Below are 72,089 nucleotides of genomic sequence, written 5' to 3'. Positions count from 1 at the left end.
GGAAGAACATTGAGAAATAATTGTGGTGAAGTAAAAAAACCAGGAATGTACAACACACACACACACACACACACACACACACACACACACCTCTCCCTTTCTCACGCTGCATGATAATAATAATAATAATAATAATAATACATGGGACTTTTATAGCGCTTTTCATGAAACTCAAAGACGCTTTGACAGAGAATTAAGAAAAATAAAGACAAGAGAAAATAAAAAAAAGAGATAACAAAGAAATACAAAAAGAGATAAACAAAACAGAAAATAGGGGGGAGGGGGTGGTCAGTGGTTGAATGCAGTGTTGAACAGGTGGGTTTTGAGTGATGTTTTGAATGCTGTGAGGGAGGAAGAATCTCTGATGGATTGGGGTAGTGAGTTCCAGAGGGTGGGTGCAGTAACGGAGAAGGCTCTGTCGCCCCAGGACTTGAGGTTGGTCCGGGTGGGGAGGGACTGGAGGTTGGCAGCAGCAGAGTGGAGGGAGCGAGTGGGAGTGTGTCTGTGGAGGAGGTCAGTCAGGTAGGATGGGGAAAATAAAGGAGAGAAAGACAAGAAAGAGGAACTAAAGGGCGACAGTATGTCACCCAGTTTTTCAAAAGAAAAGGTGGGTGTGGTCCTTGAGTGGTGGAAATTAGTCTGTTAGCTAAGCGTAGTCCATTGTAAATAATCATTGTAATGTTTTGCTGACATTAAAGGTGGGGTAGGTGTTACGGTGTGTGTAGGAAGCAGGACCCAAATGCAGATTATAGTGACAAAAATCACTCCTTTATTTCAAGGCTAAATTAATCACAAAGACTGAACAGAACACTCACCGAAGACCAGGTCATAACACAAGACGAACCAACAAAGACAGACAGAAAAACCAGAACTTAAATACACACAAGACTAATTATACAAACAAGACGCAGGTGAGGAGGGAGGAGAAAACACAGGGACACCAGGTGAACACAATTGGGTAATAAGACACACCAGGGAAACTAACGACAGGGAACCACAGACAGATCTAAAGACAAAACACAACACAACACAGACAGAAACAGGCAAGACAGGAGGTGAAGACATTTCAAAATAAAACATGAAACAAAAGACAGAAAAAGACAAGACAAAATACAACACAGACAGATCTTGACAGTAGGTACGTTTGAGAAACCGGCTCGAGATACACTTTTTGTTATATTCCATGGAATGCTCTTAACATCCCGATAGCAATGACTATCTGAAGTGCTTCGACAAAAAATACATTAAAACATATCATCTGTGGAAGCCGTGGCGCTGTAAAAAGCACGACCAATCATCTGAGCCGGCTAAAGTAACTGGATGGCCTACCTGCCTGTCAGCCTTCCATCTGTGCACAAACTTATCTCGTGCCCTCATTGGTCATGTGCGCGTTCGTGTGTTTTGGAGGAGGGGCTCTGGAAGGAAGTGGCAGATTTCTTCCGGTTGTGTATTTTCAAAACTACCGACCCCACCTTTAAGTACTGTTAATATCTTCACAGAAAATTCAGAGGTTTTTCATTTCACTCCTCTTTTAGCTGACATTTAATAAATGCAGGCACATTTTTAGCAGCTATTCAATGTTCATACTAAATCAGTTGTCCCTACCCCTGGTGCCAGGACCAACAGATCCATCTCTAGGCTCCGCAGCCCTGTCCCCCCATAAGGCTGTGCAGTCTTGCTGTCCATTGAAAGCCAGTTGGCTAGAAAGCTGGACTTCAAGGACTTGATCAGTGACTTTGCCTGTAAGAAGGCTAGGCGCTGGGCTCTTGGTGAGTAAGGCTGAGCCAGGGCTCATAATAACTGTTGAAGGGCAAGGCTATGGTAACGGTATTGGATCACTACACACAAGATGCATGATGAGAAAAATACTGAGAACAGGTGATAGGCTCTGATTTAGCACCACCATCAGGCCTTTTCACTTCCATTTCCGTTTTGTTGTCCGAACGTTCCATTCAAAAATGTTATTAAAAAGGCATGTTCACCATGAAAGATGACTATTGAGATCTATTGTCAGGAATGTTAGTGTTATATCAAATAGTGAATTCTACTGCAGCAGAATGTTGCACGTCTGCACAGTGTTATATGTTCACCGCTCAGTGTCAGTAAATATTGTGCAGTTAGTATTGGACTACAAGATAGATGCAAGCCTGTACAGGTAGAGTTATTCAAAGCATAAATGAGTGGGTTGGGTTCTGGAGGTGTGGTTACAGCATTGTGCTTGGTTGGCGTGGCCTGGGCCTGGTGGTGGGGCCCAATGTGATATATTTTCATGGGGCCCAAAATCCTGGCTGGTCTACCTGCATGTGCCATCCGACCTCTGCAGCTCATCCAGAATGCAGCGGCTCGTCTGGTCTTCAACCTTCCTAAATGTTCACACACCACTCCGCTCCTCCGCTCCCTTCACTGGCTTCCGGTAACTGCTAGAATCCACTTCAAGACACTGGTACTTGCGTACCATGCTGCGAATGGATCTGGCCCTTCGTACATCCAGGACATGGTTAAACTGTACACCCCAGCACGTGCACTACGCTCTGCATCAGCCAAACGACTCGCTGCGCCCTCGCTGCGAGGGGGACCCAAGTTCCCATCAGCAAAAACACGTGGGTTTGCTATCCTGGCTCCAAGATGGTGGAATGAGCTCCCATTGACATCAGGACAGCAGAAAGCTTACACACCTTCCGGCGCAGACTGAAAACTCATCTCTTTCGACTCCACTTCGAGCGTTAGAACTATTAACAAAGCACTTATATACTAATAAAGGACTGGCTTACCTAAAGCCAGTTGAGTAGCACTTGAAATGTTTGGCTCTATGAAACCTGATGTACTTTATGATTCTGTTTTCTTCAAGGTTGTGTCTTCCTGGTCGAATGTACTTATTGTAAGTCGCTTTGGATAAAAGCGTCAGCTAAATGCAATGTAATGTAATATATAGTGGAACTACACTCTTTTATCAAAACCAAAGTGCCACGCAGTAACTTGGTATGCATGTATTTCAGCAGGAAATGTGCAACCATTATATTTACCAACACAGACTTTAGAAATATTTGTAAAAGTTGTTCATGCGCTATTAAGTGAATATGGCATTAACCCTCCTGTTGTCTTTGGGTCGGTTTTCATGTATTTTTGAATAAAGGTTTCCTTTAGGTGATCCAGACAGGCTGGACCAGTGGGTGCTGAACATCCGGAGGAATAAATGGACCCCCAACGTTTCTTCTCGCCTGTGCAGTGAACACTTTGAGAGTCATCACTTCAGCACGGACTCATGGGTACAGATCCTTTTTTTTTAAATAACTTGGTTCCATTTGTGAGTGTAAATGGTTGTTACTAATTAAATACATGTTATACATCATACAATGCTAAATAATTGTTACGGCACAGCTTGCACATCAGTGATGAGTAATGTTTTTTTGATTAAAGGCCAAATTAAGATTTTGCCAGTTAAGTATAGAAACATAGAAATCGAATTGTTTTGCAAACCATCACATTTCTCTTCAATGTATGCAAAGACTCTTTATCATAGATGGAGAATTGCCATTTCCCCCCACATACTCTATGTTAAAAACAGATGAATTATATTACCTTTTTGTACATTATTTTAATAGCAACATTCATTCATCTGTTGTCATCTTATAACTTATTTATCTTAACAGCTATCACTGTAAAAAAAAAAGGATTTAATTTCATCGTACTATATTTATCTTTACATTCTGTTCTTGCATATGTCTTATTATATGTACGTGTATATAGATTTCTGCCTGCACTAATTTATTATTCTTAATTTAATTTTGAATGTATTTTATTGTTTTATGTCTTATATAACTATGTTGCATTGTTGGAGGAGCTCGGGACAGATGATTTTCATTGCCATTCCTACACTGTAGCCTATGTGCATATGACATACATCCTTTGAATCTGAATCTTGGAAACACGTAATTGTTGAATGGATTAACTGCATAGTTAACATGTTCACCCTCTATTGTCTTTTATAATGCACTCTTACATTTAAAACAACATTATTCAAAAGAAAGTTGAATATCTACAGACCTCAAAAAGTTATTTGATGTGTTTTTGTTTATTATTTTTATTAGGGAAGGAGATGCCTGAAAAACACTGCAGTGCCCACCATTTTCTATTTCACCAAAGAACACCAGCCTAGAAGGAAAAGCAGGGTGAGTAACAATGACGAGGTCAGTGACAGTCCTAGTTGGACTGTTAATAGCAATGAGGAGGAGGTTGCAGATGTAGACCATGGTAGTGGTGAAAACAGTCTTGCTGCTGATCAGAGCAATATCATTATGATACAAGACACACCTGAAGAAGCCTTTGTTGTTCCACATGTGGAGCATAATGACATTCCAACAGCCAATGCTTGTGAGGAGGATGTTGGTTTGGGTAGCAGCAGCCAACAAACAAAACACATTGGAGAGCAGGCAGACTCCGCCTGGGTCTTCAATTTGTTTGCTAAAACTGCACTTTAACTGTTGTGCATTTCAAGATAAAACCGTTGAATCTTTGAACCTTTAGTCTTTGAGTTATGTCAGTATATCGCCCATTCAGAATCTGAACGTTGTTAGAAGTGACTCGGCTGTTCCTTGCAGGAATCGCCCTCTGTGAGAAGGTCTATGCATCTAATACTGATTTTAATATTTCATATGTTCTTATTATGATGTGTTCATACTGTCTCTCCTGTGTGTCCTGTTCAGGTCACCAAGACGAGGCGTAACTGAGGAGGAGGATCGCTGAGTCTCTGCTGAGGTGTTTACCGCTTTATAGGATCAGGTCACATGTGTCTCAATGAAACAGCTACTAGTGGCTGATGTCTCTTTTGACTTGTTGGAGAGTCCTGGTTCTTGGATGTGGATCCTAAAGTGTATCATGGGTATTGTCTGTGATGTCAGGCTGTGTGCAGTTTGCCCTGAGCAGCTTGTGTGAGCAGCCACCAGAGGGCAGCATGGTGCAGGTTTGAACCAGCAGCTGACAGGAGGCTGATGGGATGTTAAACCCAGCAAAGATAACAGCATGCAGCTCGCTCTGTAGTATGAAACAGATTGATACACATACACACAAAGAAATACAACATGCAGTACAGGTTGATGTGTGGATGGAAATATACACAAAGGATGCACTCTGTTTAGTAGAGGGGATGTCTTGATTCATTTTGAGGTCCCTTTGAAGTAGTGTAGTAGTCTTGGGTCCATTATTCAAGTTTATGTGTCTGTTTATCTATAGTCGTTGTGTGTCTGTTTGTAGTTATTTTACGCAAGCGAGCCCCGATGCATCGGCCAGACATCGCCATCAGCTGATGTTCGACATCATTTCTGCCATCAGCAGATCTGCAATAAAAGGTGACATTAGGCCATGGTTAGTAGCTGATCTTAGCTGATGGGCTAATGTGAATTGCCCACATTGCCAACGTTCAGATCAGGGCTGGGCAATATACTGATATTACTTCAAAGTTGTGATTGGCCCCGGTACAAATATTGTTTTGGGCCCCCAAAGAGGGGGCCCAAAAAAAAAGCGCTGCTCTTGTGCTTGCTGTACATTATAGATGCAAGCTATTACATTTTTTATAATGCTACCGAACTTGCTGCTGCTAGCTACAGTACAGTACAGGTTGATTAAACGGTTCGCTCGTCACGCAAGGTATCACATGACATGAAAGAGAGCAAGGTCATTGGACAGACAAATTACAAACATAATTTAGGTTGCTTGGTTACTTTGAAGACTGCGTGAACCGGTCAATGCCATTGGGGCTCCAAAATAAAAACATATATAAACATATATATATATATAAAAAAATGTTTTTGCATTTTTGTTGTTGTTGCATGGGCCCCTTGCCGGCTCTGGGCCCCGGTGCGTTGCACCAGCTGCACCGGCGATAGTTACGCCACTGGTTCAAAGATTAAATGGTTTTATCGTCATATGAACAACAGTTGTAGTGTAGTTTTAGCCGGAGCTTGAAGTGGGGATCAAAGTTCCATTACGCCCTTATTCACATATTGGCTTGTTTATCAGTAAACAATTATTACAGTGAATAAAAAGCACAGTCCTTCCCAGTCTGCTCCAGGTTTAATTACACTGCCCTTCATTTGAAATACCAAACATATATCTATAGGTGGAGATGAAGCCCTTCAGAACTTAGATTAAAGAGTGCAGCGTGTACAAAAGATTAGATCTAATAGAGTATCCTACTCAAGGTCAAGTACAAGTTAGCGTACATAAATACACTTTACCCAAGAAAAATGACTTGCAAATAAATTGACAGAGAAAATGGAAAAATATATAAAATACTTCAGCCCAAGGGTTGTGACGAGGTGCTGATCTGGAAGTAGGACTATGTGCATATACTTTATTTATATCTGGTTATTTTGAGAAGGCCTGGGGCCTACACCTGATAATAACTTATCAAAATATGCATTCCTGAGTAGAGTAACTACAATTAACCAGAGTTCACTAAGTATTAAGCTACATGCATAGAAATAAACACAAATACAAAAACATCAAGGTCTCAAACACAGGTGTATATATATTAAATAAGCCCCATTGCAGCCACAGTCTATGCAGCCATGGCCGTTCCCACCATTAAGGTCACAGAGGTCCGGACCTCCAAGGTGCGCAATCTATGCCTGTGAGCGTGCTGCGCAAGCTGAGATAATGTGTTATGTGGTGTGCGTAGTTGAACCTTTTCAAATTTAAGTTTGTAGCAAGTAGAGGGCTGCTGCGTGCGTGCGTGTATGTGTGTGTGTGTGTGTGTGTGTGTGTGTGTGTGTGTGTGTGTGTGTGTGTGCGTGTGCGTGTGCGTGTGCTTGCACATTAGTCTTAAAGACCCCCATAAAGCTCAGATTATAACTCGAACCCTGGACGACAAGATGCATGATAACTTATATTGCAGCTATACTTTGGTTTAAACCCATGAATAAAATAGCTAGAGAGCTAAAGTTAATTTCATTCTGTCACGATCTGCCTGTATTGTATTTTGTCTTGTCTTGTTTCATGTTTTATTTTTGAAAGGTCTTCACTTCCTGTCTTGCCTGTTTCTGTCTGCGTTGTGTCTTGTTTAAACCTGTCTGTGGTTCCCGGTCGTTAGTTTCCCTGGTGTGTCTAATTTACCCGATTGTGTTCACCTGGTGTCCCTGTGTTTTCTCCTCCCTCCTCACATGTGTCTTGTTTCTGTGATTAGTCTTGTGTGTATTTAAGTTCTGGTTTTTCTGTCTGTCTTTGTCGGTTCGTCTTGTGTCATGACTAGTTCGTCGGTGAGTGTTCTGTTTTGTCTTTGTTTAGCACCTAGCCTTGAAATAAAGGAATTCTCACTTTAATCTGCATTTGGGTCCTACCTAGTGATGGCAAAATGAAGCTTTGAATGAAGCGTCGAACCACTTGGACAATTGTGTCGGAAATAGGTTCATTTCTCGAAGCTTCAGTTACAGCGACCTCTCCTGGCGAAGTGCAAGGCTGCAGTGGGTTTAACGTATCTTTGCCTTGAAAAACATTTGATGCACACACACACTAAGACTGAATATCATGTTCTATTTGCAATTAAAGATTGATAATTGTGTGTATTGGGTTATTGAGAAGAGACTAGAGAGTGCTGGACATGTTTTTGGGAGGAGAGGGCCTTTTATCAGTTATTAAAGTTGAAAAGCAATGATTAAAATACGTCCATTCCGGGATTTGAACCAGCTGCGCGGAAGACATCGCCGCATTCGGGCCGCCGGCTCTATCCACTGGGCTATCTATTCCTTAACATATTTAACTGTTTTTATATTACTCATTGTCCTTTTGTTCACAACTTCTCCACATTTCAAAGTGTTTCCCGAGCCAGAACAACCTATCTTACTTCCTGGCTTGCTCTATAATGATATCAAATGCAATAACAACAACAACTCAACAGCAACAACGCAAACTACGACAACAACCCACACATTGTGCATTGTTTAGAGCGGTCATAAAGTGTTGAAGCACTCAAGTTTGAAACTGTTTCAACCTGTCACCTGTCAGAATCGAGACGAGGCAGTGCATTGAATCGCGTGAATGGACCGTGAACCAGTCAAGTAGTGATGTTACGTATTGCGCCGAGGCTTCGGAGCGTGTGTCGAGTAATCCCCGAAGCTTTTTGTGAAGCATGTATCGAGGCTTGTATCGTTTTGGGCCAGTGACGTCATCGATGACAAACGAAGCCTCGCTGCCTGTCGATACCACGTGACTGCTTCAGGAAGCGATTCAGATCGGTTGAACCGTTGAACCACAACGCTCATAATACCCATGGATGTATAATAAGAACGATATTACCCGTTTGTACCCGGGCCTGCTGGTGACACGATGGAATTAAAAGAGCTCAAAACCTCACCTATATAGGTCGGAACATGTCATAAGTATAAATAGATACAAGCATAAATAAATGTAGGAAAAAAAACATGAATGAATAAATACAGGAATAAATATGTTACAGTATTTTCAGGGAGATTCAGCGTGTGTGCTGTGGCTCAGCTGGAAAGCAGTTGACTCACGACCGCAGGGTTCCTGGTTCAACGACTCGTCAATACGTATTTTTTGTTGTTTATAAAAGCTACAGCTAAATGAGATAATGTAGTTAATAAATGTATTCTTCGATATGGTTTAGCCTTTCTCAGGCTACAACATGGTTACGTTTATGAATATTATTAAGGAATACAAATCCCTATTTGTAATGTTTACCAGCCTCCAGGCCCGGACTGGCCATCGGGAGCACCGGGAGGTTTCCCGATGGACTGGCCTGTTAAGTGGCCTGCTGGCCTGAGGAATTTATTTTTGTTATGTATGTATTGTGAACGCAACGCTGCGCAAATGTGGGTCGGACTCTGCCTCACAGAGGGTGACTGGCTGTCTACATGATGTGGCCTGCCGACATGGCCACTTCCATACAGATCATACTAATGCCCTCGATTGGTCTCTGTGTGTCATTCAAGCTCGGGAGCTTGAATGTGTGTGGCGCGAGCGAGCGAGAGAGAAACCGGTTACGTGTATTGTTGTTGTTAGCATCTGGTGCTAGTTAGCTGCGCTAACGGTTCTAATGAGCTGTCAACAAGGTGGGGGGAGAGTCCTCTGCTGTCAGACTGAGAGACTGATAACTACAGCTCAGGTGAGGTAAAGGACTCTGAGTCTTTAGATAGTTAACTTAGTCTAAGTTCTCTGTGGGTCTCAAACGGTTTGGTCACCATTTATGTAAACACATATTTCCATTTGAACGGGGAGTGATTAGTAAAATATGCATGAATAATAAAAAATAAAATGTTAACTAGGTGAAAAAAGGTAAGATAAACTTTATAAACTTGTTGAGAGCTAAAACTAGTCTTTGCTGCTGCCTCAAAGAGGAGCAGGGGGAGAGGGATACAGGTGAGGCTGGTTCAGGAGCACAGACACACTCACAACTATAAATAAACCAAAAACAAATAAATAAACAAGTTTCAATGTAATTTCATATTGGTTATGGCCATGTTCTTATGATTTTATGATTATTTAAATGTATACAGTTCTGTTTCATATGGGTGTTGTCTCTTTATTTCCCCCTCAAAGTGCACTGGTTGATGCATTTAAGTCCAACATTTAAAAAAAAAATCTTACCGGGGGAGCATGCCCCCGGACCCCCCTAGAGGAATTGAGGTCCACCTCCACTTAAAATATGTTCACGTGGATAGGTTCCTAGATGTGCACAGCAACGCCTAAATAGATTTGCACAGCAACGCTGTATTGACAAATAAATCCAGGAAAATGGCACAAAAGAAAACTGGTAGTGGCCTGGCAGCGTGTATAATTCCCGGCCTGACTTATTGTCCCAGTCCGGCCCTGCCAGCCTCCTTAGCCTTTTCAATCACAATCATTCAACTGGAATAAAAACAATATTGTTAACATGAAAATATGATTTAATGTTCGTTGTTTAGATGTATTCTAAGGCTTTACTCATTGGGAACTCGGTATGAGATAGAGCACACTGTTGAGATGTCCAATCTGCCTGTTTTACACACTTTGACCAACAGGGGGTTTGTGTTCAAATGAAGCCCATGATGAAGCCTCATGAGATGAACCCTTTTGCGAACCAATTGGCTGGAAAGCTTCAAAGCTTCATAAGGCTTCATCTCGCCATCACTACAGTCAAGTGATTCATTCAGGAAATGAAGCAGTTGCTGCTTCGGACGTCACATGTCACGTGATTTGAAGCAGTTGCTGCTTCGGACGTCATATGTCACGTGATTTGAAGCAAGTTTCGAAGCACTGCTTCTATGGAATAGGAAGTCCAGGGTTGAAGCTCCGTTCGAAGCTTCAGTGTCAAACTGCCATCACTAGTCCTACCTGCTTCACACACCGTGACACATTCATCCAATGTCAGACCTTTTAACAAAAGTTTCAATGCTTTTCTTTCATTATAATGTGAGTAAAAGGTTGAAGAGATCAAATGTATTGCTAGCCCCGAGCCCCACTGGCATGTTTTGGACCTTGGTATTTACAAAATCCTGGATACGGGCCTGTATGCAGCAAACAGTCTTTGCTTTAAACACACATAACGGTGTTAGGCCAGAGCAAAAAAGTGTTGCAGCTTTTCAAATTGACGTACTGCGTAGTGCGCACACAGCGCTACCTTGTAATGCAAGTGTTGGATGTCCCTCTCGTCAAACGGACTATAGCAGAGGATAGTTTAGGTTTGCTAATGGCAGCACCTGACCGCCAACGTGGTGTGCATACGTCTTGGAGTATCCGCTGGGAACACACTGCTCCCTGGGTAAAGCAATATTTGTTCTTGTTAAAGGCAAAAGGATCAATGGAACATGATTTTAGAGGGCTGAGTAGAGCAGCCTGTGAGAAGTGCCTGTACGCAAATAAAAGTCACGATACGCCAAAGAATAAAATGTGGAAGTGCCGGTACTGTGTAGCGGTGAGTAGTGGCCCACTTCGGGCACTGGTTTTAGCAATAACAACCCAAGACCCAGGCTCCTCCAACAGAGTGACTTTGGATAGACATAAAGGAAATAAAGGAAAATAAGTGCAATAAAGCTGTGAAAGTGACACAATTGTTTTCATAAATTAAGCCAATCACAGCATGTCCCCTCTCAATAAATTAAAAACTTTGTCTGTTTATTTATTTTATAAGATGAGTGATTCATGAATGGCAATTTATTTAAATTAAATATGTCTTATCATAAAAAGTAACGTGTAATAATGGATTATGAGGACGACGAGAGTGTAGTAATGTGTACAGCAGTTCAAGTAGCTTTTTTAAAGTCTCTTTGAATTTGGGCTTGATTGGAGTTAGTGTCAATTTGTGGAGTTTTTGTGTTTCTTTGAGTAAAAAGGTCTAATTGAAATCAAAATGTGAGCATGGTTGGACATGATTACCAAATCATTGAAGTTAACTAACCAGCTGTTGTCGATTATTTTCAGTTCATTCGGAGCGATGACCTCTAAAGGAAGCGGGACAATGGAGGTGGCGGCGCTCGGACGGCCTTTCAGCCTCGGGATGTTGTACGACTGCCGCAACGACTCTCTCGTCCCTGGTGAGGAAAAAACATCACCTTTTTAAAAACAGACATTTTCTTTTTGCCAGGAACGAAACACACAGATGAAAAGCTATAAATAAGTTATTTAAGATTGTTTGTTGATAGCATGGACTAGATTGTTGTGATGTTGGAAGAAGCAGGTTTGGACTAGCTTGTTTGTGTGAGGCTCAAGTTCAGATTCTGGTCAAAGATCACACCCAGGTTTCTTGTCTATGGTTCAACGTTGAGGGCCAGGGTGTTGATTTATGTCAGAGACAAAGTTACCAGGAACACTATGAAAGACCTCGATTTTGTATGAATTTAAATTAAGGAGGTTAAGTGACATCCATACAGTCAGTGATGGAGAGTACTAATATTACCCATCACATTTTGACAAACATTAAAGTAAATCTGTGTGTCGTCAGCGTAACAGTGGTGAGAGATAGAGTGAAACTGACTGAGCCGGTTGCCTAGAGGTAAAGCGTATTAAGAAAATGTTTTGGGGCCAAGGATTGATCCCTGTGGAACTCCGCAGAGTAAAGGGGCAGATCAGGAAATTGTTTTGGACCAATTCCAAAGGTTGCCCATATCAACTCAAACAGTTGATTGGGATCTGAGGAATGCTTGACATTAGAGTAGAGATTGTTTTCATATAAAATCAGTGTGGTGTGGGGAAACAATGGAAGGCAGCTTTTATTCCAGGAGATGAGCCAATATCTTAACAAACAAAGGAGGCCATTGACAAAAGATTTACCAAAAACATAGAGGAAGTCTGGCAACAACTTGGCACCAAATATCTTTAAATGTTCAACAGAGAATCCATCAGTGCATGAGCTAAAGGACATAATTCAGCTATGACATTTTTATATAAATAATGTCCGCTTATGTGCCCTGTTGGATGGCCTCCAGGTCTTGTTTGATTGCAGCATGGAGATCAGCACTCTAGACGCCAGTTGTGACGTGAAGTATCCATCTTGGCTTTAACTACCTGCAGGAAAGCCTTCTCATCAGGGTTATTTTGGCCGGTGAAGGATGCTGGAGAAAGTAGTGCTGTCCTTATCCTTTGTTTGAGAGCAGAGCTAGCCAAACTATACACAGTGACTTTGGTTGAATACTTTTAGTTTAACATGCCATGACTATGGGCATAGATATGTCTCATAATTATTTGTGTGAACAGAAAAATAATTTGTGTGTAAATATGTGATTTGTAAAACACCACAAATGCATTTAAAAGATTTGCAAACTCACAAATAAATGTGCAAAGCAGAGATTTGAGATCCACGAGCGCATTTTTGATTGACAAATACAAAATGGATTCACAAATGCCTGATCGAAAGTTGTCAATGTTAAAGAGATATTCACAGATCTTTTTTTAATTTGTAAAAACATTTAGCGTATATGCAGATCCGTTTTACATTTGCAAATTTATTTGTGAGTTTGCAAATCTTTTAAATGCATTTGTGGTGTTTTACAAATCACATATTTACACACAAATTATTTTTCAAAAATAGACAAAATGTAAGCCCATACATGAGTCACACAATGTTCTACAATGTGTAGGCTACTGATTGCTGTTATCTGTCACTGTTACCGCTGAACTGGAAGTTATTTGACTTTTATTGTTTATAGGAATAAACTCAGGACGGCTAGACGAAGGTGCTCAGAATTCAAAAACTCAAAATGAACATCTGTTTCCTATAACTACCATATAAATAACCCAAAATAACCCTGTATCATCGTGCCTGGCCATATCACTTTTGTTATGGTTTTGCTCAACAACTGCGGTGTCTCCACACTGTCAGGTTCCCAACAAGGACGCAGTGTAACAGTCATGAAAATAGTCAAGTACATTAAACTGATTTGTGTCTCTTTGTCTTGTAAGCAAGACAAGCTTTCTCTATTATCATTAATGTTCTCAGGAATTGCATCACTGAGCAAATCATTGTATATTTCAGTTCCTAACAACAGCAAAGCTACAATTATTGGAAAGACGATGATTTGATTCCCCTTAAAGTTATAGTGTGTATTAACATCTAATCTGGTTCTAGCTTGATTTTGGTTCTTCTTTTGCAGGAATCACTTTGTGGGACTGTGATGACCTTAACAATCATATTAGAGAAAGACCACAGCATTATAATGATTGTGATATAGTTGCATCTGAATCAATTGAGGACAAATCTTCAGCACTAAATGTTGAAGCATCACTGAAGGCAAGTTTCTTGGGTGGACTGGTAAAGGTTGGTGGATCAGCCAAATACCTGAACGATAGCAAGACTTCCAAAGATCATGTTAGAGTAACACTGAATTACCAAGCTACCACAAAGTTCCAAGAACTGTCCATGAATCATCTTGGGGATGTTAAGAAACATCAGTTTGTGTTTGAGAAAGGAATAGCAACACATGTAGTCACAGGTATCCTTTATGGGGCACAAGCCTTCTTTGTCTTTGACCGTGAGGTGTCTGTCAACGAGAACCATCGAGACATTCAGGGCAACTTGAAGGTGATGATCAAGAACATTAGCTCCCTTTCAATAGATGGTAAAGGCTCGCTGAAAATGGAAGACAAGGACAAAGCAAATGTTGAGAAATTCTCCTGCAGATTCTTTGGAGACTTTTTGATTCAGAAACCTCCGACATCCTTTCAGGAGGCAGTAGAGGTGTACCAAAGTCTGCCAAAGCTGCTGGGAGCCAACAGGGAAAACGCAGTACCAGTGAAGGCTGTTGCCTCTGACATGTTTAGATTCTACTGCCGCTAAACTTGTCCGTCAGATAAGTATAGGATTAGTTGAAGAATGTCAGAGTGTCCTGGAGGACTTCAGTGACCTGGAGATGAGGTTCAATGATGCACTGAGAACCCAAACTGCACAGCAGTTCCCACAGATTGGAGAAAAACTCAAAACCTTTAAACAGAAGTGCTCTCAGTTCAAACTGGAATTCCAACGAACCCTGGCAAAGAAACTTCCATCAATCCGAGGAGTAGGAGAAGAAGAAGCTGTGCTCGCAGAGGAACTGAGGAAGACATGTTCTTCTCCTTTCAACAGCAAGGACCTGAACGAGTGGATGGACTGTATGGAGAGAGAAATCTACACCGTGATGTCTCTGACCGACATGATGACAAACACCAAGATCATCTCATCTCAAACAGACCTGGACAAAGAAAGCTTCAAAGCAGAGCAGGCTGTGTGTTTTGTCTTCACCTCGCTGGGAAGAGATGAACCGTACCTCTCAACTTTATCAAACTACCTTAAACAAACACCCAAACCAGATGATGCCCAAGATCCACACCCTCCAGATCAATGGTACAACTCAAGAGAAGAATGGGGAGCAATGCGGCATAAAGCAAAGCTCTTCAGTGATTTTGCAGAGGCCAAAAAGGAGAACAAGAACATCACATTTCTGACGGTGGGTTTAACAAACGAGACACAGAAAGGTGCCAGCATCTACCTTTATACAGACGGCCTTTCTGTCAATGAGAACTTTGAGCCGCCTTCAAAGCCTGCAACAGTAACAGGAAGTGATATAAACCACAGCAGTGTGACGCTGAACATTTCTCCACCCAGATTTGGAGCAGAGGACATCACCTCCTACTCTGTTGAGTACTGTGTCAGAGGAGAGGACGACTGGAAACAAGAGACAGCATCCAGAGCTGAATAAGTCACAGTGAGCGGCCTGAGTCCTAACACAGAGTACAGGTTCAGATGCAGGGCAGAGACACCAGTAGGTGCCGGGCCAGCCAATGAAGTCAGTGGATCCATTCAAACCTTACCCTGCAGCCCTCCTGGAAAACTCCACGTTGAATCTACCTCAGGTGAGATATCAGTCAGCTGGGAGAAACCTGCTGAGCTCGGACAAGATGTCCACGTTTTGAGCTACATCGTGGAGTACGCCGAACCAGACCAACAGGTGAAAGAGGAAGATCTCCACTGGGAGCAAAATATGGTGGGAGCTGAGAAGGCGATCATTTCAGGACTTCAGCCAGAGACAGAATACGCTGTCAGGGTCAGGTGTGATTGTGGTGCAGCTGGAAGAAGCAAAGAAAGCATCGCTGTTAATGTCCGCACAACAACACCTGCATATCTTAAAGAATTCCTCAAAAGTAAAAGCAAAATCATCAATACTGAATCTCCCTCAGTTTACAAACTGCCTCTGACAGAAGAAGACATGGACGTTGATGGATGCCGGAGGTACAACTTTGGCAAAGACAGCATGAGGCAAAATCGTACAATAATGCTTCTCGGAGCAACTGGATCTGGAAAGTCCACTCTGATCAATGGACTCATCAACTACATCGTTGGTGTAGAGTGGAAGGACGATTTCAGATTCAAGTTAGTTAACGAGGATCAGTCGAGATCTCAAGCTGAGAGCCAGACCTCTGAAGTCACTGTGTACAAAATCAACCACCAAGAGGGCTTTAAAACCCCTTTCTCTCTGACCATTGTTGATACTCCAGGCTTTAGAGATACAAGAGGAATAAAAAGAGACGAGGAGATCAAACAACAGCTTCTTAATCTCTTCTCTGCTGAGCGTGGCATCAGTGAAATTGACGCTGTGTGTTTTGTAGTTCAGGCTTCTTTAGCTCGGCTCACACCAAGACAGGAGTATGTGTTTGATTCTGTGCTCTCAATCTTTGGCAAAGATGTGAAAGAGAACATCCAGGTTCTGGTGACATTCGCAGACGGCCAACGCCCACCAGTTCTAGAGGCGATCAAAGCTTCAGGCGTCCCATGTCCTAAAACAGAAGACGGGCTGCCAGTTCACTTCAAATTCAATAATTCTGCCTTGTTTGCACAGAACCAATCATCTGCTGCTGCTGACTCCAGTGGAGAGGAGGAAGAGGGAGGCTTTGAAAAGATGTTCTGGAAAATGGTGGCAGAAAGCATGAAGACGTTCTTTGTTGCTTTAAATAAGCTAACAACCAAAAGATTGACATTGACAAAGGAAGTCCTCAGAGAAAGAAAGCAGCTCCAGATCTCAATGGAAAATGTGCAGAAGCAGGTTAAAGTAGGGTTAGCCAAGATTGAGGAGATAAACAAGACATCTGAACAACTTAAACTGCATGACGCAGAGTGCAGCAGAAATGCAAAATGTGAGTTTGAAGTAGTTGTCACAAGGCCTTTTAAAGTAGATATATCTGGCACTGGAACGTTCGACACCAACTGTCAGCTGTGTCATTTCACCTGTCACACAGAATGTCCATATGCCAATGATGCAGATAAAAGGAAGTGTCCTGCAATGGGACCAGATGGAAACTGTACCCAGTGTCCAGACAAATGTCATTGGAGTAAACATTTTAACCAGAAGTACAGATGGGAGTATAAGGAGGTTAAAGAAAAGCAAACCGTGCAGGAGCTGAAAGAAAAGTACCTGAAGGCCTCAAAGGCTAAGGGAACTGTTCAGGAAGTGATCGCTCATATGAAGGCTGAATATCAGCGTCTTCAGGCTGAAGTGAGGGAGATCATGAAGAGGTCTGCTGAGTGTCTGAAGAGACTAGGAGAGATCGCACTGAAGCCAAATCCTCTCTCCGGCCAAGTTAGGCTGGAAGCAACGAGTCGAGTACCTGATGGAGGTGAGAGGACAAGCAGAGCTCATGGCTAAAGTAAGGAGAGGAGAAAACCTGCTTTAAAGTGAAGAATCTCTAACCAAGGGAGAATTAAGACCAGTGACAACTTAGACCAAGACAAAGAGCTGAAAGCAATAGGCTCAAGCCATGATAATGACCCAGACATTTTAATGACTATAGATAACCAAGGGTTGGGACCAATAAAGGACCATGTCGTACTTTATTTGCTTACACATCGTGTTTTAACTTTATTTGTCTAAATCACCATGGTTTCAATTTTGTAAACTAACTTCTTACAGCAAAGATGTTTTATGAATGTTGATGAATCTAAAAAGTAATCCTTGAAAGAAATGCTGAATAGGAGATTGACCTGAGTTTTAGAAGCCAGAGGAACAGAAGAGTTAAGTCAGGATATTTTGTGTCTACGAACGACATGTGTGATTTTGTTGTTGATTTTTGATGCTGTGTTGTAACGCCAAAGTAATGTTGTTCAAGCCATGTCAATAAAATGGAAAGAGTTTGAAGCCTAATCTTTCCTCCAATCAGAGTCCATTGCTTGCTGAATGAGAGAAGCCTGAGGCCAAGCCAGGTTGGGCTCAAAGAGTTCAGTACCTGCTAATCATGAGAGAAAAACTATGAGTCTCGACACTTGAGAGACTGAGAATTCAATATGTTTGCCACATTTTATTTGATATGTTTAAACAATTGTATTTCTGCAGAAGTTATGTGATATTTTTGTCAGGTTCACCAAACAGGAGATAACAGATGAACCATGTTTGTGGGAACACATTTTGTGCATGGACAGTTCATTGTGCAGTGTTTTTCCCTGTTAGGATCATTTACATATTTCATGTATGCAGTTTACATTGCTCAATAAATTACATTTAGCTGACGATTTGATCAATAACGACTTACCATACAATGTTTTAAAAAGATCTGTTGCTTATTGTTTTGTATCTTCTCTTCAGGTATATATATACTTTAAATATACTTAATGTAAACAATTATACTGATGTTTACTGAATTGCATGTTATTGTCCTGTAGTAATTAGGTGAGGGATGAAGAAAGTATGAAATGATTAAAAAACTGTATTGTATCTCCTTGACTCGTGACCAAAGACTTGAGACTTGACTTGGACTTGCAAAAAAAGACAAAGTAAAGCTCTGTTGTCCCCATATCAAAGTGGGTTCCAGAGGGGTCGGAATACAATGGATTTTATATTGTGCTTAGAATCAGACATCAGGAAAGCACAGACCAACAAGGAAGTAGTGATTGCAGTCTTCTTTGATATTGAAAAGGCTTATGACATGCTCTGGAAGGAAGGACTACTAATCAAGTTCAAATCATTGGGAGTTGGTGGTAAAGCATATAATTGGGTTATGAATGTTTTACTGGACAGGAAAATACAAGTAAGAGTAGGAAAGAACTACCAGTATGGCGCATAGTCCAGAATTATTCTACAAGATATCACTCAGACTCAACAATCATATTTACAGATGGCTCCAAAGATCCAGAGACAGGGCGTGCAGGGGCAGCAGTGTATATTCCAGTGAGTAATACACATAGAAAGAAAAGGGTAACAGACCATGTGTCAGTATACACCACAGAGTTGTTGGCATTGGTACTGTCATTGAAATGGATAGAGGAGAAATAAATACATAACAGTGTAATTGCATCTGACAGCTTTTCAGCATTATCGAGTATACGATCAGGCAGATCTTCATCTAGAATGGACATCATAAATGAAATATTTCTAATTTGATATCAAATGCAAATCAAAGGCATAGCAACTCGTTTCATCTGGGTTCCTGCTCATGTTGGTGTGGAGGGAAATGAACAGGTGGATATTCTGGCCAAACAAACACTCAGAAGTATGAACATAGACATAGAAGTTCCACTCAGCAAAGCGGAGGTTCAAACATTCATTCAGAAATATGCACAAACAACATGGCAAGATCATTGGGACCTTAGTGATACAGGAAGACATCTTTATCACATTCAAAGGTATGTGGGGGATGGAAGGAAGGTGGGGTTTAAAAGAAGGGAGGAAAATGTCCTTTCTCTGATGAGAATAGATCATACAGGTCTCAATCATACTTTAAGTATAATACAGGTCTCAATCATACTTTAAGTATAATACAGGTCTCAATCATACTTTAAGTATAATACAGGTCTCAATCATACATTAAGTATAATACAGGTCTCAATCATACTTTAAGTATAATACAGGTCTCAATCATACTTTAAGTATAATACAGGTCTCAATCATACATTAAGTATAATACAGGTCTCAATCATACTTTAAGTATAATACAGGTCTCAATCATACTTTAAGTATAATACAGGTCTCAATCATACTTTAAGTATAATACAGGTCTCAATCATATATTAAGTATAATACAGGTCTCAATCATACTTTAAGTATAATACAGGTCTCAATCATACATTAAGTATAATACAGGTCTCAATCATACTTTAAGTATAATACAGGTCTCAATCATACTTTAAGTATAATACAGGTCTCAATCATACATTAAGTATAATACAGGTCTCAATCATACTTTAAGTATAATACAGGTCTCAATCATACTTTAAGTATAATACAGGTCTCAATCATACTTTAAGTATAATACAGGTCTCAATCATACATTAAGTATAATACAGGTCTCAATCATACATTAAGTATAATACAGGTCTCAATCATACTTTAAGTATAATACAGGTCTCAATCATACTTTAAGTATAATACAGGTCTCAATCATACATTAAGTATAATACAGGTCTCAATCATACATTAAGTATAATACAGGTCTCAATCATACTTTAAGTATAATACAGGTCTCAATCATACATTAAGTATAATACAGGTCTCAATCATACTTTAAGTATAATACAGGTCTCAATCATACATTAAGTATAATACAGGTCTCAATCATACTTTAAGTATAATACAGGTCTCAATCATACTTTAAGTATAATACAGGTCTCAATCATACTTTAAGTATAATACAGGTCTCAATCATACTTTAAGTATAATACAGGTCTCAATCATACTTTAAGTATAATACAGGTCTCAATCATACTTTAAGTATAATACAGGTCTCAATCATACATTAAGTATAATACAGGTCTCAATCATACTTTAAGTATAATACAGGTCTCAATCATACTTTAAGTTGTTGAGATCTAGTATAAAGTGAATACTTAAAAACGAAAGTTAGTTATAATCAAATATAATCAATTATATTCTTGTATAACCCACAATGAACATGCTTCATATTTTAGGTTTTTCTATAGTTACAGTATAAACAAAACAAAGTGGTTTGTGTAGGTTGAGTGTGTAAGGGAACATGATATATGGGTGTCTGTGAAAAGAGTAGGCCGTTTTTCTCTCTCTCTCCTCTGGCAGCAGTGCACAGGAAGAGGGGCTCCAGACGTGAGGGAAAACACAGAGGCCAAAAAGAGTTCATGTCCTTTTCACACTAACATAAAAGGGGGGGGGTCTTATGCCATATAGCTATGGAACATGTCAAGTCATGTTTTAGCCCTGTACAGTAGAAGCCATGCCCAGTTTTTCCTGATGTGGGTGTGGAAGAGGCGTTTTGGAAAATGCTATCGGGGTTTTTGTGCATAAAGACAGGGGTTGAGAGTAAAAAGGGCCAGAGCTGGGTTAATAGCTCTCGGTAAGGTCCTTCCAGACGGGGTAAATATCTCTCGAATTTATTGGTTGTTGGCTGAGTGGAATGATTTGATGAGAGATGTGTGTATGAACATTATAAATACTGCCATCTGTGAGGAAAATCTCCCCTCCGAAATTGCAGATAGGTATGGGTTTTTAAATGTTATACCCGCCGTCTGTGTCGGAAAAAGTGTATGAACATTATAAATACTGCCATCTGTGAGGAAAATCTCCCCTCCGAAATTGCAGATAGGTATGGGTTTTTAAATGTTATACCTGCCGTCTGTGTCCGAAAAAACGGTATGAAACTGATGTGAATTGAGTTGGTGAAAATGAAAAAGTTGAATGCGCTTTTTATTGTCACCGGTCTTTTTACGAGGAAATACCTCTAAATTCTATCGGGAGAATTTTAAAATGTCACAACTGAAATGGGCAGTTGAAATTAAAACATTTTGGTAATAAATGTAAGACTGTGAATTAGAGTTTCATTTGAACATAATCACAGCACCAGGTTTTTAGTATGATTATAATGTTGTAAAGAGAGAAGGTAAAAACCCTGTATTAGTTTGGACCTATTTTTCTTCAAATAAACTGAATCCCACCTGTTGGATTGGGATCCTTTAAAAGACACCTGTGCCCTCCTCTCCTGCGTCAAAGGTAAGATTGCACCCTGCCACACACACTTAGGTAGGAGCACACTCCATTTACTGATATCAAAATCCTTCGGGATCGCTTAAACAGATTAAAAAAGAGTTGTCTGAATTGAAACAGCAGTTAATTGAACCTGGTTCTTCGGGGGGGTTAGGAAGAGGTGAGATCTTGCTGACGTTGGTGGATCTGAGCCAAGCAGCAAACTTACATAGACTCAATAATCTTCGGAAAGGTCAATTAGGAGGTCAGAGTAATTTACCGGAATAAATTATCAGGACCTCTCAAAACTCTAAACATGGCGCCCAACGTGGGGCTCTGTGAAAAGTAATATTTTTACAGAGTCAAAATACAAGAACCAAAACGACCTAGTGAAAAAAGTCGAGGAATACAAATCAGCGAAATACAGGCTGAAAGTCTTGTTAAAATACCTACCCCAAATCCTAGAATATATATAATTAAACCTGAAAGTGTAGTAATTTAAGTTAATACTATTGCACCGGACTGAGGGTTATATTATATCGGATATAGCTGTCTGATTAAAGAAGCTAAAGAAGGTTCATTTTCCCCTAGTCAAATTGAGAAGCCTGTGGTCCCTTTAACACAGGTTTAGGTGGCTAAAGTGAAGTCAGCCGTAGGAGCACTGCTCAGTACTTGTCCAATTACTTTGAAACTTGTAGGTAGGACTTGACCAAGAGCTGCGGTTTGAACTTTTGCGTTAAAACATAACGTGGGGAAGAGTTAATGGGAGATTTGATAAAGATAAACATAGGTCTAAAGGTACCTTATGCTGTTGAAAAAATGTGAAGCTCGGTAAATATAACTCTTAGCTGAGATACCCGCATGTACTAACTGAATCCAGAAAGAGAACTTAGAACCAAGTGACGGTATAGTCGGACTGATCACCCGGCGAGAGTAAAGCCTAGGAACTTGCATGTGTATAAAAGAGTGAACTTGAACCCTTTAATACATTTTTGTGTTGTTTTTTAAAACAAACAAACAAAAATAAATAAATGGCGGATGAGGATAGAACACAGTTTAATGACTCAGAGCCAACCACAGATGGGGAGGGATACACAGAAGAAAAATCCGGAGCTTCTGCCCCCCCTGGTCGAATTAGCCCAGACCCACGGGCTTACCGCGACCTAAATACCTTCCTATCAGACTACCGTGTAGACAATGTGCAACAAACAGGTGGTATAGTGTCCGAGACCTTACCCCCACCCTACGGGGATAAAAACTCACAGATGCCATTTATGAGTGTCCCCTCTACTACTCCTAGAAGAAAACACATTGTTAGACCTAATAGTTCGGGAAGAGGAATGTTGGAAATAATAATGGCAAATTTTGAATATCTCAAATTAGATCAACCAACCATGTTAGTGAACCCTGCTAATATGGAGTTGCAACATGCAGGAGGAATAGCAGCAGCTCTGGCAAAGAGAATCAATCAATCAATCAATCAATCAATGTTTATTTATATAGCCCAATATCACAAATGTTACATTTGTCTCAGTGGACTTTACAGTTTGTACAAAATATCAGTATGACAATACGACACCCTCTGTCCTTAGACCCTCACATCGTACAAGGAAAAACTTCCGGAGAAAACCCACAGTTTAAAGGGAAAAATGGGAGAAACCTCAGGGAGAGCAACAGAGGAGGGATCCCTCTCCCAGGACGGACAGACGTGCAATAGATGCCGTGTGTAAATTGAAAAGATAATACATTTGCAACATAGGTAGTCCAAATGTTTGGAAATGCATGTGTGTATAATAGGAAGATGAATCCACGAGGATATCCATCCAGGACCTATGATCCAGGACCACAGCCACGACTCAAGATCCAGGGCTCGCGATCCAGGACAGAGGAGTGCAGGATCATCCATGACTCCGGATCCCGGCGTATATAGACACCAAAAAGAAAGACATTTGGGGAAGCTGGGTTAATGGGAACATGAGAGTACACAGGTATAGACAGAGAGAAGGAAGAAGTAAGATGTCCCCCGACAAACTAAGCCTATATCAGCAAAACTAGGGGCTGGATCTAATCAGCCCTAACTATAAGCTTTATCAAAAAGGAAGGTCTTAAGCGCACTCTTAAAAACGGATAGGGTGTCTGCCGCCCGAACACAAACTGGAAGCTGATTCCACAAATGTGGAGCTTGATAAGAAAAGGCTCTGGCTCCCATTGTACTTTTAGAGACTCTAGGAACAACCAACAACCCTGCATTCTTGGAACGCAATGCCCTAGTAGGACAGTAGGGTATAATGAGTTCTTTAAGGTAAGATGGCGCCTGCCCATTAAGGGCTTTGTAGGCGAGAAGAAGAATTTTAAATTCTATCCTGTGTTCTATAGGGAGCCAGTGTAAGGCAGCCAGAACAGGAGTAATGTGGTCCCTTTTCCTAACTCTGGTTAGTACACGAGCCGCAGCATTTTGAATCAGCTGAAGCGACTTGACTGACTTCTTGGTACACCCTGATAATAAAGAGTTACAATAATCCAGCCTTGAAGTAACAAATGCATGGACTAGTTTCTCTGCATCGTTTTGAGGCAAGATATGCCTGATTTTTGCAATGTTACGTAGATGGAAGTAGGCGGTCCTTGAAATTGATTTTATGTGGGCGTTAAAGGATAAATCCTGATCAAATATAACACCAAGATTCCTTACAGTCTCACTGGAGGCCAAATTAATGCCATCCATAGTTAGTATATCCTTAGATAATTTGTTTCGTAGATTCTTAGAGAATAGGTCCTAGCATGCAAGCACAAAGCGATAACATGATAAGGACCATTAAACTGTCGGAAGGAAATGTGGTTGTCACTCGAGGAGGTGATGACCCACACATACCTGTTGTTTTACATGTACCATTTAAACCTATGTGGGAACTAACAGAAGAAACCAAATTCCAAGAATATCTTCAAAACAAATATGAGGAGGTTTTTCGTGAAGCTAAAGCTCAGATACTTTACCAAAATCAACCAAACTATGTGCTCTTGACCCTTTTTGGAAATGGGATTTTCGGGTACACAACAGAGGACTCAACCCAAGCCTTAAAGAAAGCTTTACAGACAAGTCAGGGAGAGTTAAATGTGGTACTATGTTGTTCATCGCATGATGATTTCGCACATGCATTGAGAGAGCTCAGTGTTGAGGGTCAATATCTCCTCCCTTTCTCTGTTCCTGAGATGCTACAGTCTCCAGGGTTGAGAAGAGATCCAAATACTCCTATGAGACAGCTGTTATTTCAGGAATCACCTCTGACCTCAAACATGCTAACAGAACCAAAAACAAACTATGGAGAGAATAGGATCATAATTGAAGTAGCTGCCCCAGACCAAACTCAAATGCTCGGAATAGGGCCGTTTATGACTTTGTGTGAGCCTGATCTAACAAAAGACGCTGAACACGAAGCTGAATGTCGCAGAACCTTTAGACAGGCACATTGTAGACGAACAAGGGCAAATATAATGCATAAAAGAAATCAAGCAGCGGGTGCTGGTCGATTTTCAGGACCAGGAACTTTGGATGCATTTGGCCAAGGACTCTTAAAAGAAGGAGAAGTAGAAGATGCAGATCCTGGATCCAAAATGGGAACATTATACTCCTCATTTATGCATTTAATGGCAAGCAAAAAAAGTTATTCAAAAAGAGATCAGATTGATGAAAAAAAATTAATCAAGGCCCTAAACAGAGGAATGAAGATGTTAATACAGTCTGCTACTTCAGATGGAGAAAACATAGTCACATTCAGACTCAGAACCCAGGGCAGAAAGTATCGTGGAATCCCCGTAAATACTCTCTTGACAGCAGCGGCTGAAGCATTCCCTTGGGGTGAATGTTCACCTTTATTTAGATTCCTAGTGGATACACCAAACATAAAAACTCTGTTTGGAGCGGAACTAGAGAAATCCCAGCGTACAGATGAAGACACAAGTTCAGCAGAGGGTCAATCGGAGTCAGAAAGAGAGGATACCTCAGAGGAGGAAGAAAATCACAATCAAAACAGACAACAGAGAGACCCATTAAAAAACGATAGGGCCTCTAATCAGGGAGGAAGATCTGGAGAGTGTAATAATGTTGAAATCTCCCAGCCCAGGCAGTCCATCCCCAGATCTAGGGGAAGACTTTTGCTCTCACCCATAAACATATCAACCCCCACCCAAGTCAGATTTCAAGTAGACAGAGCTCTAGTGGCCAGGGGAAAAAAACAGTCGATCAAAGGGTAAAGTGGCAAAACAATACGATCCAACCAAATCACCTTGTCAAGAGCCTACATTGTATACTAATTAAGGCTGGGCCTATAACCCTCAATTAGAAAATGTTGAGGAGCAAACTAAATGGCCACAATCTGGCGATGAGGACCTTCTGGCTGACGCTTGGTATCCTGTAACAAAAGGAGAGGCAAGATTGACAAAAGAGGCACCCGATCCAAGAAAATTAATGGAAAAACCAGGAGTCCCACTTCCATGGAAGCAAGCTTATTTGCAAGCAGGCTATAAATATTTTCAAGAAGGGAATATTAGGAGGGATGAAGCAGTGGAACAGAACCACTTGTATAATAATATTCAGAAATCACAAACATATGGTTCACAGGCTAATTGGGATGATCCTCAAACTCAACTTGGACTTGACTTAGGTCAAAGCCTGTTAGCACATACTCTACATCCAGTAATCTCTTCAACTCGCACCCTGTTAAGACCAACAGGGAACCCCCTTGACACTTTTAGTGCTCTCGCAATAAATCAAAACCTTGTCCAAACTGAAACAAACTCTACAAAACTGCCTCAAGAAGGATCTGCTTTTAGAGATCTCAAAAACCTTGTCCCAAAAAGAGAAACAGGACAATCAGATATAGAGTTTTACCAAACATGCTTAAACAAAGGTCTCACAGAATCTTTGTTGAGTTCGCCCAGCACAGCAATGTTTATGCGACTACAAAGGGAGTGTATTTTGCCAGTTAACATGACTCCCGCTCAGGTGCTGGCCACGACAAGAATAACTCCAGGATTAAATCCAGTGCAACAGAAAATCGAGCAGTTGGTCAGAGATGTTGCTAGTGGTAAAATGCTTCTTGCTGTGGCAGCGATTGACTTGCAAAATCATTCTAACGATCTGATGGATATGGAAAAATTACTTATGGCTGTGCCAGGAGGGAGTAAATTAGCTGCCAGATGGGAAATCTTGACTCCTCAGCAACGAGTGATAGAGTTGCAAATGTATGATGTGGAAAGCCTACATGTAAATGAGAAAAGGAAGAAAGGTGCACAGTTTTCAGACAAAAATCCTAAACTAAATTATTTTCCTAAAAATGACACACTGTCTCAACCAATGGTGAGCGGGGCAATGAGTAATTTAAGTGTACATCTACAGGAAGCAGAGGAGGATTTTTACCGGCAACACCGCAAAGGGCTAGAAATACAAAAAGAAGAGTGGGAAAACAAAAGATTCGGAAATGCTCCAAAAACAACCGAGAAATCTCAAAATCAACCCAAAACTCAATATCCTCCACGCGATCCCAATTTACCACCACGACCCAGGGTGAACAACAAGGAATATGCAGGCATGACCAAAGAGCAGAAACATGCCCTCAGAGGGAAACAATTGGAGTGGGATGCGAAGTTTGGTCAGAAGAAGCCTCCTCAGACCGACACAGACCCGCGTTAGAATTAATGCGGAAACACACATGGGAAAATGCAGAGGGTAATTTTTTCAGTACTTTAGGGGACGAAACCTATAGAGTAGATTCTGGTTCAGATTTTACAATTCATACACAGGGAGAACCCGCTGGGAATCATGAGATAGTAACTTTAGCAGATGGGAAGAGTGTCTTAATGTCTGAAATCGAGAGAGAAGGTGTGGTGGGTTTAAAAGGTGCTCATAATTTGGCTAAGGTAATAGATCTCCCACTTTTTGACAAGCAATGTAACACAATGATGAAACCAGTAAATCAAGTTGATCAAGTGAATGAATTGGTGGGAAAATCGGATATGGAAAATAAAACTCGTCTGCATAAAATCTTGAGTGAAGGCTCAGTTTCCCATTTTAAAAATGATGTGGGATTTGCCCCAGAATTTACGCACTCAATTCAAGGAGGAATGCCAAAAAGGCAGTCTCAATTTCCTATAAAACCTGAAGCAAAAGCAGAATTAGATAAAACTATAGAAGAATTGGAACTCTTAGGAGTCATAAAACAAGTGCAAAGTCCTCCAACTAATTTGCCAGTAATGGGGATTCCTAAACCTGATAAAACGTATTGTTTAGAGTTTTGAGAGGTCCTGATAATTTATTCCGGTAAATTACTCTGACCTCCTAATTGACCTTTCCGAAGTTATTGAGTCTATGTAAGTTTGCAGCTTGGCTCAGATCCACCAACGTCAGCAAGATCTCACCTCTTCCTAACCCCCCCGAAGAACCAGGTTCAAGTAACTGCTGTTTCAATTCAGACAACTCTTTTTTAATCTGTTTAAGCGATCCCGAAGGATTTTGATATCAGTAAATGGAGTGTGCTCCTACCTAAGTGTGTGTGGCAGGGTGCAATCTTACCTTTGACGCAGGAGAGGAGAGCACAGGTGTCTTTTAAAGGATCCCAATCCAACAGGTGGGATTCAGTTTATTTGAAGAAAAATAGGTCCAAACTAATACAGGGTTTTTACCTTCTCTCTTTACAACATTATAATCATCCTAACAAAAAACCGTGCTGTGATCATGTTCAAATGAAACTTTAATTCACAGTCTTACATTTATTACCAAAATGTTTTAATTTCAACTGCCCATTTCAGTTGTGACATTTTAAAATTCTCCCGATAGAATTTAGAGGTATTTCCTCGTAAAAAGACCGGTGACAATAAAAAGCGCATTCAACTTTCCATTCACCAATTAATTCACATCAGTTTTATACCGTTTTTTCCGACACAGACGGCGGATTAACACTCAAAAACCCATACCTGTCCGCAAAATTCGGGGGACAAGATTTCCCCACAGGTCGCGGTATTTAAAATGTGCATACACTTTTTCCGACACAGATGGCGGATTAACACTTAAAAACCCATACCTGTCCGCAAAATTCGGGGGACAAGATTTCCCCACAGGTCGCGGTATTTATAAAGGTTCATACACACATCTCTCATCAAATCATTCCACTCAGCCAACAACCAATAAATTCGAGAGATATTTACCCCGTCTAGAAGGATCTTACCGAGAGCTATTAACCCAGCTCTGAAGCACACAGCCTACCCGGAGAGAGTCTACCAGGGGTCTCCCCCCCTCTCTCGCGCTCTCTCAAAAAAACCAGTCTCTTTATGCTAAAAAAAACTGGATCCTAAACCCAAAAAAACAAACTCCTCCTCTATACCTAATTTGTGAAGAACTGCGCATGTCCTATAATGTACAAGGCTGAACATGCCTCAACATGTTCCACAGCTGTTATGGGATAAGACACCCTTTCATATGAGGTCAAAAGGACATGAACTCTCTTTGGCCTCTAATGTTTCTCCCCTTAGTGTGAAGCCCCCCCCTCCCTGTGGACTGCTGCCAGAGGAGAGGAAGAAAACTCAACCTAAACAACCCACTTTGTTTTGTTTATACTGTAACTATAGAAAACCTAAAATATGAAGCATTTTCATTGTGGGTTATACAAGAATATAATTGATTATATTTGATTATAACTAACTTTCGTTTTTAAGTATTAAACATACTATGAAAACTCACAACACCCTCTTTTCAAAACGCAAAGTTATCAAAATAGCAACAGAAAAAATTGTAAGCATAGATACATATTCAAAAACCGTCAAGAAGCATTCTCATTATGGGTTTATACAAGAATATGATTGATCATGTATGATTTATAATTAACTTTCGTTTTTTAAGTATTCACTTCATACCATGATCTCAATTAACTTTCGTTTTAAGTATTCACTTCATATGAAGATCTCAACACCCTCTTTTCAAACGCAAAGTTTATCAAACTGGCAACAGATAAAATCGTAAAAACACATACATATTACATCCGTAAAACTCCACGCATCAATATCATGAAAAGTTCTTCAGTATGTGTAATCAGGACGACCTTTTGATGAACCTGGTGTGAAAAAACACCGAAAACATAGTACCGTACAGGAATGTCCTTGGGCGAGGGGCCCATCTGTTGTAGACTCCTAAATCCATGTTGCTATCTGATGTATATCCTTGACCCTGACCATGGAGGGGTTGCAGTTTTTCGCTGGACGACATCTCCAAACGAAAACCAGATAACTCGGTCGACAGTTGTTATGGATTTTTTAGACCTCGTAAATAATCGCTCATGACTTTGTGACAAGGTCAATGAGGCCCCACACAATGATAGCACAAACGAGGAACCAGAGGCATATGAAACAGCTTAGCTGGCACTCGCTCATGACATCCTGTGTGTGCAGTGTGAGATTTAGGTGTATGTGGTGCCAGTGTGGTGCTGGTGGTACTTGTTGTCGTCTTTCGTTGGTGACTAGGACACATCACTTGTTGTCGTCTGTTTCTACCGTCTCTCCTGGCCTGTGACTACGACCTTGCAGTGGCTGGCGTGGACCCACGTGGCTCTCTCTGTGACCTTGACCGCTGTCTGGGTGATGAGGAGCACCTGGTAGGGACCTTGCCAACGGTTGGATTTCCAGCTCTTTCTCCGGAAGTCCTTGACCAGCACGAAGTCACCGGGTTGGAGATGGTGAAGTGGACCAGTGGCAGGGGGTAGGTAGGGTTGCTGCTACCTGGCGTCTGATATCTGACCATGCAGTTATCAGGTAGTCGTCATCCTTTTCTGGGAAATCCACTGCGATCTGAGTGGCTCAGCGGGTAGAGATGCAGCCTGTCCCACAGAGCTGGAAGAATCATCCTCCTTCTCTGGCGGGGTCATAGGTGACTCAGCCGCTGATCCATTAATAATTGTTTCAATTGAAACAATTTCCCCCAGGAATCCTTCCAAGGGGTCTGGTACTCCATGTTCCTCTGGAATGTCTATTGACAGCAAGGACATCTTTTTGGCTTGGGCACCCGGGGAGACCTCTGAATCAGATCGCTCTTTTCTCTTACGAGTCTCCTCCTTTTCACCGCTTGCCCCTTCCGGTCCTTCTGCACAGGTTTCCTGGGTCCAGGAGTCTACTTGGCTTCACTTGAGGCACTGTGACTGAAGTTTCCCCGCTAGGCAGGTTCAAATCCCCTTGGTAGATTGCTGAGGTATTAATCTCAACAATATAGCTAAAATCAAGTTTAAATCATTTCTCTGATCCATAAAAAGTTGTTTCAGTTAAAATAAAAACTTCCCCAAGGGTTTTCTCAAGAGGGTCGTGTATTCCATATTGCTCTGGAATTTATATACACAGCAAGGTGATTGTTTCTCCTCTTACTCAGTTGGCCTTTAAATGGCAGAAAGCACTGGGCCATAATCTACTCTTATCAGTTTAACGACCTGACAGCCCTACACCTCCATGCTGTGTGAGAACCAGCAAAAAAGAAGGAGAGATGTGCTCAAAAAATCAAATGAATACTCTTTTTAGGGTGTAAGCGTATATCAATTAAAAATAACTGAAAAGAAAACTAATAGTGTAAAGTTAAAAAACAATGAGAAAAATAATATAAAGGTTATTTTCCATTTCCTCTTTGATACTGAGGTATTCTCCATCCAAGCTCTAATGATCCATATGCTAATAGACAGAGTTTCGTCTTGCCATCTTTCTGCATAATTCACTATAGATTCTAACAGTTCTACTGCTAAATCCTTTGCATTGGAGCTATTGCTTGTTACTCAGATTTAAATTCCCTCTTTTGCTCTATAAAATATCCCTTGGCACAGAATTTTACCAAGACAAATTCTAACTTATTGCGGGAAGATCCCACAAAAAGCCATCCTCTCCTGTGGAAGAAAGCACATTAACTGCCACGTGTGTGTGCAAAACATGTCATGTGATGTGAGACTGATAGCATCAACAGTGGATGGGTAGGCCGCAGTCATATTCCTATCTGGATTCTAAACTCAGTTGGCTCGGGTGAACCGGTCCTCTCTTCTGGAGTGAAACCACTTTCCCAGAAATTGACTTCACTGTATCCAAACCTTCTGATTTAGTTTTAAGCTAACCCTTCTCTGGACTTTGCCCCTTTCTGGTCACCCATACACGATTTCTGAATTTAAACGGAAAAGGTGTGATAGTTAGATATGACCTGACCTTTGCCCTAGGTAGCTTTTCCATACTTATAGGAATATATTCAGCCTTGTCAAATTGATTGGAATGTCCCAATTTGTTTTACAGTTTTTTTTTTTTTTTATACTCCACTCTTTGGCTGCCTGATACTTCTATGGTAAAGACCAGATAGGTGTGATTCCTTTATCCTGCAAGGGTGACAACACTTTCTCATTTTTAAAGTGAGTGACATTATCCATTCCTATTTTCTCAGTTTTTAGGAAAAATACTTATATGTTCCGCCATTTTAGCAGACACTGTGTTCCAGTTGCTCTGGTCAGATGATAAACATGTTTATGACTCCCTCCATTTATCAAAGGTCACAAGGAAATACTTATTCCCACTGGGAGTGCGGGTCAGAAAAATACCTGCTATGTCAGCACTAAAAATGGTTAGTGGTTCTTCCTCTATTATTTTAAGATGCTCAGGATTAACTTTCTTAAACCCATCCACCTCTACACATTGAAGACATGTTGACCATGTGTGTTGTAGGTGCAATCGCAGTTTTGGTCAGAGGATTTTATTGTGGAGACAATATTTCCTCATCTGAAATAGGCCCACATGGCCTAAACTGCTGTGTAATTCACGCACAACCTAAGGAGCTTCTTCAGGTGGTACGTGAATGCTTCCACCCTTTTTCCATATTCTAGGGAATATGGCAGTCCGGTGGTTAACTCGTCCCGTGCTTTAAGCAAGGTAAAACTTCTCTATTACCCTGATAGTTAAATTATATCTTATCTATATGGCTACGGACATGATTCCATTCTTCATGCCTTCCTTTAACTCTGCAATAAGACCCTCAATAGATGGGGTTGTGTCAGCGTTTCACCTTTCACTTTTCTGAACTGCCTTTGTTTCCAATTATTAAGCTCTTCTTTACCCGCTTTTTAATAATAATCACTATCAGTAACAATACGGATGTGTGCTATTTTTCCTTTTTTAGCAAAAGGAAGTCCCTCAACAAATGGCCTTTTCCTCAGCAGGCTGTACCTGGTATTGCACCCTTTTGCTTGCAAAGTACTTCACCTGAATTAGTTTTCATTATAAAGGCCCAAGTGGCTGCTTGGTCACCTTTTCGCAAACTCCCCTCTGTAAACAGTGTTATCTGTGGAGTAGCGGTTTTTCTGTTCGGGTTTCAATGTTTCCCTTTGTGGCTTACTTCCTGAGGTCCTCTACCCCCACATCTGGACCAGACATCATCATCTTCTATTTTCTCCATCTACTCATCATTGTTTCTGCTCCCTGAACAGTTTGTTTAGTAGCTTCAGATATTGAAAAATAAAGAGTGTATATGCACATTTTGGTACCTTGAGACATTTCCCTCAGGGCTGGATACATTTTTAATGCAAGTGCAAGATGCTTCTCTTCAGGAGAGAATTCTTTCTCTGTTCCTGATCAAGTCATAGACATGAATAACACAGATGTTATATCACCCTGGTTCCTTATCTCCACACTGTTAGTTTCTGAGAATGGGTCTCAACATACTATTTTGGTTTTTGATATTTGATATTATTGTTCTGGTGTTAAGATAATTTTTTGAATCTCCCTCTTTTCTTAACAACTGGAGCTATGTCTATTTTAGATCCGACTTGGTTAAGAGTTGATTTATTCATTGGTGAGAGGAACACTATTTCCCTTGTGCTGGGGTGGGGGATGCTTTGGTAGAGTTCCTTAAAATCTCCAGATCTTCCTCTGTGCTGAGGCCATAAAACTTTTAATGGTCTTTCGTGGTCTGCTCAAATTTTCTTCCCCTCCAGAGGTCACGCCTGTCTTTGACCCCGTGTGCTGCGTGTTTCTGCAGCACCTCGGGAGCAGAGAAAAGAGGAGACCTTTTTTTCCAAAAGTGCAAGCTCCATTCATGAGCAAAATAGCACCACATTTAACTCTCATTGACTTGTCCTTAAAGCGTTCTTTAAGGCTTGAATTGAGTTTTCCGTTGTGTAACGGAAAATCCCATTCCCAAACAGGGGTCAAAAGTAAATAGTTTAGTTGATTTTGGTAAAGTATTTGAGCTTTAGCTTCGCAAAAACTTTCTCATATTAGTTTTGAAGATATTTTTGGAACTTGATATCTGCTGATAGTTCCCACATAGGTTTTTTTTCTTAAAAGTACATTCAAAACAACCGGTATTTGTGGGTCATCTGATCACCACATTGCCTTCTGACAGTTTAATAGTCCTTATCATATTATCACACTGTGCTTGCATGCTAGGACCTATTCTCTTTGCCAGAGCTACTGCTATTTCTCCTGCATGTTTTAGCTTCCTATTAGCAGGGTTTATTAACATGGTTTGTTGATCCAGTTTTAGGATTTTCAATATTTGACATTATTTATTTCCAACATTCCTTTTTCCTGAATATCATGTCTAACAATGTGGTTTTTTTTTTTCCCTAGGAGTAGTAGATGGGATACTCCTAAATGGCATTTTTTGAGCTTTTATCCCTGTATGGTGGAGATAGGGTCTCAAACATTATACCACCTGCTTGTTGCTCTCTGTCAAACGGTAGTCTGACAGGAAAGTATTTTGGTCGCGGTACGCCCGTGGGTCTGGGCTAAGCTGACCAGGGCGGGCAGAAGCTCCGGATTTTGCTTCTGTGTATCCCCCCTGTGTGGTTGGCTCCGAGTCATTAAAAACTGCGTTCTAACCTCGTCCGCCATTTATTTTTGTTTGTTTGTTTAAAAAACAACACAAAAATGTATTAAAGGGTTCAAGTTCACTCTTTTATACACATGCAAGTTCCTAGGCTTTACTCTCGACGGGTGATCAGTCCGACTATACCGTCACTTGGTTCTAAGTTCTCTTTCTGGATTCAGTTAGTACATGCGGGTACCTCAGCTAAGAGTTGTACTTACCGAGCTTCGAATTTTTTAAACAGCATAGGTACCTTTAGACCTATGTTTATCTTTATTAAATCTCCCATTAACTCTTCCCCACGTTATGTTTTAACGCAAAAGTTCAAACCGCAGCTCTTGGTCAAGTCCTACCTATAAGTTTCAAAGTAATTGGACAAGTACTGAGCAGTGCTCCTACGGCTGACTTCACTTTAGCCACCTAAACCTGTGTTAAAGGGACCACAGGCTTCTCAATTTGACTAGGGGAAAATGAACCTTCTTTAGCTTCTTTAATCAGACAGCTATATCCGATATAATATAACCCTCAGTCCGGTGCAATAGTATTAACTTAAATTACTACACTTTCAGGTTTAATTATATATATTCTAGGATTTGGGGTAGGTATTTTAACAAGACTTTCAGCCTGTATTTCGCTGATTTGTATTCATCGACTTTTTTCACTAGGTCGTTTTGGTTCTTGTATTTTGACTCTGTAAAAATATTACTTTTCACAGAGCCCCACGTTGGGCGCCATGTTTAGAGTTATGAGAGGTCCTGATAATTTATTCCGGTAAATTATTCTGACCTCCTAATTGACCTTTCCGAAGATTATTGAGTCTATGTAAGTTTGCTGCTTGGCTCAGATCCACCAACGTCAGCAAGATCTCACCTCTTCCTAACCCCCCCGAAGAACCAGGTGCAATTAACTGCTGTTTCAATTCAGACAACTCTCTTTTAATCTGTTTAAGCGATCCCGAAGGATTTTGATATCAGTAAATGGAGTGTGCTCCTACCTAAGTGTGTGTGGCAGGGTGCAATCTTACCTTTGACGCAGGAGAGGAGAGCACAGGTGTCTTTTAAAGGATCCCAATCCAACAGGTGGGATTCAGTTTATTTGAAGAAAAATAGGTCCAAACTAATACAGGGTTTTTACCTTCTCTCTCACAACATTATAATCATACTAACAAAAAAACCGTGCTGTAATCATGTTCAAATTAAACTTTAATTCACAGTCTTACATTTATTACCAAAATGTTTTAATTTCAACTGCCCATTTCAGTTGTGACATTTTAAAATTCTCCCGATAGAATTTAGAGGTATTTCCTCGTAAAAAGACCGGTGACAATAAAAAGCGCATTCAACTTTCCATTCACCAAATCAATTCACATCAGTTTCATACCGTTTTTTCCGACACAGACGGCGGATTAACACTCAAAAACCCATACCTGTCCGCAAAATTCGGGGGACCAGATTTTCCCCACAGGTCGCGGTATTTATAAAGGTTCATACACACATCTCTTATCAAATCACTCCACTCAGCCAACAACCAATACATTCGAGAGATATTTACCCCGTCTAGAAGGACCTTACCGAGAGCTATTAACCCAGCTCTGAAGCACACAGCCTACCGGGAGAGAGTCTACCAGGGGTCTACCCCCCTCTCTCGCTCTCTCAAAAAACCAGTCTCTTTATGCTAAAAAAACTGGATCCTAAACCCAAAAAAACAAACTCCTCCTCTTCACGTAATTTGTGAAGAACTGCGCATGTCCTATAATGTACAAGGCTGAACATGCCTCAACCTGTTCCACAGCTGTTATGGGATAAGACACCCTTTCATATGAGGTAAAAAGGACATGAACTCTCTTTGGCCTCTTAATGTGTCTCCCCTTAGTGTGAAGCCCCCCCCCCCCCCCCCTCTCTCTGGACTGCTGCCAGAGGAGAGGAAGAAAACTCAACCTAAACATACCACTTTGTTTTGTTTATACTGTAACTATAGAAAACCTAAAATATGAAGCATTTTCATTGTGGGTTATACAAGAATAGGCTATAATTGATTATATTTGATTATAACTAACTTTCGTTTTTAAGTATTAAACATACTATGAAAACTCACAACACCCTTTAAATTGACTGGCGCATTGCACAGAATACTACGGTACTCTGTTGCGTGTGTGACGTAATCCCTGAGTGTGAAGCTTTGTGGGCGGCTCTACAACTACGCTGACAAACAGAGGAAGGGGACAGAGCGGACCGCAGCTCACATTCACAATGCTGTTAGAAATTAAAATCAATGTTTTGATGGCATAATGTACCTTAAATGTACCTTCAGTTTAAATGCTGTTTTATACTGAAAAACCAGAAAATTATTGAGCACAACCAGTTAAGCTTTTATTCTGAAAATCCTTCATCTCCGGTTAGCATGTGGCTAGTTTACCATTTCTTATAAAGGTTAATTTAGTAGCGAAATGACAATGGAGTGATGCACACCGAAACCTACTGATTTTAACACTGCAACTATAGAAGTATTATTATTGCTGAATATTAAATGAAGGTATAGTTTATTTGAATAAAGTTATTGTTTACAGACGTGGGTAAGATGTGACAACATCCGGAATGACTATAAACCAAACCAGCCGTGAGGTATTTTCTGTATTTTTAGAATATTAACTACAACGTTTAGAATGTGTTAAAGGAAAAGTGATGAAAGACAATATGAGGAGAAGAGGCGTGTTTAAGTATGTATTGAATGTACAATGCCTGAATCCTCTGTTTAAACGTAACAACGGACATTAAGATGTGGAGGGCCGGCCCGCAGGGAGGAGCCTGCAGAAACTATATAAGAGCAGCACCTGAGCGGTTCGGCCTCTTTTCTCTGCTAGCGAGGGCCAGAGACAGCTGCTTTTCTGTCGGACAATATCCTGTTTGTGACTGTACCGCGCCTTTTATGAATTAAAGTACCAATTTGAAAACATCTCAGAGACTCCATTTAGTCTCCTTTTTAAGCTTCTCTTTCCTGGACGCGAGAATAACCATCACAGTTAACAATGCCAAAGCGCAAATGTACTTTTACAGATGAATTGCAGAAGAAATTCCAAATGTACCCACCCGGTCGGAACAAATGGGAGGCGGAGTGCACCGTGTGCAAAGCTTGCACATACGTGTGTGTGTCCAATAAAGGTGCAGGCGATCTTAAAGCGCACATGGACACAGACAAACAGGAAAGCTGTGCAAGGTGAGAGTTTGTCGGCAAAGTTGACAGACTTCTTTGTTAGACCAGGCAAAACAGAGGATGCTGTAAATGCAGCGGAGGGTGCGTTTGCATTTCACACTGTGAAACATCACAACCGCTACAGATCTATGGATTGCACAAGTGCCTTGCTAAAAAAAGCATTTCCAGACTCTGACACTGCCAACAAATTCAGTAGTGCGCGCACTAAAACCGAAGCCATTGTCAATGGTGTTATTATAGCGCCCCACTTGATTGATGTCGCACATGAAGCACTCAAAGAAATCCAGTACTGTGGTGTTTCTACAGACGGGAGTAACCACGGAGCAGTGAACATATTCCCAATCATAATCCAGTACTTTGACTGGAAGAGGGGTGGCATGCAAACAAAATGAATCGAGGTTAAAGACACACCAAATGAGACAGCAGAAACCATTATCTCATTGAAACATTGGCAAAAAACAATTTGTCTGAAAAATGCATTGCATGTATGGCGACAATTGCAACACAAACTTTGGAGGAATCCGACGTGATGAAGGGGAAAGAATGTGTTTGCAAATTTGAAGAGGTTGCTGCAGAAGAACACTCTGATCGGTGTGGGTTGCCCAGCACACTTATTGAATACTTGTGTTCATCATGGGGCAGACACAATAGATATTGACCTTGAGAATATCATGTTCAAAATCTACCAGTACTTCCACATTTACACTGTGCACACTGAGAGCCTGAAGGAGTACTGTGATTGTGTTGACGTTGAATACAGAAGGATGCTTTCTCACAGCAAGACAAGGTGGCTGTCATTGTTCCCAGGCATTGAGAGGATGATACAGATGTTTCCAGCCTTAAAGGCATTCTTTCTGTCTCAGCAAAAACCACCCAGAGTGATCAAGAAGTTTTTTGAAAACGAATTCAGTGAGATCTACCTCTGGCACATGCACTCACTCATGTCTGCGTTCCACACCCACATTCAAGACATGGAAAAGGAGGAGAACTCCATTATGGAGGTAAAGAAAATAATGAACAGCATCCACACCATTCTTCTTGAACGCAAGAGCAACAACTTCATGTCCCTTAAAGTTAAGGGACTACTGGCACAAAAGCGTAGTGATGGACTTGGTAAGGAATATGACCAGTTCTGTGCTGATGTGCAAGGCCTGTACAGTACATGTCTGGAGTATCTGGAGACGTGGATGACTCCCATGGAAGAGTTCTCCACATTCACGTGGATGGATCTGAGTGAGCCACCAGAGTGGAATGATGTGGAGGCCTGCATCAAGTTCCTAGGAGAGAAGGGGGTGGTCATTGATGATGTCAAGTGTTTTGACCAGGTCACCAATCTGAAGAGATTCACAGAAAGGGGATGAGGAGTTCAGTGGCCTGCAGGTGCTCCAGAAGTGGACCACAAGCATGTTACTCAGAACTACTGAAGATTGCACAGTTTGTCTTTGCACTTTCCTCTCACAATGCACATGTTGAGAGGGTTTTCTCACTGATGCAGAGCCAGTGGACCAAGGAGAGGAACCAGCTGTCTGTCACTGAAGGGGATTCTATTTGTGCAATACCATTTGAAAGACATGTCTTGCAAAGACTTTCATGCTTATTTGTTGAGCAACCGAAAACTGCTGGGAAAGATCAGCTCCACAGCTAAATATGGATGGGCAGACAAGGAGGATGAAGAAGATTGAAGTATGCAGCTATGCAGACAGAGAAAGCTATGTAGCTGTGGGAGAGAAACTTTAAACTTTTCATTTGAAATTGGGAAAAACTGTTTGAAGCTAGAAATATGTGAAAAGTTGTCGTTTCATATTATTGTTGACCGGGCCTGGAATTGTGTTTACAAACATTTCAAGTAGGCTTTGGTTCATGGTGCCTCAAAATGTGTTTGGTTTGATTTAGGTAATCACATGTTATGTTCACTAATGGCAATTATCCAAAACTGCATAGTGCACTTTTAATAGTATCTTTGTGAGGTTACTGTTTTATTGTTTACATTGACAATTATTACATTACATCACATTTAGCTGACGCTTTTATCCAGAGCGACTTACAATAAGTGCGTTCCACCAGGAAGACACAACCTTGAAGAAAACAGAATCATAAAGTACATCAGGTTTCATAGAGCCAAACATTTCAAGTGCTGCTCAACTGGCTTTAGATAAGCCAGTCCTTTATTAGTATATAAGTGCTTTGTTAATAGTTCTATCGCTCGAAGTGGAGTCGAAAGAGATGAGTTTTCAGTCTGGAAGGTGTGTAAGCTTTCTGCTGTCCTGATGTCAATGGGAGCTCATTCCACCATCTTGGAGCCAGGACAGCAAACCCACGTGTTTCTGCTGATGGGAACTTGGGTCCCCTTCGCAGCGAGGGTGCAGCGAGCTGTTGATGCAGAGCGGAGTGCACGTACTGGGGTGTACGGTTTAACCATGTCCTGGATGTAGGAAGGGCCAGATCCATTCGCAGCATGGTACGCAAGTACCAGTGTCTTGAAGTGGATTCTAGCAGTTACCGGAAGCCAGTGAAGGGAGCGGAGGAGCGGAGTGGTGTGGGAACATTTAGGAAGGTTGAAGACCAGACGAGCCGCTGCATTCTGGATGAGCTGCAGAAGTTAGAGAAGTGTTGATGAAATGGGAGAGAAACGGTAGAATATCAGGAGCGATAGTCTGAAGGAGGTTTGAGGGGATAGGGTCCAGAGGACAGGTGGTAGGGCGGTGGTAGGGCGGGCAGACAAGATACAAAGAGATTATTTGTTAAAGCTGGATTTTCTATTTTATACTATTTCATATATTTTGTTATTTATTTTTGTCCAGTAAGACTTGAAAAGAGAGCTATTATTTTGTTACAGGTTGATGTTTAAGTTATTCTTGTGCATTTGAGATTTGTCAGAGATAATTCTAGGCATAATAAAGCATGTTGATTGTTGAGTAACCTTGGTTTGGTGTGTCTTTGGTTATAGAGAGATATTATTGTTATATACAGTAAAATAATATAAATAATAATTTTATATCCATACAGAGGAGGCATACTTTAAAACAATAAGGCATCTTTGAGTAAACGTTGAGTATCATTAAGTATCTTGAGGCTGGGGGCAGCATGTCCTCTTTTTTGGAAATCAAAATATGGTCACCCTAGTGTAGCTGTATTAAAGTCCGAGTGGAAACAGTCCTGAGTAAATCAGATTTTGTCAGAAATCGGGAGAAATGCGGGAGAAATATGACCCCGGGAGGAAACCGGGAGAGGGCAATGAAATCGGGAGTCTCCCGCGAAAATCGGGAGGGTTGGCAAGTATGTGTACAACCCACACAAGTAGGCCTATCATGCTAAATGAAGCTCTGTTGCTTGGGTATCACTAGATCCTGATGTCAGCGTAATATAAAAGTACATAACCATTGATGTTAACTTAGCATAATTTACTAGCTAGCCGCTAGCTGCTAACTGCCGCCTCGTTAATATAAATCCAGTACCATGATGTCATGAACGCGCGGTGCTGTTACGTGTACGCAAATTCACGTGCTTAATGTGAACGAGCCTTTTGGGCGGCGTGGTTAAAGTGGCGCATGCTCTATGAGTGCACATACGGGTACTTCTCAGGCATGCAGGGTAATCTGTGACGTTTCACTCTCTCAAAAGTTGGGCCATTTTGTCATCATGCGCTAATGAGCAACTCTCATAGGAATGAATGAGGCCCCGCCTCCCACGCTGTATCCAGTTCTTATTCTACATCCATGACTTCGAGGACCGAGCATCGAGCGTCGAGGAGGCTCTCTGGAGGAGATATAACCGAGGATACACTGATGGGTCCTCCACGGTCATACACGGCTCCTTCGTGGATGCATTTCCGGGAACAGAGATGTTTCAAAGAGTCGGGACGCAGGGCCGGACTGATCTCAGCCAATCACAGCTCTGCATGCATCCCCTGGATATTTTTTTATTAACTGCTCTCATCGCGACGCGATGTTTACAGTGAGAGGTCCGTGCAGAAAGCAGAGCAGTGTGTATAATATATATCACTCAGTATAACAGGCCTACATTACTCTCTGTATTTGTATGTATGCTTTAGTTTAGTAGATATACAATGAGAGAGAGAGAGAGAGAGAGAGAGAGAGAGAGAGAGAGAGAGAGATATAGATATAGATATAGATATAGATATAGATATAGATAGATAGATAGATGGATATAGTTTTTTTTCAACAAGAAAGTGGAGGAGAGTCTTCTCCTATAAAAATAGCACTTTACCCCTGCTTACACCTACTGTCAGGCCCGGTTCTACGGGGGTGCATAAGGATGCATTGCACCCTCAGTTGAGTCGTTATGCACCCTCATTTGAAAAGTGAAATAAAAAATTACATATATAATAATAATAGTAGTAATAATAAAAAAGAATATAGTTGGAATAAAATAAATTGTGGTTAAATAACATTGTCTGCTGCATTTATTTGGTCAATTTAAATGGTAAGTAACGTTATTATGTCAGGTGTGCGTGACCTGTGCCGCTGTGCGTTCGTCATCTGCAAGGTGCTTACACAGCAGAAAATGGTTAAAACAACCAGCCCTTATTGCCAGCAGTAACACTGCATCTACTGCAGGTAATAACAGTTCAGATCATGGGGACCCGTTACGTTACGTTACCCGCAGTTCTCCCGCCCGACTCACCGGCTTTGCCCGCCTCGCCCACGGAGGCGGAGCAGCCGTCTTCGTTGCCCCAAACACCGCCACCCCTCAGCGGCCCGCATGTGCCAGAGGACCTCGCAAAACAGAGCGTGCCCAGGTATATTAAAAAAAGTACCCAACTCGCCTGTACAGTGGGGTAAGGCGCTCATTTTGCAGCTCATGGTTTCAAAACAGAGATAGGCTGGAATATTCCTGTAAAAAGATGCCATCTTCTGCATGTAGACATTTCAGTCTTGAAAGGGGAGTGATTTGTAAAATATCCATAGAGAAAAAGTAAATCTGTTTACAGTTCTGTTTCATATGGGCGCTGAGAGATGTATCCATAGATCTCTTCATTTTGCTCTCAAAGTGCACCAGATTGATGCTTTTAACTTCATGAGGGATGAGGACCGCCCTAGAGGAGGTGAGGACCCCCCTAGAGGAGGTGAGGACCCCCCTAGAGGGTGTTCGGTCCACTCACCACTTAAAAATAGCACTTTACCACTGCACCCTCTCTAATCTCAGATGAGCAGGGGTGGATCTACGGGGGGGCAAGGGGGGGCAGCTGCCCCCCCGCTGTGGAGCCTTGCCCCCCCAGCTGCCCCCCTAACTTTTGTTTCCCTAAAACTGTACTAAAACAAACCTACACTATTTCCACAAGCTTCTCAAGCAACAAAACAAGCATTACATTAGTTAAAAGTGAATAATTTTAAATATAATTTTAGGCCCGTTAAAAACGCAGCTACGGCCCTGCATTAAACTGTAGAGCGGCATTCACACAGACCGCGGCTCACACCGCTGCAGAGAGGGAGCGAGCTGTCCCAGCACCTATGGATCAGCTTCTCCTGGGAGCATTTCCCTTTCCACTAGTTTTGTTTTTACTAAGGACGATAGCTTGAAACTAAATATTAATAAAACGCTGCCGTTTGAATCGATAGCGTTTAACAGACGGGCGCTGTTTGGGACGTTACAAAATACTACGCAGACAGCGTTAGCTGGGAGATCGATCACTTTGCTAAACTACGCGGTAGCCTACTATTAAATTCACGTAAACTACACATCACAGCCATGAGGCCAGATCAATGAAACCAGGATACATCCTTTACTGTAAAAACTGGATCCAAACACAGCTGCCTGTGTGCGCTTGATCAATACTTTCTGATGTTATATGATATGCTACATATTAGCTAGGCTACATGGCCCTAACGCGTAAAGTTATACAAGCATTTGTACCAGTGCTTTTCACAAGTAGACTCTTGCAGGCCAGAGTATAGGAGTGATTCAACAACAACACAAAGACATATGAGAAGTGATCAGGACGAATAGAAAGAGGAAAAGGAAAAGAGAGTTCACTGAATAAAAAAATTAATTAAATATATATTTATTTGGCAGGGACAGTGCACATTGATTGACATTTCTGTAAATGCGCCAGAGTTAGCCAACAGGCTATTTTTCGTCTGTAGTCCCTGGACAGATGTTAAAAGTCATCCTAAAAACAAAAATTCATTTCATATAACAGATAAAAACAATCAGTAAAACAACATTCAACATAGATACTTATATAAAAGCATATATAAAAACATAAAAACGAAACTAAAATACATATTCACAAAGCAGACAGATACAGTTCAAGGCATATGTACAAACAGAGCGTTGTAATGTACAGATTGTGTCAGTGTTGACAGAGCTGACTTTCCACTAACGAGACCAGGAGGGTCAGAGCAGGAGGAAAAGGAGGAGATGAAGAGACCAGGAGGGTCAGAGCAGGAGGAGGAGATGAAGACATTAGTGAAGAAGAAGAAATATATGTGAGGAATAAAGATGAAGTGTCAGAAAGAGGGACAGAGGCAGGGATCAGGAGGCAGATGAAACTCCAGCTGGACCACATGGTATGTTCTTATTCTCCTTACATATTCCATCACCGCAGCACAATCTAGCAGCTCTTAGTATTGACACATATTGATTGAAATGTGTTGCTGCACAGGTCACCTTCAGCTCTCTGAAGAGATGGGTGATGTCATTTGTGTACTTAATTATAAGTTGAAATGTTGAGCTTGTCAATCTTAATCTGAAAATACAAAAACTGAAATATAGGTAAGAGAAGAAACGGACACTTCTGTGATGTAATTCCCTCAATGCAGATCACAGATGGACTGATCCACACATGGACTGATCCATTATTTTAATAGGAGGGTAAATGGTATGGCGTGACGGGATTGAAACAAACTGAGGGACAATATTGCAATTTCATAGATAATTCAAGTATTTTTTCAGAATTTATTTTTGATAAGTTAAAGTTGACAAGCATGTGATTATATTAGCAGCAACATTTTGGGATAATTGGCCATTTTGATTTGTTTAATATTAAATTAATATGTAATAATGCTTAGTGAGGACATGCAAATATGTCTGTCTAATACTAAGAAAACCAATTTTTTCAAAACAAAATATATATTTAGTTTGACATTGTAATGCAAAACAACCTGTTCCATTAATTAATTGCTTTAAAATACATGTTGTAGTTTCCTTTCATTTAAAATGGTTGAGGTAAGCTTGGGGGACTCAAAGGGCACCCGATTGTTTGTCTGAACACCTTGTTTCTCTTGTGCATTAAGAACACTTGTGTTAGGACATGAATTAACAATAAATAGGTTATATACAGTATAACATACCACGTACTGTCCGCCCTCCCATGCCACCCTGGCATGACCTCTTGCCCCCCCTTTGCCCCCCCATGTAAACATTTCTAGAACCGCCACTGCATATGAGTCATTTTGTTCTGGGACCGGGCCTGCCTACTGTATATGCGGCGAGCCTTCATTGTAACTGTCACACTGTGTATTTGCGTGGGGAGTGTTGCAGTAGAACATTCCTCTGTAGCGCCCGGTGCATTAATGGGAAACCCTAAATGTTTGAGCACCCTCTATGAAACGTCAGCTACCCCACAGCACCCCAAAAAGAAATATCTGGCGCCGCCACTGAGCCTGACTATTTGTGTTGGGGGGGCCCGACTTGTTTTTTTCTCCAAAGGGGGGGCCTGACAGAAACAGTTTGAGAACCACTGGGTTAATCCAATGTGTCACTTTGAAATTATTTCTGATAATCCATCAGCAATAAAACTAGTTCTAAGTTTTCAGACAGGAAGGTAGGTTTGGGCAAACTGCGTGCACATAGCTCTCATTTCTCAATGGTAACGTGTATGTGGAAATTCCCCTTCGATTCTATTGGCTCTAACGGTTAAAAAGAGATGTCGATCATCAAAATCGTTGTTAATAAATCAATTGCTGCCAATATGTCTTTATTTATCAGACTTTCAATCATCCAATCCACCCAGGGCCGTCCCTCCCTACAGGCCGATCATGCAGACTGCGTGGGGCCTCACCTTGCAGAGGGTGCGGCGCACCTATGCGCTTATGCAGCGCAATTAGTGTGGCACGTCGACGCTTGCGAAACAGAGGGCCTCTTCATATAACTTTGCGTGGGGCCTCATGTTGGCCAGGGACGCCCTGAATCCACCAAACAAGAGTCAACAGAAAAACAGCTGTTGATTGGCAGAGGAGATTTGTCACATTTGTCATGGGCGCACCCCACACACTCAGCTCTGCTGCTCATCCCACAAATGCTTGTTCCTCACAAATGTGGTTCCATTGGAAGATAAGAAAACAGGCTTTCCAACGGGATGAGATGTATTGCCAAAAGGCATTGTTACAACACAGAAATCATCTACCATGATTCTTCTCTGACATCATTACCAAACACAAATTGCCTTACGTTTTTTTTAAAAACTATTTTACAACAATGATACTGTACATACAAATATTTAGACAACGTATACATATACCAAATAAGTACAATAAAAGATAACAAAATACTGATAATATTCGTTTTTAAAAGCAATAAAAACTGAAATATGTTCTTTAATGGAATGTAAAGTGGAGATCTGTGCAGAGTTCTTAAAGACGAAGTGTAGAACTGAATGTGCATGAATGGGTTTCTAAAGAATGCACCGATGAGGCTGTAATGCTGTTGTGAAACCCTCTTGCACAAGTTCCTGAAAGAAAGCCATTGTTTAATTGTTTAATCACCAGGCCAACCTGTTTATGCCTGTGCTGTGAGCACCACGGCCCAAACCACCCCCTGACCTCCTGTCACACCACCGGGGAAATCCAACCAGACTCCACAAACCAGCTGATCAACGCCACCGAGACACACCTGCTTCTCAGGTCAGAAATCTAAAACACGGTGATTTATTACAAACCCATCAGGAAATGTCTCTCATCCAGTCTTTGTTTTTGCAGAGTGCTCACAGGAGTGCCGCTCTGGTACACGATGCTGCTCGTTTGCATCCTTGATGATGTTTATCTGCGTATTTATGACGTGTGCTAAAGTGAGAGAGAGAGAGAGAGAGGAGGAGTAGGAGGAGGAGGAGGAGGAGGAGGAGGAGGAGGAGGAGGAGGAGGAGGAGGAGGAGGGGCTGGGATCAGAGGAAGGCCGCAGTCTGCAGGTTGAATCGGCACCGTGACTTTAGTCCTTTGTGATAAGATTAAGATTAAGATGGACTTTTATGAATCCTCGTGGGGAAATTGTTTCTCTGCATTTGACCCATCCTAGTGTTAGGAGCAGTGTGCTGCCATTTTGAACGGCGCCCGGGGAGCAGTGTGGGGAACGGTGCCTTGCTCAGGGACACCTCGGTAGCACTTGGTCTTGCCGGGACTTTAACTGGTGACCTTCCAGTTGCCAAGCCAAGTCCCTATGGACTTCGCCACCACCGCCCAGAGTCTGGGTCATAGTGCACGTCAGCGTTTATCAGACTTACCAGAGTGTCATTGATTAGATAGCTTTCCAGTGAAGCAACACATCAGACCAAAGCGTGCAGACAGAGGAGAAGTGAGGAGAGGGAAGGATCTACAAGCCGAACAGATCACAAAGAGACACTTAGACCCCACAGATATACACAAAGCCACTACAGAGGACATGGATTGACTAAACAGACATGTAAGACAACCACAACATGACCTCCAGGAGACCAACAGACTGAACACACTCTGGAGACCACATAGAAAGAAAGGTGTCTTTTAAAAGATGCCCAAAGAAATGAATGAAAGTTGAAGCAGAATAGCTAGAAAAGGAATAGTGGAAAAAGTACTACAAACACAACATGACTTTAAACAAACACAAATGACCACAAAGGAAATGCAAACAGTTTGAGTTGAGAAGAGCAATTATTAGTGCTCGCCAAACCACTCCTGGGAAAGATGGTGTTTGTTACAAAATGCTGGAACACATGACAGATAACTCTCTAGTCATTGTGTTAAGGTTGTTTAATAGGGTGTGGGATTCTGGCCAACTTCCTTCAGAGTGGAAACAAGCGATAATAGTGCCCATCCTGAAGCCAGGGAAAGACCCTTCAGATCCATCTAGCTACAGGCCTATTGCCCTGACATCTCATTTATGCAAAATCATGGAGAGAATGGTTACAGAAAGGTTAACATATATCTTAGAAAGTAAAGCTCTGTTGTCCCCATATCAAAGTGGGTTCCAGAGGGGTCGGAATACAATGGATTCTATATTGTGCTTAGAATCAGACATCAGGAAAGCACAGACCAACAAGGAAGTAGTGATTGCAGTCTTCTTTGATATTGAAAAGGCTTATGACATGCTCTGGAAGGAAGGACTACTAATCAAGTTCAAATCATTGGGAATTGGTGGTAAAGCATATAATTGGGTTATGAATGTTTTACTGGACAGGAAAATACAAGTAAGAGTAGGTGCAGAATATTCAAGTGTTTATGCTGTGGAAAATGGTACTCCGCAAGGTAGTGTGTGTAGTCCGTTGCTGTTCAATATAATGATACATGACATCTTTAATCAAGTTCATCCAAGTGTGGGGAAATCTTTGTATGCAGATGATGGGGCTTTGTGGGCAAAAGGCCGCAATGTAGCACATGTTGGAAAGAAAATACAAGCTGCAATAGTTGAAGTGGAGAAATGGACAAATAAATGGGGATTCAAACTGTCAGTAGCTAAGACGCAGGTCATTTGTTTTACAAAACGGCAGAACATTGCTCCTATATGGTTAAAATTGATATGAGCAACCTCTTGAACAGGTTCATACAATAAGATTTCTTGGTGTTTGGTTTGACGGAAAGCTAACATGGAGCAGTCATATAGGAAAAGTTCAAAATAAATGTAAAAAGGTCAACAATGTACTTCGTGTTTGGCGGGGCAGGAGTGGGGAGCGAGTAGGTCATCACTTCTGAATATATATTGGGCACTCATGAGACCTGTATTCGATTATGGGTGTATAGCGTTCATGGCAGCAGCAGAATCAAACCTTAAAAAGCTGGATGTCCTACAAGCTCAGGCCCTGAGAATTTGTAGTGGAGCTTTTAAAACATCTCCAGTATCAGCAATACAGGTGGAAATGGGAGAAATGCCTTTAAGGATAAGAAGAGTGTAGTTAATGTTGGCATTCTGGGTAAACCTTCAGGGGCACAGTGATAGTCATCCTGCGAAAAGTATTTTGAAAGACTGCTGGGAGCACAATGAGTCACATTTGACCTTAGTGATGTATGTGTGTCAATCATACTTTAAGTATAATACAGGTTTCAATCATACATTAAGTATAATACAGGTCTCAATCATACTTTAAGTATAATACAGGTCTCAATCATACTTTAAGTATAATACAGGTCTCAATCATACTTTAAGTATAATACAGGTCTCAATCATACATTAAGTATAATACAGGTCTCAATCATACTTTAAGTATAATACAGGTCTCAATCATACTTTAAGTATAATACAGGTCTCAATCATACTTTAAGTATAATACAGGTCTCAATCATACATTAAGTATAATACAGGTCTCAATCATACATTAAGTATAATACAGGTCTCAATCATACTTTAAGTATAATACAGGTCTCAATCATACTTTAAGTATAATACAGGTCTCAATCATACTTTAAGTATAATACAGGTCTCAATCATACTTTAAGTATAATACAGGTCTCAATCATACATTAAGTATAATACAGGTCTCAATCATACTTTAAGTATAATACAGGTCTCAATCATACTTTAAGTATAATAGGAAAGCATCCAACCGGAAAGTGTACACACTGCAGCCAGCCAGAAACTGTTGAGCATGTTTTACTGCTTTGCAGGAAATATAGTACTCAGAGAAATGTGCTTTTCCAGACACACAAGAAAGCAAAATGCCATGACTTGTCGCTATCAGGGCTGTTAGGGAAAACATCAGGCAATATATATTGTGAGATTATTAAATTTCTAAGAGAAATTGATACATTTAAAATAATCTAGAGTTTTGGTTCTTTCTTTTGTTTCATTTGTTTCTTGTTTTCTGCATAGTTTCTTGTCTACACTCCAGTCCAGTTGGTGGCGGTAATGCGCCAACAAGTTGGTTTGCCAACCGCCAATAAACACGGAAGAAGAAGAAGAAGAAGAAGAAGAAGAGGACAAAGGACAAAAGAAGAGGTGAGTGGATTAAACCTCTTAGTTTACAGTTAATCACGAATCAGAAGTTATATTATTTAACACAACAGCTGTAATCTTGGTAGAAAGAAACTCACAAAAAAACTTTAAAATGTGCGACAAAAATAGTCTCAAACTATCTTTAAATAAAGGCTAACAGCTGCAGTCTAACAGCTACAGTCTGAAAGCTACAGTCTGAAAGCTAACGGCTATCGGCTAATAGCTACAGTTATTATTCCAGTTCGGCTCTGGGGGAGTAACAGTTGATATGTAATGCTCAGCTGACTTTATGCTAGTTATTTATTACACCAGTTGTCTTTAAGACGGTTTGAGTTGTTGTGTTGGTGCTCTTTACCATAGATATGGTTTTAAATATATGCTAACTAGCTTATTAGCATCGCCATTCACGTGACGTAGCATTTTTCCCATTGAAATGAATGGGGTTCTTCAGTTAGCAGCTAACGCTAAGCTAAGCGACGGTTTAGCTCATTAGATAAATAGATATACTTTATTTAAATAATGATTTATCTTAAAGTGGGAAATGAATGTGTCACAGCAGAAGTGTTTTCAGGCATTACACGAGTTAAACATATTTAAAAGATGCAATAAGATAATACAAATGAAGCATTAGCAGCAAGTATACAATCAATCAATCAATCAATGTTTATTTATATAGCCCAATATCACAAATGTTACATTTGTCTCAGTGGACTTTACAGTTTGTACAAAATATCAGTATGACAATACGACACCCTCTGTCCTTAGACCCTCACATCGTACAAGGAAAAACTTCCGGAGAAAACCCACAGTTTAAAGGGAAAAATGGGAGAAACCTCAGGGAGAGCAACAGAGGAGGGATCCCTCTCCCAGGACGGACAGACGTGCAATAGATGCCGTGTGTAAATTGAAAAGATAATACATTTGCAACATAGGTAGTCCAAATGTTTGGAAATGCATGTGTGTATAATAGGAAGATGAATCCACGAGGATATCCATCCAGGACCTATGATCCAGGACCACAGCCACGACTCAAGATCCAGGGCTCGCGATCCAGGACAGAGGAGCGCAGGATCATCCATGACTCCGGATCCCGGCGTATATAGACACCAAAAGAAAGACATTTGGGGGAAGCTGGGTTAATCGGAACATGAGAGTACACAGGTATAGACAGAGAGAAGGAAGAAGTAAGATGTCCCCCGACAAACTAAGCCTATATCAGCAAAACTAGGGGCTGGATCTAATCAGCCCTAACTATAAGCTTTATCAAAAAGGAAGGTCTTAAGCGCACTCTTAAAAACGGATAGGGTGTCTGCCGCCCGAACACAAACTGGAAGCTGATTCCACAAATGTGGAGCTTGATAAGAAAAGGCTCTGGCTCCCATTGTACTTTTAGAGACTCTAGGAACAACCAACAACCCTGCATTCTTGGAACGCAATGCCCTAGTAGGACAGTAGGGTATAATGAGTTCTTTAAGGTAAGATGGCGCCTGCCCATTAAGGGCTTTGTAGGCGAGAAGAAGAATTTTAAATTATATCCTGTGTTCTATAGGGAGCCAGTGTAAGGCAGCCAGAACAGGAGTAATGTGGTCCCTTTTCCTAACTCTGGTTAGTACACGAGCCGCAGCATTTTGAATCAGCTGAAGCGACTTGACTGACTTCTTGGTACACCCTGATAATAAAGAGTTACAATAATCCAGCCTTGAAGTAACAAATGCATGGACTAGTTTTTCTGCATCGTTTTGAGGCAAGATATGCCTGATTTTTGCAATGTTACGTAGATGGAAGTAGGCGGTCCTTGAAATTGATTTTATGTGGGCGTTAAAGGATAAATCCTGATCAAATATAACACCAAGATTCCTTACAGTCTCACTGGAGGCCAAATTAATGCCATCCATAGTTAGTATATCCTTAGATAATTTGTTTCGTAGATTCTTCGGGCCAAGTACAATAACTTCAGTTTTGGTCGTGTTTAACATCAAAAAGTTTAAGGTCATCCACGTTTTTAAGTCCTTAAGGCAGTCTTGAATTTTATTTAGATGATTAATTTCATCAGGCTTGATTGATAAATATAGTTGAGTATCATCCGCATAACAATGAAAGTTTACAGAATGATTCCTACAGGACACATATCACTAGAGTATCTAAAGAATACACAATATACAGAAAATACTGTATACATGGAGTACATTAAACAGTCTCACTAGCTAATGTTTGCTTTCTGTGTTAACTTAGTGATAGTTACACACGGATAGCGTTATAACCGTGGTTCAAACAACCATTAATGTCACTTTCTATGTGAATAAAGTCATTTAAATTAAATAAAAGTGAACAAACTGTGAGCTGTAAGTTAGAATGTAAGTTGCTACACAGATTATGATGAATTATATCTAAATATTTGTATTATATTAATAATAATTTACACAGAAAACCAACTTTTTATCGTAATGGTTAAAGTAATGTGCATGTAACGTTAATAACTATCTGACCTTTGTTCTCCTCTGCTTAGCATCACATTGACTAAATGGATCAATTTGGAACATGTTTATGTCACAGCAGCATAGATAAGACAAGGCACTGCACATGGTGTGATAAAACACTACATATAAGCATCTAGAAATAGAACATATCATTGAATAAACTCTTTGAATTCCTCCTCTTCACTGCTGACAGTTTATGATGAATTATATCTAAATATTTGTATTATATTAATAATGAAGCAGCTCTGTGGTCTTCATCAGGACAGCTGATGAGCAGCATGGAGGAGAAGAAAGAGACCCCTGGAGCTCAGGTCAGTGTGCACTTCATCACAATATATTCCTAATTCCAGCCTTTCCGCCAGGCGGGCGTCTTGCCTTCATTTGACGCCCTTATTCAGCTCGGAACGCCCTATACAGACATAAATAAAGCAGTGACTGTATTCACCATGACACAGACAGTCTGTGGTTTGTACTTGTTTAACTTCTGTCTAGTTTCTGAACAGATATGAGGAGCTGTGAGCTCACAACTGTATCATCAGCATACATCACATTCTCCACACACAGAAGGCGGATCATTTATGTACATACTAAACAGGATTGGGCCCAATACAGAGCCCTGCGGTACTCCAGTTGACAAACACTAGACTTATGGTTCTCAATTTGAACACAAGGAGCTGTTGTTGAGATGATTGATGATTTGTTTGGCAATCAATTTCTCAAATACCTTGGCTACTATGGGTAAGATACTGATGGGCCTATAGTTGGATGTCATGAGAGGGTCCCCACCATAGTTATCAAGAACACAAAACAGTTCTTTAGCCCCTCTGTCCTGGGGGTTGTCAACATGGATGTTAAAATCACCAACAATGACTAGACGTCAAAGTCAAAACACACTATAGACAGCAGTTCAGTAAAGTCATCAAAAGAAGCTAAAAGAAGCTAAGAGCACAGCTGAACTCCCGCAGCCCTGGGGGGCCCCTACATTGGTTGTGACGGCAGATGACAGGGTTTGGTCAAGTTGCTCTCTACTGGTGAGGAAAGCGGCATACCAGTAAATCAGGTATGGATTTACTTCCATTTTTGACACCAAGATGTCTGCTTGTATTGTGTTGCTGCTGAGAAGTCTAGGAAGAGGGCTCTTGCATAGGTGTGACGTTTATCTAAATGTTTAGTGATGATGTGAACCAGAGTAGCAGCAGTACCACCCCCTTGCTTATAGGCAAATTGGTATGGATCAAGTATGTCTTGTCCTTCACAATAGGTTTAGCTGAAGAGGTCATTCCTGTCACGGTTCTCATGGTGTCCCACACTTTTTTGGGGTCTTAGGCTTTAAAAGCTTTCTCAACTGGTATAGCGAGCTGCTGCATGGAAGTCAGTGACGACATTTTGTCAGTGAAGGAGGAGACAGGGATTTTAACAAATGATTGTGCGTGAGGTGCGAGAGGAATCAGAGCAGCTGCCTTTGCGGCTGAGTCAGCAATTAATTAGCAGACCCAATTTCTTAGGGAAACTGGGTCTGTACTGCTTGCGTGTGCGGCACATTTACAGACTGCAACTTCAGATGGGAGCAGAGTGGCGTCTAGTAAGCCTGCAACCAGTACATGGTTAAGTACTGGTTTGCCATCAGATTTCAGAAATTGTCTACACTTCCAAATAGCCCCAAAATCGTGTACTACCCCAAAAGCATAGCATAGCGTCAGTGTAAATAGTCACGGTTTTGCCTTCTGCAAACGTGCAGGCTTCAGTTAGTGCGATGAGCTCTGCTGCTTGTGCTGAGACATGGGATTGGTCCGGAACGGAGTACAGCAGAATCTGAAACAACAGGGAAAAACCCACCCGATTAGTGCCCCCTTGGTCGCGAGAGGCAGACCCATCAACATACAAAATGAGGTCAGCGTTAGTCAGAGGAACGTCTTTTAAGTCCGGTCTAGGTGTGCACACCATGAGAAGTTCGTCACCGTCTTCAGGCAAAGGTCAATAAGAGGGTTCTTACACCTTTTCCAAAGTCAAATTCAAGCACTTTTCAAGCATTTTCAAGGTGCATTTTCAAGCTTTTCAAGTATCTTACAGCTGTTGTAAATTACATATTTATATGCACATACTCAAATGATTATTTCCCTACCTCACATTAACTCAGATGTTCTTTATGCTATAAACAACCAAATGTGTGTTTCGTGATAGCATTCTACACGAGGATGAAAAATGAAAGAAAAGAAAACTAAGTTTAATATTTCAAAATGAGTGATCTGTACGTCTAAAAACCGAATTCAGGCGACCTTTCACCTCCACTTAATTAAATGCACTGGTTGCAAGATAAACATGTGAGTTAATTGATCTAGATAAACATTTTAAGTTGCAACATTAATTTATAAGTTGTGTTGACGTAATAATGTTGGTAATTACATCAACTTAATATTGTGTGTCATTTGAACTCTGATTTCTGTGTTAATTGACTTCAAACTAAATTCAAGTTGAGGTAAGTAATGCAATTGGCTTGATAACTTATTGTTCTACACCTTGAGTTAAGGATTTCAAGTCCACTCCCACTTAACAGGCCTGGACAAGTTCCCACAGTTAAGACAAATAGAAATATACAAAGGACATTTTAAGGTGAGTGTCATCTTTTGTCATTCAAATACAACTTGAAATTCAAACTCTCCTGATTGAAACATCATGCGTTGAAATAAACAACTAACTGCAGTTCAAAAATAAAAAGTGAATTGCCTAATATTTTTGTTGTGGAATCAATTAATTTATTTCTTTAAAGGCAAAACATGGAAAAGCTAAGAGAAAAAAAACTATTGAATACAATATTATTTGGAGCAACTTAATTTACAAATGGTTGTCAACTTAAAAACATGTGTCCATGTTCAACATGTGGTAATTAAGTACATACAACTTAAGATTACATTTAAATCCTACGGTAAAACAAGTTGGAACTTTTGGAGTAATCAACTTAAAACTTGTGTTTATGCTACCAATTATTAAGTAAGTGGTAATTGAAAACACCTGATTGTAGAGGAAAAGCCTTCTCCCCTAACTCAAATAACTTTGTTGCTTTAACAACATTTCATTAGAAGTTGTCTTAACTCAATAACCATCGATGCAACCTATTGCCTTGATTCTCTTTGTTAAGCCAAGCATTTGTTTTTAGAGTGTACGTAGACTGGGCCTCCCATATAACCTGGCTGAGCCGATATAAAAACAATCAGCCAAATAACTTTTCAATACATTATTGATTACTATTCTTTTAGGTACTTTTAGGTTGGCAGTGAACATAAGTCAGAGGTACATGGTGTACTTTTCCTCCACTACATGTATTTAATACCTTTAGTTACTTCACAGATGTGGATGAATGATGTGAAATCTAATCAAGTGTTGAATCAGACTTTAGTTCCACCTGGAGTAAATCCACCAGCTACCCTGCAGTATACAAAGTCATTCAGACTAGCTGCACCTTCACCAGCTTTGAGAACACTTTCATGATCAATCATTATAAAACATATCATATATATTATTCTGAAATGGACCAATCTGCACAATGAATACTTTTACTGCCTTCACTATATTTTGATGATAATACTTTTCTACTTTCACTTGAGGAACATTTTGAATGCAGGACTTTTACTGTAACACTCTGGTACTTCTACCTTTACTCAAGTACAAGATATGAGTACTTGTACTTTTACTCAAGCACAATATCTGAGTACTTATTCCACCTCTGGTAGTGTATTAGTCTGAATTGTAGCTACAAAATCACGCAGAGCTGCATAAAAATAGCCTCACAATGGTAACACGTGGAAAATAATATTTACAAATGTGTACAATGATTTGTAGGTAATTTTGACTACTCAAGACACCTGACTTATACAAAGGAAGACTGTGTTCATTCTATTGGCTTTCAGAATATTAAACTTGTAACGGCATAATTACAAGCAGAGAACGGACTAATGTAACATCACAGCAAGCATAAAAACAGCCGTGTGTTATGAACAAACCGGAGGAGTCAGGCATGGAGGGAGGTGGCAGAGACAGTGGGTGAAACTGGTAGGTTTTCGCCTGTTCGGGGAGTTTATATCCAGTTTATTGCGTTTTAACATTGCTATTGCTTTGTATGTCGGGGGCGGGAGATTCATGTGATTGGTTGTTGGTCGCGTTGCTCGCAAAAAATCGCCAAGCTTCAGACACGACCAGCATCAAGATTTTTCAAGATGTTTTTCATGCCTGTGTGTGGACGGGCCGTAATCCCCGAAGCTTTTTGTGAAGCATGTATCGAGGCTTGTATCGCTTTGGGCCAGTGACGTCATCGATGACAAACGAAGCCTCGCTGCCTGTCGATACCACGTGACTGCTTCAGGAAGCCATTCAGATGGGTTGAACCAGCGCCATATAGATATCTATCTATATAGATACCAAGTGGTTCGATGCTTCATTCAAAGCTTCATTTTGCCATCACTACAGAGTAGGCTTGTTTGAGACGCGTTGCGGCTCGCCTCGAAAGTAGACGAGAATAGCCGATCGCAGCCGGGGGAGGTCTCAAAACGCTCGCCTGAAGTCGGACAGCTCGAAGTCGGCTTCGTCTTCTTCTTCTTCTCTCGGTTTTTTGGCGGATTGCAAACAACTTTAAGGTGCATACCGCCACCTCCGGAGTCGGCTTGACTTGGTTTGCATTTATAAAGAATGCACAAATGTGTTTAATCGTTAATGTCAGATATGTCCTAAGTAAATACATTTGTTCCTGCTCAAGATTAGATTCAACTTTATTGTTATTGCACATATTACAGGTACTGAGACAACAAAATGCAGTTTAGCTTTTAACCAGGTGCAACAAGCAGTAAAGTGAAAAGTAATGTACAGTAATGTACACAATCTACAGAATAAAAGATAGAATTAATTGAATGATGAATAAACAGTGAGGGGTATGAATAGGCAAGGCAAGTTTATTTATGTAGCACTTTTCAACACAAGGCAATTCAAAGTGCTTTACAAAAAATGAAAGACATTCAGAAAATGGCATTTAAAATCAGTCATTAAAAAGAAAAGCTAATAAAATAAACATTAAAGAAAAAGTACATGGATAAAAGTTACAGTGCAGTCTAAGATATGAATAGTTCAATTAAAAGCAGCGACAAAAAGAAAAGTCTTCTTACTGGATTTAAAAGTAGTCAGAGTTGCAGCGGACCTGCAGGTTTCTGGGAGTTTGTTCCAGATATTTGGAGCATAATAACTGAACGCTGCTTCTCCATGTTTAGTTCTGACTCTGGGGACAGAAAGCTGACCAGTCCCTGAAGATCTGAGAGATCTGGATGGTTCATCATTTAGCAGGAGGTCAGAAATGTATTTTGGGCCTAAACCATTCAGTGCTTTATAAACCAGCAGCAGTATTTTGAAATCTATTCTTTGACACACAGGAAGCCAGTGTAAAGACTTCAGAACAGGAGTGATCCACTTTCTTAGTGTTAGTGAGGACTCGAGCAGCAGCGTTCTGAATCAGCTGCAGCTTCCTAATAGATGTTTTAGTGAGACCTGTGAAGACACCATTGCAGTAGTCCAGTCTACTGAAGATAAAAGCATGGACAAGTTTTTCCAGATCCTGCTGTGACATTAGTCTTTTAATCCTAGATATATTCTTTAGGTGATAGTAGGCTGATTTAGTAACTGTTTTAATGTGACTGTTGAAACTCAGGTCAGAGTCCATGACTACACCTAGATTTCTGGCTCTATCTGTTGTTTTGAACATTGCAGACTGAAGCTCAGCACTAACTTTTATACGTTCTGCCTTGGCTCCAAAAACCATTACCTCAGTTTTATCTTTGTTTAATTGGAGAAAGTTCTGACACATCCAGTCATTGATTTGTTCAATGCACTTACTCAGAGTTTGAATTGGAGCATAGTCTCCTGGTGAAATTGTTACGTAAATTTGTGTGTCATCTGCATAGCTATGGTAACTTATTTTGTTGTTCTTCATTATCTGAGCCAGTGGTAGCATGTAGATGTTAAAGAGAAGAGGCCCCAAGATGGAGCCTTGAGGAACCCCACATGTCATATTTGTCAACTCAGATGTGTATTTACCTATAGAAACAAAGTTGTTTCTGTCCTTTAAGTAGGATTCAAACCAATTTAGAACTGTTTCCGAAAGTTCCCACCCAGTGTTCCAGTCGGTCTAGTAATACGCTGTGGTCAACAGTGTCAAACGCAGCTCTGACATCTAATAATACTAACACTGAAGTTCTGTCACTGTCTGTGTTTAAGTGGATGTCATTGAAGACCTTTACAAGAGCAGTCTCAGTGCTGTGGTTTGGACGAAAGCCTGACTGGAACACATCGAAACAGTTATTTAAATACAAGAAATTACTCAACTGTTGAAAAACAACTTTTTCAATAATTTTACCTAGAAAAGGGAGGTTTGATATGGGCCTGTAATTGTTCATTACTGAAGCATCTAGATTATTCTTTTTTAAGAGCGGTTTAATGACTGCAGTTTTCAGGGCCTGTGGAAAAATACCTGAGTGAAGAGATTTGTTTACTATATGAAGTAGATCTGAGGCCATGCAAGGCAAAACATCTTAGAACAATCCTGTTGGAATAATATCAAGGCAGCAGGAGGAGGATTTCAGAAGTTGAATAATGTCCTCTAGGTTTTTATCATTAATCTGATAGAACTGTGTCATGGTGTTTGTATTGATTTTAGGTGCACACAGAGACAACACATCTGCTGTACCTGATGCAGAGGCACTGACTGCTGGTCTGATTTTCTGAATGGGGGGGATACTGACACTGGGGGGTTTGTTAGTCTGTCCACGGTAGCAAACAAGGCACGTGCATTGTTTTTGTTTTTGGCAATGATGTCAGAGAAGAAAGACTGTCGTGCAATTTACAATTCCAAATGATAAAAGCCAAGTCTCTCTTTATAGATTTCAAAGTGAACCTGGAGATTTGTTTTTCTCCACCTACATTCAGCTTTTCAACACTCTCTTTTTGCTGTTTTCACGGTCATGGTCTTTCTCCATGGAGATCTTTTCTTCCCAGTCACTTCCTTTAACTTAGTTATTTTTGAATTAAAATGATCTACTAGCTCATTTACTTAGATGTTATCAGGGGCAAGTGTGGAAGAAACATTCTGAGTAAACATTTCCCTAGTGTTTTCAGTTAAATATCGCTTTGTGGTTACCTCTTTTTGAACATTTGTGTGAACAGAAATAGAGCTCTCAAAGGAATGATCAGAGAGTGCAACATCAGTCACCACAACCTTAGAGATATTCAGACCCTTTGAGATCATTAAGTCCAGAGTGTGCCCCTTATTGTGCGTGGGCTCCGTCACATGCTGAGTCAGTCCATAGTTATCAAGAACACAAAACAGTTCTTTAGCCCCTCTGTCCTGGGGGTTGTCAACATGGATGTTAAAATCACCAACAATGACTAGACGGTGTTATGGAAATCTAAAAACCCCAATACTGTAGAGTACAAGTCAGAGTGATTAAAACAAATAAATGGTGAATCAGACAGAGTTGTCTTTCTGGTGATGTTTATTCGAGGCCTCAAACAAACATTAGATACAATAAAATATAGACACAGGTCTCACAGAGTATAAAATATGTCTGCGCGAGTGTGCGCAGTTCAATAGAGTAAAAAGGCTTATATACAATAAGGGGTGGGAAGGTAAGAAATCTGTCTTCACACGGTCACATTGTTATTAGACACCTGGCCTTGAGCTGTAGAAGTTCTCGTGTGACTTTGTGTGAGTCTCAACCCAGTAGCCAAAACAGCTCTTTGGCCTTGAAGTAGAGTAGATAGAGGAAAACAGCACATCTAACCAAATGAGAAGCATTTGGTTTAAACATATCAGGATATAATAACATTTCCACTACAACGGTCAAAGTCAAAACACACTATAGACAGCAGTTCAGTAAAGTCGCTAAAATAAGCTAAGAGTACAGCTGAACTGATGATACCGGAATGGCTTTTTCTCTCGTGTTCTGAGTGCTTGTTTATACAGTGATTCTAGTGGCCTTAGAGCTGTAGAGTGAGCATTAGACCAGCTGATCAGACAGTAGTAGATGTGGGAGAGGACCATGGAGTTAGTTCAGTGGCCTTAGAGCTGTAGAGTGAGCATTAGACCAGCTGATCAGACAGTAGTAGATGTGGGAGAGGACCATGGAGTTAGTTCAGTGGCCTTAGAGCTGTAGAGTGTGCATTAGACCAGCTGATCAGACAGTAGTAGATGTGGGAGAGGACCATTGAGTGAAGGTATAGCTTAGCTGCTGCAGATGATAAGAAGTTTCTAATGTATCTGTAATTTGACAGATTGAACTTTACTTTATTGCAGACCTTTTTGATATGGGTTTTGAAATTGAGGTTTGTGTCAATATGTACTCCTAAGTACTTGTACTCCTAAGTACTTGTACTCCGAGACAACCTGAAGTCTCCTTCCAGAAAATAAAACATCTTGTTCTGTTATAATGCTGTGGCCCTTGGAGAAGAACATACACACTGTCTTTGAGACATTTGGTTGCAAACAATTATTGTTAAGCCAGGATGTAATATTCTCCAACACATCAGTGACCTTGGTAGCAGCCTCTTCCGCGGTTTTGCCATGAGTAAAAACAACTGTGTCATCAGCATACATTAATACATCACATTCTCCACACACAGAAGGCAGATCATTTATGTACATACTAAACAGGATTGGGCCCAATACAGAGCCCTGCGGTACTCCAGTTGACAAACACTAGACTTATGGTTCTCAATTTGAACACATTGGGAGCGGGATGAAAGATACGAATGAAAGAGGTTGGTGAATTCTATAGAAACATTTAAGTTGTAATAGTACAGTAATATAAATAATTATTGACAAAATGTATATTGCAGATGTTAGCCACATTGGTAAGTTAGCTAAAAAGATAGCCATATTAGACAGTTATCATTAGGGGTGTTGAAAATAATCGTTTCTACGATGCATTGCGATGCGGACGTGGACGATTCGGTCTCGATGCAGTGACAGAATATAATCGGTTATAGCGTAGTAACGTTGCTTCCTGATTTTCCGGCCGCGGCTTTACTATAACGTTTTTTTTTCTGTCACTTTAATATCAAATCGGTCGGTGACGCAGAGATCAGGGAACAGACGTGACAGCGGCACAGCAACACCAAACACGGAGTAGTCTGCTTTATCCACCAACACAAGAACACCAGTCCAGAACCAACAGCAGAAGGACCCGCTCTGAATCACTCCGTGTCGCTGCGGCACAGGGATTTATGTTTTTCAAAAATAATTGCATTACAATCATGTCAGGTTTTTGGTGGATTTAATTAAGTCTTGGATTGCAAAGTATGAATGTCCTCTAGCAATTTTCAGACGATATATACGCGTGTAAAGTTTGTGAAGGCAGGAGGAAAAAAGCTCCCGCGATCACCGTCTCCTCTGTTCCTCCAAGCCCCGCCCCCTCCCTGAAAATAATGAGTGATAGGCTGATAGTGACCCGATAGAAACTTTATTATTCACTTAATCAATGAGATATAATGAAGCTAACTTAGTCTCATACATTCATGGGATTTATGCAACAGTAAGACAGAGAATGTGAGTGTGCACCCACATGCAGTATTTTTGTTTATGCTATTGTAAATACTCCTGTTGTCTGCTGTGTTCAGACTCAAGTCCTGTGTGTGATGCCACTTTCAGGACATTCAGTGTCCTTTTTTTAACAGAAGACCATTGCTAGAAGCTGCAGCTAGACTAGACTGCAGAAGCATTAGCTTTTTGTTTTTGAGGATGGAACAACTTCACACACAGATATAGGGAAGCTAGACCTATACAATTCATTTAGGTTTATAAATTAATGTCAAGACATTTATGTTATTGATTTCTGAAGCACTTTCTAAATAATAAAAAGAGAGTTCATATGTATTTACTGCATGTATGCATTGATGAAAAATAAGCCATGTGCAGTAATATAGAAAATTGAGGATGCAACGCATTGGTATGAATCGTGATGCATCGGGATGCATCGGGATATTGAATCGAATCGTTGACAGGATAATCGTAATCGAATCGTGAGACCAGTGTAGATGCACAGCCCTAGTTATCATTGCCATTAATTGCCTCGTCAAACTACGAAAACGTTCGTTTGTCACAAAATAAATTACACTTGTTTGACTTAGATTTGAGGGCATGGGCTTGAGCATGATGTAATTATGTTATCTATCACATTCGCTAACCTGTCTGTCTTCAAATTATTTAAACAGCTCTGGATGCCGGTCGGCGGGTGCTTAGCCAAGTCTGATGTGTTGGCTCCCTTGGTTTGCAGGGATCTAAAACATGTCTGACAGACAGGCCTCGTGGTGTCCGTAGGCTTGCCCTCACTGTCAGAGATATAGCTCAAATACTTCCACATTTCGCTTCTGGCGTCTTTTTTGTCAACAAGCCGAGGCGCAGCGCAAGTTGCACTCCCACTTGCAGCCATGCTTCTCGTTTTCTCAAATGCTCTGGCAGCTAGCGTGTGGCTGAATGCACGAGAGAGGGGAGGGACTTAGAACGTGTTTGAGAGGGGCGGGACTGCAGGCACGGCTGCAGTGCAGGGAGTGGAAGCAGAGCGCTGAACACACACGGCTCTTATTAAAACAGCGCTTTCTCACCGGAGTACTTTTCCCCGTCATTCTTAAAGTACCGATACTAATGAAACGGAGGAATCGTACCGTTTTTAACGGCAGGGTATCGCGGTACCTTTCAAGTATCGGTACACCGTGCAACACTACTACAGACAGCAGTTCAGTAAAGTCATCAAAAGAAGCTAAAAGAAGCTAAGAGCACAGCTGAACTCCCGCAGCCCTGGGGGGCCCCTACATTGGTTGTGATGGCAGATGACAGGGTTTGGTCAAGTTGCTCTCTACTGGTGAGGAAAGCGGCATACCACTAAATCAGGTACGGAGTTACTTCCATTTTTGACACCAAGATGTCTGCTTGTATTGTGTTGCTGCTGAGAAGTCTAGGAAGAGGGCTCTTGCATAGGTGTGATGTTTATCTAAATGTTTAGTGATGATATGAACCAGAGTAGCAACAGTACCACCCCCTTGCTTATAGGCAAATTGGTATGGATCAAGTATGTCTTGTCCTTCACAATAGGTTTAGCTGAAGAGGTCATTCCTGTCACGGTTCTCATGGTGTCCCACACTTTTTTGGGGTCTTTGGCTTTAAAAGCATTTCCCAACAGCTCTCTGTGTATTTTGATTCCCTCATTTTGACTTTCAGTTCTTTCTCTGTCTGTTCAAGTGCTCCATAGTCTTTAATTTAATTTAATTTCAAACCTTTATTTATCCAGGTGTATCCCATTGAGATCATTGAACTCTTTTACAAGGGAGACCTGCTCAAGTAGGTTCCACATGAAACATAAAAACATTAACAGAACAATAAAAGGACATCTTACATCATCATCACAGGGATTACAATTTACATAACTATCCACATGTACAGGTACCAACAGCTTCCGATTGAGTAGCATCCAACAGAGCTTTAAAAACATTTAGAGGCACCAGATTGCTCAGTTTCCATTTCAGTTGCAGACTATTCCAAGACAGAGGAGCTGCGCATCTAAAAGCTGTCTTCCCTAAGACAGTCCTAGCAGTTGGCACATTTAATAAAACCACAGCATTCGATCTCAGGCAGTAGCCACTTACAATTCACCATGAGATCAGGGAGCAGATGTAGGATGGAAGTTTCCCTAACATGGCTTTGTAAATAAAAATGTACCAGTGACTGAGCCTCCGTACAGTTAGTGAAAGCAAACCAGCCCTTGCATACAGGGTACAGTGATGGGTTAATGCTTTACAGTTAGTAACAAATCTCAGTGCGCTGTGATACGCAGCATCTAACTTGACCAGGCAATGGGCAGCAGGTGCATTCACATAGACCAGATCACCATAGTCCAGCACAGGTCAAAAGGTCACAGAGCCTTTTCCTGGCCTCAAGCGAGAAACAGGACTTGTTCCTGTAGAACAAACCTAGCCTAACCCTCAGCTTTTTAAGCAGGTTATTGACATGAAGTTTAAAAGTGAGACAATCATCAAGCCAGATACCAAGGTATTTGTAACAGGTAACCACTTCAAGTTTTGTTCCTTGTGTAGTTACAATATCTAAAACAGGCTCTGGTGTATTTTTAGCTTTAGAAAAGAGCATTACCTTGGTTTTCTCAACATTTAAAAGAAGCTTTAGTTCAGAGAGCTGAGTCTGAATAATGTTAAAAACAGCCTGTAATTTAACACCAGCCTCCTTAATGGAGGGACCTGCACAATACATCACGGTATCATCCGCATACAAATGTAAAGTAGCTTCATCCACATTTTCACCTAAACTGTTGATGTAGATGGAGAATAAAAGTGGACCTAAAACAGAACCTTGAGGAACACCATTAGCAATGTTTAACCACTCAGAAGACAGCCCATCAAAGTGAACACATTGGGACCTTTCAGAGAGGTAGTTTTCAAACCACCCACTGCAAGGCTGGACATGCCGATACTGGCTAGCCTCTGCTTTAAGATGTGATGATCGACGGTATCAAACGCTTTGGACAGGTCAATAAATAGAGCTGCACAACTCTGCTTATTGTCTAAAATACTCGCCACATCATTCACCACTTTCATTGTGGCAGTGATGGTGCTGTGTTGCTTTCTGAATCCTGACTGATGTCTAAACAGGATGTCATTTGTAGAGGCAGGACATACGCTGACTTCCACAATTTTGGAATTGTGTTAGTGCTGAGGGAGAGGTTAAAAAGAGTAGTGAGCGGTGGAGCAATAAAATCAGCAGCTATCTTTAAAAAGAAAGGCTCTAAATTGTCCGGGCCAGCCGGTTTTTTAGGATCTAACTTGGTTAAAACTTCACGAACAACATCAACAGTAAAAGGAGTAAAACTAAAAGGGTTTTCCAACACACGTTTTTCAGAGTCACAGACTGTAGTGTTCACTTTGTTTTATGTCCTTAGTCACATACGATTTATTACTTTCTTTTCTGGTTCCCTTGAGTTTGGTCTTATACACTGGTATCATATTCACAGCACTATGATCAGAGTTCAGTATTGGTGGTCTGTATTTAGACACATAGGCTCCTTTATCATTAACAAAGCATTTGTCCAGGATATTGTCTTTCCTGCTGTGATCCCTAACATACTGCTGGAACCCAGGTAACACAGTCTCCAGGCGACATTGCTTCATGTCCCCGAGCACTATTGCCGGTGCATCGGGGTGGCTGAGTTGCAGCTCGTGAACACAGTGTCCTCTGCCGCTGGGAGGCACGTAAACAACAAACAGTAAAATACACCCGGATTCTCTAGGCAGATAAAAGGGTCTTAACGTCATGCCGAGAATTTCTACGTTGGGATTGCAGGTTTTACATTTTACCGAGTATGATCGGCACCACAGATCATTAATATACACACAAATACCGCCTCCTCTGGTTTTCCCCGGGTTCGCATCCCTGTCTGCTCGAACAAGGGTGAGTCCGGGTACTTCAAAGAGAGATTCAGGCATTGTAGATTGAAGCCAACTTTCTGTGAAACATAATAAAGAGGCCTCGAGAAATTCATGACAGTACCTTGTGTATGTCCTTAGTGTGTCCACGTTGTTGCTCAATGAGCGCAGGTTTGTGAGAATGATGGATGGAAGTGGTGGCCGGCTGAATCTCCGCCATATTCTGAACGCCTCCCCTCCTTGTCTCTTTTTCCTGGTGTTTCTAAGCGGCTCCCGAGGGATTTCATCCAATAACGAAGAGCACAGATGGCTTGGTGTATTCGTAGGAGGCCGATCGCATTGTAGCTCTAGCATTGCCTCGCGTCTGTAGCAGCGTAGAGGCCGGGGCTCCTCGCCATACCTGTTCGTGCTGTCACTCAGGTGTGTCTTGGAAAGTTGAATGGCCAGACATGGTCTGCAGAAGGCAAATGTAATCCACAGGATCAAAAGCATGGTCTCTCAAAATGACGAGCATACTGAGACTCGCAGTGACAGGATGCCGTCTCCCTCTGTCTCCTGTATACCAGAGGTGGGTGTAAGTCATACATGTGCAAGTCTCAAGTTACTGGGGTGAGTGTCAAGCAAGTCAAGTCCTACGAAATCCTGATGAATAACCCCAGTTTAAATCAGTTAAAAGACAGTGGTTATGAAACTAGAGTTTTATTTTCAACATTAACAACAATGGAGAGTGGGGCTCTGAAATCATAAAACAGGTAATAGGGGGAATAATTGTGTGTGTGTGTGTGTGTGTGTGTGTGTGTGTGTGTGTGTGTGTGTGTGTGTGTGTGTGTGTGTGTGTGTGTGTGTGTGTGTGTGTGTGTGTGTGTGTGTGTGTGTGTGTGTGTGTGTGTGTGTGTGTGTGTGTGTGTGTGTGTGTGTGTGTGTGTGTGTGTGTGTGTGTGTGTGTGTGTGTGTGTGTGTGTGTGTGTGTGTGTGTGTGTGTGTGTGTGTGTGTGTGTGTGTGTGTGTGTGTGTGTGTGTGTGTGTGTGTGTGTGTGTGTGTGTGTGTGTGTGTGTGTGTGTGTGTGTGTGTGTGTGTGTGTGTGTGTGTGTGTGTGTGTGTGTGTAAAACGTAGCAGCCTGCGGTCGCTCGTTAGCTGTTCTAATGAAGGTAAACACAGTGAAGGCACAGCTCTTTGCAGCTGCTGCTGCTCTTCTCAGATTCTGCTGAGTTGCACGTTACTGCCTCCTGGTGCTGCAGAGATTTCATGAAGTGAAGGAGGTTTTTCTTCTATGAAGCAGCTGTGGGCAGCAGATACTGTGAGAGTCACAGACATGAATACATAGGTCAAGGCAGACTGGTTCACAGACTCTCCTGTTTTGCCGATCCGGTGCTTGAACAAATAACTCTACACCCCTCGCCGAAATGTCCCTAAAATGAAGTCCGAGTTTGAAATATATCTCAAATAATGTATGTATTTCCCCACATAAACATAACAGTCTGCAATGAAACGGCTGTCTCCTGTGCGCTCCACTTCCTACTTTCTCCTGCCAACGAGAAGAGACTTTCTCTCTCTTTTTTTTCTTTCATTGCCCTCTAGGTGCTTCGTACAATACAATGCAAATATTCTATTTTAAAAAGTAAAGTCCTTTCGAGTCATCTGTCTCAAGCCTAAGTCTCAAGTCATAAATACCAAGTCAAAGTCAAGTCGAGTCTTTTATCAATGTTAGTCAAGAAAGTCTCAAGTCAAAAAATAGGCAAGTCATGTGACTCGAGTCAAGTCATGTGACTCGAGTCAAGTCATGTGACTCGAGTCCCCCACCTCTGGTATATACTTTGGTTAGAATATTGCTGTATTACTGTATCAAATATAATAAAGACAAACAGTTGATAAGTAGTATTTTGTTAACTCAAGGTTTATATTAAGTGAGTTTTTATTGTGTTAACTTGTGTATTTATGCTTTTTAGATTGACTTTCTCTCTTTCTCTGTCCGTCTGTTCTAGAAACCGAAAGGAAGAGAGAGATGTCACAGCTGTCAGCAATGTGACAAATCCTTCACAGCATCTGGAACTTTAAAGATCCACCTGCTTATTCACACGGGAGAAAAACCGTACAGCTGTGAAGAGTGTGGGACAACTTTCACTCAATCAGGTGCTCTCAAAACACATCAATATATTCATACTGAAGAAAAACCTTACTGGTGTGAAGAGTGTGGGAAAACTTTCACTCAATCAGGTACTCTCAAAACACATCAACGTATTCATACTGGAGAAAAACCATACAGCTGTGAAGAGTGTGGGACAACTTTCACTAGATCAGGTGCTCTCAAAACACATCAACTTATTCATACTGGAGAAAAACCATACAGCTGTGAAGAGTGTGGGACAACTTTCACTAGATCAGGTGCTCTCAAAACACATCAACTTATTCATACTGGAGAAAAACCATACAGCTGTGAAGAGTGTGGGACAACTTTCACTAGATCAGGTCATCTCAAAACACATCAACGTATTCATACTGGAGAAAAACCTTACAGCTGTGAAGAGTGTGGGACAACTTTCGCTAGATCAAGTGCTCTAGAATCACATCACCATATTCACACTGGAGAAAAACCTTACAGCTGTGAAGAGTGTGGGAAAACTTTCACTCAATCAGGTGATCTCAAAACACATCACCTTATTCACACTGGAGAAAAACCTTACTGCTGTGAAGAGTGTGGGAAAACTTTCACTACATCAGGTGCTCTCAAAAGACATCAACCTATTCATACTGGAGAAAAACCTTACAGCTGTGAAGAGTGTGGGACAACTTTCACTCAATCAAGTGCTCTAGAATCACATCACCGTATTCACACTGGAGAAAAACCTTACTGGTGTGAAGAGTGTGGTAAAACTTTCACTACATCAAGTGCTCTCAAATCACATCTTCGTGTTCACTCAGGAGAAAAACCATAGTGGTTTTAAGAGTGTAGGAGCCGCAATTAAGCATATTTAGTTTTTTTCACAGTTTACAATAAACAATTCCCATCTATTGGCCTTGTGTTGGGTAATCCTTTTTTCCATTACAGATCCCATCCCAACAGCGCCATCTGTTGACGTAACGTCAGAATTGACAGGCATAATGTTCACTGTTCCTTTAAAGTGGACCTATCATGCTATATTTGAATAATATAGTGTAGGACCATACCTATATAAGGCATATTTATACTTTTTATTTTTCAAAATACCAAACCGATCATGCATTTTAGCCATTCCTCATTTCGCTTAATTTAACACTGTCTTTGCATGGGCTGATTCTGTGAGAACAGCGCCATCTGTTGACGTAACGTCAGAACTGACAGGCATAATGTTCATTGTTCCTTTAAGTTTCGTTTTCTGTCTGTCTGCCGACAGCGTGCTGATTCATTGCTTTACATACCAAGGTTTAAGTACACTGTGTCAATAGTTGTAGTATGAGCATCGTCTGGGCTGGCCGTCTGGTAGAATCGGTATGCTCTTCCTCCTGTGTCCACTTCCTCTCCTGTCACCTATGACCCCTTTTATACACCCCACCACCAAGTGTTCAAAATAACATTCAGGGTGTCCGCGGGGTCTTAAAAAGTATTAAAAGTTGATAAATCAATTTAGCAAAAATAAAAAAAAGTATTAAACGGCATTTTCCAAGGTATTAAGAAGGTCCACAGCAACGACAACATAAAACACCCTTTAATTTACTGAAACAACATGTCGGGAAACCCCCTCAAGCAGAGATGGGGACTCGAGTTTGTGACTCGGACTCGAGTCGCACTTAAGTCGCACACACAGAGACTTCAGACTTGACTTGGACTCCTGCTCAAAAGACTTCGGACTCGACTTGGACTCGTGTTTTGGGACTCGTGAACAATCATTGTGTTTTCTATTTTTGGCGTATTAAAGGTGGGGTAGGTAATTTTGAGAAACCGGCTCGAGATCGCTAGAATTTGAAAATACACAACCGGAGAAAATCTGCCACTTCCTCACAGAGCCCCTCCTCCAACACACACGAACGCGCACATGACCAATGAGGGCACGAGATAAATGTGTGCACAGATGGAAGGCTGACAGGCAAGTAGGCCATCCAGTTACTTTAGCCGGGCCGGCTAAAGTAACTGGTCGTGCTTTTTACAGTATTACGGCTTCCACAGATGACTCTTTTTAATGGATCTTTTGTCAAAGCACTCGGTTAGCAAACATGTTTAGCTCAGCATCAGCTATGTAATGTTAACTTAGCTTGCTACTAGCTTTGTAACTGAATATTTGAAAATATGAGTGAATGTTTGCTTGTCACACTTGTTTGCGTTGAATGACGTTGACATCCAACTCTTGACATGACATAAAAAAGGTCGGTAACGTTAATCATTACGTTCCGCTGCCACCATCTACTGGCTAACGTTGAAAAATACATAGTTACATACATAAATACATCTGTCGGTTTATAGGCAGGTTACAGGTTTATTGTTGACCACGTAACGTTAATGTTACAGGTTTATCAGGTTACCATTACACTGGGTTTGAGTGAGAGGATAGAGGAATATGTTTATTTATAGTAGACTTAAAAGATGTCATTAGAGACCCAGTGTAATTAAACAATACGGTTGCAGAGGTCAAATTTTTACATTTTTGTCCACTGGCCAAATGGCTAGCCTAGTGAATGTTGAAATGTTACCAGCCACTCAATAGATTGCCATTGTTATTTGTGGCTGGTGCGTGCAACATACAGAACCAGCCACTTGCATGATTTACCAGCATTTGGCTGGTAAATGGTGTTAATGGTAGATATCTCTTTTGGAACAGGTCATGTTTTAATATCACCAGTTCAGTATATTTCTGATAATATTGCAGCAATAGTTTTTTAGTTGCAAATGGCACAGAACAAATGTTTACTTTGAAGTACTTTTAACACAGTTTCCCTGCGGGGGATTAATAAAGTATTTGTGATACTGATTTCTGATTCTGAAGTGTTTTGCTTATAAGTTGTTTGCATTTAGCTAAAGTGTGATGTTTGTCCTCATATTGCATTGCAATAGCCTGTTTAAAGTGATCATATAACAACTAATCAGTACTGATACTGTATGCTAATAGATATAGGAGTGATAATAATACAGTAAATGCTTTGAATGTCTTAGATATAGCTGTGCAGTATTCTTAACAGACTGGATAGCAGCAGACAATAGAAGGCTTATTACAACCAGAAGAGACATGAGACTTTTATTTTTTAGAGACTTGAGACTTGACTTGGACTCGTGACCAAAGACTTGAGACTTGATCAAGTCTCACCCCACAAAGACTTGAGACTTGACTTGGACTCGTGACCAAAGACTTGAGACTTGATCAAGTCTCACCCCACAAAGACTTGAGACTTGACTTGGACTCGTGACCAAAGACTTGAGACTTGATCAAGTCTCACCCCACAAAGACTTGAGACTTGACTTGGACTCGTGACCAAAAACTTGAGACTTGCAAAAAAAGACTTGTGAACATCTCTGCCCTCAAGTACCTCATTCACACCAACGGTGTTTCAGGGCCGGTTCGGAGCTGGAGCTTGAAAAGCACCGGGTTTTCCTCTTCACACCGCAGCGGAGCAGCCTCTTAGCTCCGGAATCCGGTTCGTTTCAAGCACCAAAAAAAATTGTCCGGCCAGAGCAAAAGCACCACATACGTCACGCTTACGTCGAGGCGGGGGCAAAGACAGATCAACTCCTGAACAACAACAAAAAGCCCGTGTTTTATCCAGTTTGTACACAACGATGGAGAAACTTAACAACTTTAAGAGTTTCAGTGTTTCTGCCATAGACTGTATATATAAAGGTTTCTGCTCATGGTGAAGCAACGTGTCTGCGTGTTAAGGTGGAACCTGAGCATTCACGTTGATCACCTCTCATTATACATCTATAAAACTATAAATATTAAACTTTACTTCACGTGTTCATTTAAGAACAGCTGTTACATACCTGGGTGAAGGTTACAGTTCATTTAAATGAAAGATACAACGTTACTCCACACTCATGGTTCAGTCCACCTTAAGAAATAAGACCGACCTCGGAAGCAGTTGTGTTTTAAAAAAAACCTTTATTGACACGAGTACACTTTTTTATAAGAATATAACTAAACCACAGAAATGACTCCGGAAAAGCTGCAGATAGAGCCATAAGAAATGAATGCAACTGATTTCATCCGCGCGGTTTGGCTTTATGAAGCAGGCACGCAAACGGTTACGCCATGACGCAAACGATGACGCAACGAAGCATTACCAGTCGGACTCTGGGCGGTGTGAAAAGAGCCAGAGCTAAACCGAAGAACTGGTTCTGAACCTGAAAAGCTCTAGCACGGAGCTTGAACCGGAGTTGCGTTGGTGTGAATGAGGTAAAGGTGGCCCCATGCATAGCGTGCCATAAAATGCTGCTTCTTATTTTAAGTTTCGTTGCCTTGCTCCGCTCGGTGGGGGGGGGGGGGGGGTATACCTGAGAGATATACAGCAGGAGAACACGCCGTCCACCGCGGAGAATAAACAGAAGGGCAACCATGCTCCGGGGTCTCCTTCGCTGCTTTTGGTGTATTTTGTGGCGGCAGCA

The 72,089-nt window shown here is 41.0% G+C and overlaps 3 protein-coding genes and 1 long non-coding RNA gene across 4 annotated transcripts; all 4 read left to right on the top strand.

The window, feature by feature from the left end:
- The first annotated feature begins 3,010 nt into the window (after positions 1-3,010).
- Positions 3,011-7,074, top strand: LOC117549022. Its single transcript, XR_004569409.1, has 3 exons — positions 3,011-3,266; positions 4,089-4,169; positions 4,704-7,074. It is a non-coding gene; the product is annotated as an uncharacterized LOC117549022 (long non-coding RNA).
- A 3,286-nt stretch (positions 7,075-10,360) lies between these two features.
- On the top strand, positions 10,361-15,174 carry LOC117549020 (stonustoxin subunit alpha-like). The gene is given in 4 exon segments (XM_034220578.1): positions 10,361-10,404; positions 11,413-11,525; positions 13,581-14,223; positions 14,225-15,174. Coding segments are annotated over 3 exon segments (1,680 nt in total). The 5' UTR covers positions 10,361-10,404; positions 11,413-11,425; the 3' UTR covers positions 15,162-15,174.
- Positions 15,174-17,597, top strand: LOC117549021. The gene is made up of 2 exons (XM_034220579.1): positions 15,174-17,030; positions 17,081-17,597. The coding sequence occupies exons 1-2, from the start codon at positions 15,444-15,446 to the stop codon at positions 17,105-17,107; spliced, it is 1,614 nt and encodes a 537-aa protein (XP_034076470.1). The 5' UTR covers positions 15,174-15,443; the 3' UTR covers positions 17,108-17,597.
- Positions 17,598-49,547: 31,950 nt separating this feature from the next.
- On the top strand, positions 49,548-68,533 carry LOC117549023 (zinc finger protein 98-like). The gene is made up of 3 exons (XM_034220580.1): positions 49,548-49,587; positions 52,328-52,372; positions 67,504-68,533. Exons 2-3 carry the CDS (start codon positions 52,331-52,333, stop codon positions 68,452-68,454), a joined length of 993 nt encoding a protein of 330 aa, XP_034076471.1. The 5' UTR covers positions 49,548-49,587; positions 52,328-52,330; the 3' UTR covers positions 68,455-68,533.
- The last annotated feature ends 3,556 nt before the right edge of the window (positions 68,534-72,089 follow it).

Source organism: Gymnodraco acuticeps, unplaced genomic scaffold (assembly GCF_902827175.1).
Source record: "Gymnodraco acuticeps unplaced genomic scaffold, fGymAcu1.1, whole genome shotgun sequence".
Lineage (NCBI taxonomy): Eukaryota > Metazoa > Chordata > Actinopteri > Perciformes > Bathydraconidae > Gymnodraco > Gymnodraco acuticeps.
The sequence above is the reverse complement of the archived record's forward strand: the minus strand, read 5'-3'. Positions and strand labels throughout refer to the sequence as shown.

Coding starts and splice junctions, on each gene's coding strand:
- LOC117549023 (XM_034220580.1), top strand. CDS start 52,331: ATGAGCAGCATGGAGGAGAAGAAAGAGACCCCTGGAGCTCAG. Junction 52,373..67,503: donor AAGAGACCCCTGGAGCTCAG/GTCAGTGTGCAC, acceptor CGTCTGTTCTAG/AAACCGAAAGGAAGAGAGAG.
- LOC117549021 (XM_034220579.1), top strand. CDS start 15,444: ATGGTGGGAGCTGAGAAGGCGATCATTTCAGGACTTCAGCCAGAGACA. Junction 17,031..17,080: donor TGAAGCCAAATCCTCTCTCC/GGCCAAGTTAGG, acceptor TGGAGGTGAGAG/GACAAGCAGAGCTCATGGCT.